Source organism: Puntigrus tetrazona, chromosome 14 (assembly GCF_018831695.1).
Source record: "Puntigrus tetrazona isolate hp1 chromosome 14, ASM1883169v1, whole genome shotgun sequence".
In the NCBI taxonomy this organism is placed as follows: Eukaryota; Metazoa; Chordata; class Actinopteri; order Cypriniformes; family Cyprinidae; genus Puntigrus; species Puntigrus tetrazona.
This window is the reverse complement of record NC_056712.1, coordinates 15,475,428-15,547,516: the sequence shown is the minus strand read 5'-3', so window position 1 is coordinate 15,547,516 and position 72,089 is coordinate 15,475,428. Positions and strand designations below refer to the sequence as shown.

Genomic DNA, 72,089 nt, shown 5'->3' with positions numbered 1-72,089 from the left:
TCTATCTCTTTGTCTTTCTTTCCCATCAATCTGGCACTTCCTGTCAGGTGTTTTCAAATGCATGAGGGTTGCTGAATATCGTTTGTACACAGGTCCGATGTCCTGTTGCTATGGGGTCCTGCATGTGGCTGAATGCTGTATTGTCTTTATGTTGAGGGAATCTTTTAGAGTGCTAAGACTGTCCAAACATGTTATAAATGTGATTGTGAAGTGTTTTTCTTTCAGACTCTCAGATCACTGGGTAAGCCATCAGCAGTCACCTCAAGCCTAAATAAATAAAGTTAAACACAAATGCGTCATCTCTGCCGCTGCGCTGGATGACATATGAATTGTTCACGATCGCTGGAATGCAGCTCTAGATTGATGGATAATTTAGTTGTCATAGATACAGTGCCATTGCTGCTGACAAACATGTGCCTAATCAATTATTCAGTAATGGTTTATATTCACGGTCATTACTACCGCTGCTTTCAAGCGTCTTATAGAGTTGTACAGAGTCTCTGAGGAGCGAGAGCTTGTTGGGTGCAGGAATCTTTTCTACGCCTGTTTGTGGTAAATTTTTATCTGCCTGGATCATGCTGCAAACAAGAGGACACGGGTGAAAAGAGAAGGAGGGGAAGGCTTATGAAGAGACAGACTAGAGTACTGCAGATCTATTATTCAGTCTGACTGAAGCTCTGCTTGGACGTGACTGAATTTGCAAAGAAAGTCATTGGTTTCTTATGAAATGTGTTCATAAGCAGCATCCCGTCAAGGGTGAGGAGAATCATTCACCTTAAAATGAAAATTCTGTCATCATTTATTCACCCGCGTGTCGCTCCAAGGCTTTCTTTCCTCGGTGGAACAAAAAGGAGATGTTTGGAAGAAATTTCACGCTGCTCTTTTACATACTGTGAAAGTGACTGTTAAATGTTTAGTTCACCAATAATGAATATTCTGTCATTAATTACTCAACCTCATGTCATTTGAAATGTAAGACATTTGTTCATCTTTGGATAATTCATTCAAAATATGCTAATATGTTTTCCGAAAATTAACAAAAGTCTTACAATGAGTTTTGGAATGACGTGAAGGTGAGTAATTAATGACAGAACCATAGACATACCAAATGAGTTTTATTATTATTATTTTTTCATAATTTCACATTTACTTGTCTTACTTCAGGCAATGTATTACTTGTTGTTTTTTGATTTTTTTTAATTGTTGGTGAGATTTACTGGAAATTTCTGAGTAAAACCTGTCAGTGTATGACTTTATTTCAATTGTAGCAAAATCTTCCAGTCTATAATTTCTCAAAACTTACATCATACAATAATATGTGGCCTGTCTGTCAAAGAAAGGTATCATATATCTTCAAAAGATGTGGAATATAGCATACATGTAGTACAAACTAGTTTTAAGATGCTTCTTGGAGCTTTATACCTTCAATACCTTGTCACTATATGCTTTCATCGTAAGCAAAAGAGCAGCACGAACACCCTTCTGAACTTTTTCTGTTGCAAACCGTGGAAAGATACAGGTTTTGAATGATACAAGGGTGTGTAAAGACAGCTTTTAAGTAATCACAGTTTACATTTTTGATGAACTTTCTCTTTAAGAGAGAAAAGACATCTGAACCACTGAGTAGGAGGAAGACATGCTGGGATCAGATTGTGTGTCACAGAGACTCAGAGTTACTTTGGACATGTTTCAGTGATGGAGGATGGGTGCAGGTGCTTCTCCTGTAAGCTGAAAATCTGTTGCTGATTTCTTACACCACAAATATTATTGCACGCACACACACGCTCGATGGAGACTCAGATCAGCAGTGGAGTCTATAATCCAAATCCCTGTCGCTCCACAAGTGCAGTAGACTCTGTCACGCTCTCTCTCTTTCCCTAACTTCTCCTCTCTGTCTCCTTTTCTGTTACGCTACTTACCCTCAACATCCTTTATCTCATTTGCTCTCTCTTGACAGCTCCAAATTCATCCCTCAATCAATATCTGCTTGATTTCTGTTTCTTCTCTATCCTAACCTCTTTCTGTATCCAATTTCTTCTTTTTCTGTCTTTTTCATTCTTCCAGTATCTCCCAACGGCCTGTTTCTTTATCATATTTAATCAATAACTGAGAACAAGTTGTACTTTTGCTGTTTATCCTCGAAAGCACATACTCAAACCTCGGTATGTGCTAACATTTGTTATTTACAGGCCAAACGTCTTCATAACCCACAAGTTTAATATGTCCCTGTCTTCTCCGAAACTATATATCACACTGTGATACGTGTGGGTGTGCATGTTAACATTTTTCCCCTGAAATTCCTGCTACCATTAGAAAGTTGCAGGCACTTCGAAAAAGATCATTGAAAGGTTTATGGTCAGAAAGATGCTCAAAATCCCTTGAGCATTTATTTCAGCAAAATAAATTAAAAATAGCAATATTGTGAATATCTGAAGTTATTACAGATGTTATAATTGTTATAATGTTAAAAATATTTGAACATTAACACTGACTCATAATATCAGTGCTGATGCATGCTATACTTTTTCAGGATTTCTTAAAAATGTGTATATATATATATATATATATATATATATATATATATATATATATATATATATATATATATATATATATATATATATATACATGTATATACATGTATATTTGCAAAAACAGAAAACATTAGTTTTTTTTTTATCTAGTCAAAAAGAATTAAAAAAACAACAGTTTGATTGAGATTAATTAGAATGCACCATGATTTTTGAAAAGTGTTAAAAACCGAGTTATCTGTTTTTGCAAGTTCACTCTCTAATTTATTTTTTAGCTCTAATTTAAATTTCACTTTTGGTAAATTGAATGCATTCTTGCTGAATTCTTACTATTTTTTTAATTAACAAACATACAATTAAACATTAATGTATATTTAATGCTGTGAAGATTTCATCGAATTATTTATGTTTTATATCATGTGTTTCTTAAAAGTAAATAATAAATAATAATAATAATAATAATTATTATTATTATTATTATTATCATAATTTCAGATGTTTTAGATTTCTAGATTTTCACATTTTTGGGCTCAAAACATTTTTATAAAAGAAAGAATGTTAATTGCATTATGTTTTGCAATACTTAACACTTAGTCACGTTGAAAAGAATATAATGCTAATAAAAAATGCAGCTTTCCAACTCATAGCACCCAACCCTATTAGAGACCATTTGCTGGCCTGGCAGTCATAGTTTCTCAAATGATGTCTATTGTTGTTCACTTATATGGTATTCTTCGAACACATAACATATTGCAGTTATAAATCACGACTGTGTCCATAGCCCTATTTTCTCAGAATCCAAAATAATGGCTGGCTTGCTCATTTCACAAACCATGTGTATCAATAAAGCGCTTGGCACATTCATCCACTCTCCCACCTGTGTAAATGGCATCAGTGCGACTGATGAGCTCTGAAATTACATTACGACTGACCCCCACTTCTCATTTCAGCTGCTGCTCTCAAACTGCATGACTCAACAGCGTTATCAATAACCGCACAAGTCTAGCTCTAATAATGGCGTTTTTGTTTGTTTGGTTCCTCATTTTGTTGCATCACGCTCACGGGATCAGGCTGGAGCTATTTATGCAAATGTTTGCGCAAACAGAGAAAGCATGAATAAGTCATGGTTATGATAATAGATGTGGGCCGGGGGAATTGAGATGGGTGGAGCAGAGTGAAGGACCATCTGCGCTGCACTCTGTTCGAAAGGTGTTTTTAATAGTGCGTTTTATATTTTTACGTTTGATGCATAAAAAGGTGAGAGCTTTGGGACAGCAGAGGGAGTAAGTTAGCGCAGCTGATCCGGCTGGTCATTCAGGTGGCAGTACTGCCATCATCTTGCTCCAGGACACACAGCCAGCCTTTTAACTGCTGTGAAATGCCAACAGTGTGATGGAGGGCCTTCAGTGCCATGAGCTGGGTTAATGGTGATGTCTTTAGTAAAAAAAATAATATACTAAAAATGCATTTATATATTTATGTACTTTAATTAAAAAAAAAAACATGAAAATGCACTTAGTTGTATAATAAACTGGTATAATTAAAGTCTGCTAAATTGGAACAACTAATAGTATATTTGACTGTGCTAAATTGAAACTATTGCAAGTATAATGTAGGCACCTTTTAAAGATTTTGCATTTAAAGCCTGCTATTATCCAAAGATCATACTATTCTTATCAGTAGTGAAATTAAAATATAGTTTCAGCTTAATATAAAAAATGTACTTCAAATAAGTTTAATTATAATTTTCATATCAGTAAGTCTACAGTAATATGGCAATAAATGTATTGTTAAAGTTTTAATCAAAATGTATTTAATTTACATTTATGAAATAAATGTTTAATTAAATTTAATAAATTAAATGTATTAAAATGACTTTTTTTGCCTTTTATACTGTCACTTATTAGTATTTTAGTAAGTATTTGGAAAAATCTCTAAAATTTGTTTTTTTTCATTTCTTTTCTTTTTCTTTTTCCAATTAACTAATTCCTAAATGTGCAGTTTCTTTTATTTCCCTCTTATGATTCTGTCTATATTTTTTACAGCTTTTTTTCTTTTTCTTTTTCCTGGAAATAACTATTGTAGTCATTATACATAAAGTGTAGCAATAGAGGCACTCTTTCCTTCAACCAAACTACCCTGGTTACCAGTGCACCATAACAATCAAGATCCTTAAGCACAACTCATCTTAAAGCTTTCTTTGAACCATTAGGCCACATGATTTCAGAGAGGTTTCTTTTACACGCCTCACAGACCTTCTGCGGCTCTCCTGGAGTGAAGATGTAAAAAAAAAAATCTCACCGCTGTCACTTTAGTGGATTCGGTCAAATCCAGTAACGTTCAATGCCAGATTTTTCACAAAAACTTTCAGTTTTTGAGCAGCAGTTTGTGACTGCCATTGACTCTCGCACAATGTAAACAGCATTTTAGTCTGTAAGCTGTCTATGCTGCACAGCCTGCTGCACATGCATATCATTCAGAATACATACTTCTTTTTTAGAAGTATGTATTCTGTTTTTAGACTTGGCAGTTTTTAGACTTGTTTTTGTTTCTAAAAAAAGTACTGAGTGTAGTACAATATAATAGAGCAGAATGCAGCTGTGATGTCAAGGACTATTTTTAACCGCACACAATGACTTATAAATGCTTTATATCTAGATTTTTTTTTTTTGATATATTAGTAACTGTGCTTTAATTTATGGAGCCATCAAGATGATAAAATCAGTTATCGATTTATTAATACTGTAATAAAAATTAATTTATTTTCATATGGAAAGGTAAATGGTATGTAGTTTAACTGTATGTAACAACAATAAATACTTTTTTTTTTATAAATTAGTTACAGTTTCAAAGTGCTGTATGAAACTGGATGGCTCAAATGTAGGAGCAATCTAGTGTACATATTTAATACAAATCAATTTTGATTAAAAACAGTTTAAGGCTCTGATAACAAAATGTTACGACTAAAACATACAGTAAGATTCCATATAACCTAGCTGACCTCACTAAACAGTTGATTGCTAAACGAATAGAAATTGAACATTGTGACCCATCTATGGTCTCCGTGGACCCACAAAGTCACAAATCAATCACTGGGTGATACAAGTAAGATACAAAACCTTACTTAACCCCTTAAATGGTGCATAATACTACCTCAAATTACATATAAAAGTATCTATTGCTAGCTAAAGTGTACATTTTAGTAACTTTTGAAAGTTTAGTGTCCGTGCAAATGCAGATGGGGCTCTGATGGAATGAGGTAAAGATTGAGTGTCGATGTTTGATAAAGAATAGCAAAATATGTGAATGGTAGGATCGGATAGGACCGGCTCACAGCACGCTTTCAATCCCGCCGAACTCCCCTCTTCCTTAAACACTCACACAAAACGCACACAAACACACACGCTTGGTCTTTTCCTCTCGCCCACGCCAGTGTATTCCAGATGCCTGTTTAGACGGGTAGTCATGAGTCATCTCCCCACACGCTCTCGCCTATTCTCCTCTTTCATCAACCTGTTTCACACCTCTTCAATCCCTCGCGCTCCTGGAGAGTTGAACTGAGAGGTGTACAGTAGGCAACTTCTCTCCTCCGCTCCCTCTCCGAAGCAAAACTAAAGCCGGATGCTGTAGCGGCGCCACCGTGAATGGAAATATTCCACCCCGCCAGAGAGGGAATCAATAGGTGAACGCTCTACAGCTCCGTTTAAAACAACAGACGGGCGATGCCCTCATTTTTGTCGAAATGTTTACCGGGAAAGTTGTGTTCTCTGTCTGTTCCGGTAGTGAGAATATGAACCGCAAGCCCTCATTCTGTGAAACGGTCCTGTCCCGTGGGCCAGGGGGACGCAGTGGAATAGCGCAATTACATAAGACTCCAGAGCGTCTTCTCCCAAAGGGCTTCTGGCAGGCTAAGGCCTTGTCGGCACTGATTTACACAGACACCCAATTTGGAGTATCGTCTCTCCTGCCAGCCCTGGTGAAGGATCTGAGAGTGTTGGGCTGGACAGAAGATGCAGAATTAATGTTTGCCAGCACTCTCTCTTCCAGCATACCAATATATAGATAGAGGTGTTTTGTGTTTATATGATTCTGTTGGAAAACAGCTGAAATACTAAGATGTGTTGAAGGTTCAATATCGTAACAGCCTGTTTAGGCGTGTGTGTAATACTTATTTACTGGCTTACAAGGGATAGTGTGTTTTTTCTGTGATGTGATACTGTGGATCAGTCACATGAGGGACGATCCCATTGGAGTAACCTTGGGTTAAGTGCATTGCTCAAAGGCACGGTGGTGATAAAGCTCGGGGAGCCGGCCACCTCAAACCACGCTATACTGAAAGAATGATCACAAATGTAGCCTCTGATTTCAACATATTTGGATAATACAGATCAGACCATAATTAATTTCACATTGTGGTTGGTCAGTATTTCATGGGCTGATATAAAAAAGTTAATTGTGTACTGTTTTATGTAAATAGATATAAATCAAGACACTGCAAAAAACAGCATTAAATGATACACATTAATTTAGGCTTCACAACATGACGGACTGAAAAATTATTCATTTTAAGATTTGCTTGGGGGTTACATTTAACAGTATTAACTGATTAGTGTTTAATTTTTAAGTAGACAGTGGATAATGGCAAAAGCAAATGTTAAAAATAGTGGGAATCAGCATGAACAATTAAATACTGACCAACATCAGTATGAAATGAAGAAAAAAAATCTGACATAAGCACACTTTACAATATATACTATCATGGCTTCATTCATTTATCAAAAATACTGTAAAAAAACTATTTGTATTGTATATTGTGAAATAGTAATATTAATAATCTCTTTATAATTTATTCCAGTAATGCAAATCAGAATTACTCCAGTCTTCATTGACACGTTACTATTGGAAAAATCATTCTAATATGCAGATTTTGTGCTGCTCAACAAACATTTTTACTATTATAAATGTTGAACACAGTTCTGCTGCCTTATATATTTGTGGAAATACATGTATTTTATGATTCTCTGATGAATAGACCGCATTTACTTGTAAAATGATTTTGTAACGTTTTGTAATGTAATTTTTTAAGAACGATGCAAATCTTATTCTTTTGCCAAGACTATTTTTTGTTTTGGAAGCTATAAAGACAGACAGTCAGGCCATGGGCCTGTTTCATAAAACAAGTTTACCAAATAAGCTAGGCTCATTTTCAGTTAGTCTGACTTACTGTCAGATGATTTGGTTAAGAAAGTCAGACTAACTGAAATAATCCTGGCTTACTTGATAAAATCGTTTTCTGAAACAGGCCCCACTATCTTTCAGATCAAAAAAGTGTTTGCAGTTTTTTTGTGTGCAGCAAGCATCTGGCTTGTGGGAAGTCTGATATTACTACAACTTGTGGTCTGAAGTGAGACGACTAATAAAAAACAGGCATATGTATGTATGTTAGACACCAAAGTTAAAACAGTTTTGATGGTTGTTTGATGTATTTTAACGTCTCCTTAGACATGCAACATAAGTCTCTTCCTGTTTTAGTGACACAAAGTACATTGTATGATCTCATTTCTCGGTTGAGACACTTCACTGTCCTGGTTTTTATACAAAGAAACTTTTCTCATAGCTTTTATCAGTTCTGTGGTTCAGAGATACTGTCAGACAGAATATATAGCCTATGGTTAACCCAAGGATATATTTAGTCTCTTTTTGACAACTGAAGTACTCTAAACAGTCTGCACCTGAATATAGTGCCATTCCCTGCCGGTGCTGTAGTTTGTGAACTGCTGTAGGTTAAAGCAATAGGCTCAATGGGCCAGTAATGTCTTTACAGAGAGGATGAGATTCAGTGTATTCAACCACTCCAGGCGAGAAGCTATTTATAGCTAATCCTGAAGTGACAGGGAACAGGGGCTAAGACACTGAGCCGGGACACGCATTCAGGAAAGATGCAAGCAAAACAGGATGGAAAGAGACCATTGCAAAGCATTTTTAATACATGTGTGCTAGCAGGATACTGACCTACTATCCTGAACCACATGTTTTCTCCATGGGCTTCTTGACTTGTTTACTTTGAAGCTCAGTTGATGTCATGTGTCGCCTTAAATATTTATTTGTTCCGGGACTGTTTCATTGGGCCATGTAATACATTACTTAAAGGGTCACTAATGCTAAACTAAATTGAAAGATTACATCACCTTCTCAATGACTGTTAGACTGCATGACTATAAAACACACAAAATGATAAATATTTAAAGAAGGCCATTATATATATTAATATGTGCTTTAGGTAATAATGTGTTGCATTAAGGTAAATAAGGCACAATTGTCAATCTTTTGGCAAGCAGAACCTGCAAATCTCTCATTAAGTTACTAATTTGATTATTTATAATTTAACTAAATGTCCATATATGTTGCCCAGGACCACAAAACCAGTCATAAGAGTCAATGTTTTGAAATCAAGATTTATACATCACCTAAAAGCTGAATAAATAATATTTGAGATATTTAGCTATTTGAAATCTAAGGGTGCAAAAAAAATCTAAATATTGAGGAAATCACCTTTAAAGTTGTCCAAATGTAGTCCTTAGCAACGCGTATTATTAATCAGAAATTACTTTTCTTAATTTACAAAATATTTTCATGGAACATGATCGTTACTTGGTATATTAATATATTAAAAATAATAGAATTTTGATGTATTCTAGGCTATTGCTGCAAATATACCCATGTAACTTATGACTGCTTTTGTGGTCACAAGGGATTTTTATTTACAACAAAACGTATGAAGAAAATGAAACAGTTTCATTTAGTCTGGAGTGGCACAGTGTTTCCATCTTGATGTATAAACAGTGTGTTGGTTGCGCTAGCAGTCACTTGAATCAGAATGCAGGACACGGGAGAGCAGGAAGGAAGTTGTTATCACAGAACCAAATCAGATTTGCGGGTGAAAGACTGAGGAGGGCAAGCGAAGAATAAATGAACACTGCTAGGATGCAAAGGCCGGACGGGAGCCTGAGAGAGAGTAGCCACGTGCCTGTGAGTGATGATAATGCTGTAACACGCCTGGGGCTGAGTCGGCAATATTCATATGTACAGACACACACACACACACACGCATGTTCTGTTCATACTGTCACCGATGTCTGCCACAGCGATATCTGATCAGATCTTGTTGCATGCATGTAAACGACAAAAACACTGAGCAAATCACATTTTTCCATATCCGATTTAAGCCACTTTCATATGTTGTTTGATACTTATCCAATATCTGGTCATCTGACCCAAGTCTGCAGTCTTGTATCCGTTTGTCCTCTTATTTCACAATTTTATGCCATTAATATCCGTAACAGAATATTTGTTTACAGTATATCTGTGCATGTGATAATTTTAGAGCTATGAGATGTGAAATGGAAATGTCAAACAAGCATTTTAAGAATGCTGCAGTAGATGGTACTCTTCTTAGAAAGGCTTTGTCTGTTTTTGTGCAGAATTATCATGTTGTAAAAAAGATATGTGAAAAAACGTACAGCAGTAACTTTTTGCGTAAAATATACACACACACATATTCTGTAAATAAAAACGTTTATTTTGGATGTGTAATCATGATTAATCATTCGACAACACTAATATATATCAAATTCATTGGAGCTTGTCACAGCACTTACAGTTGCTCTTTTGTTGATTAGATTTTACAAAAAAAACAAGAAATATTCATTAATAGAACATTTCAGTCACTTTATTTAGATAGCGCTTTTAACAATACAGATTGCGTCAAAGCACTGAACAGTATCAAACAGGAGAATAGAGTGATAGAAGTGTAGAAAGACAAGATTAAGCACTTTATTTTTATTTATTACATGCAGGGACGGTCTGGGTAATCAGTTCTTCAGCATTGATGGTTGTGGCAGACAGTTAAAGGGATGAAAATTGTGAAAATAACTGGGGCTGTAAAGCTCCAACATGGAAGTATCATATCATTTTCTTTATGTTGCTATCTTTTTTTGAAGCTTAATGTTCCTATTTGTCGTTATTGCATGGAGAAGAGTAACCAGCTTCAGAATGTCTCTTTTTATGTTTTGATGTCATATGGTTTTGGGGTAACATGAGAATGAACAAATGATACCAAAATGTTTGTCAGACCTATCCCTTTAATTTTACACCCATCTTGACAGTATCTTAACAGGCTGCATTATGTAGTCTGTGTCTAACAGAGGTGTTAGAATGTGGGCCGTGCATGTGCGCTCTCTTCCCTCCTACCCCCTCCGTCAGACATGAAACCGTCTGATTGGCTGCCACACCGTGCAGACGCATGCTTCGGATGATGTAATATGCAGCAATCGAGCGTCATCGTCGTCGTAGGACACAGCATACAAAAGGCAGCGCTGATGATGCCAGCTAGCGCTAATCTCCGAGCTAACACTGATAAAGGCCTGATTAATGCTATCCCTCCGGCAGTGGCCGCGGCGCTTTATCAGCTGATTAGCGGGGACCGCTGGATAACTCTGTAAGCTTTGTGTGATGATCTGCACTTAAGCCTCACTGATTTTAAAGCAGCGTGAGTCCGACTCCTTCCGCAGTGTGTGTTTGTTATGGCAGATGTTTTTAAATGGAATCAAATGGCTGCTTCCAATCCAAAAGGATTCTCAATCCACCCTGGTTACTGAAGTAAATCATGGTAATGTAATGCTTATGAATAGCCTATAATCACTTGAACTCGTCCCTCGGTCATTGCAGGAGCTCAGCGTAATCTCGGAGTCATATTGAGACTCATTACATGGCTTTCCGAAATGCTTGATTCTGATTGGTCAGCCGTGGCATCTTGCAGACAAATATTTGTACATAATTAAGCTGTATAATTGACCACCGCCCCAGGCAGCTGATTTTAGCGTAGCTATGCCAGTGTTAACCTCTCCTAAACGCCACAGTCTGTTTGTTCTTGCATGAAATATGTGACCCTCGACCACAAAAACTGTCATAAGTGTCACCTTTCTGAAATTTATACAGCATCTGAAAGCTGAATATTATAAAGCTTTCAATTGTTGTGTGGTTTGTTAGGATAGGACAATATTCAACCGAGATACAACTATTTGAAAATCTGAAATCTGAGGGTGCAAAATAAATAAATAAATACGGAGAAAATTGCCTTTAAACTTGTCCAAATTAAGTTCAATGCACATTACTAATCAAAAATTATGTTTTAATATATTTACGGTAGGGAATTAACAAAATATCTTAATTGAACGTGATCTTTACTTAATATCCTAATGATTTTTGGCAAAAAAAGAAAAATATATAATTTTCACCCATACAGTGTATTTTTGGCTATTACTACAGCAACCTAAGACTGGTTTTGTGGTCATTTTATTTTTACTTATTAGCTGAATAATCAACCCTGATCTTCCTATCTGGGTTTATTTATAATAATGACAGAACGACTAGACGTTATATATTATTTAGCACACTAGTTGTAATTAATTGTAATAAGCAACTGCAATAATAAATAATCATTTAACCTCTTGTGCTTCCAGACTCCAGAATGCCATAAACATGCCTTACACAGAAGGGAGTGGGAAAGAAAGAGACACAGACATCAAAAATGAATAAAAACTCATTGTCTGAGGTCTCAACCAAGACAATTGGGCTCTGTAAAAAGAGTTTTGGCACAAAGCTTTGTTCTTAGCCCTCACTCTTCCCGCTTCATTAATGTCAGAATTATTATTATTCCACTGGCTTTCAGAAATGAGAGCGCCTGCAGCTAAAGGACTGCTGCGTTTTCGTAAGGCAGCAGACGAGAGCGCAGAGTGGCAGAATCAAAGGAATTTCAATTGCTGTTTACTCTTCGACCTCCTATTCAGACAGCTCACACTGCATGAGCGTCTGCTTAGATCACAAACTATGCAGCGTGGAAAAAGGAAAGAATGTAAAAGATGAAAAGAGAAGGCCTCAAACGAATAAAACACACCCAAAAACTTTGTATAATGCATTCGCTGTGCACATGGAAGTGACTTGAAGCTTGGTTGTCCAAAGAGAGATAGAGAAGATGCATATAAACTCTAACTTAAAGAGACTGGTGAAAATTCTATTATTTACTCATCATCTCGTCATTTCAAACCTTTATGACTTTCTTTCGTACTGTGTACGAAAGTCGATGGGGTTCAGAAAACATTGAGACATATCTTCTTTTACTTGTTTTCCACGTATGAAAGTAAGTCATACAGGTTTGGAATAACATTAAGATTATTAAATGATGACAGAAGCTTCATTTTTGGGTGAACTGTCCCTTTAAAACCGCATCATGGAAGCACTGTTTGCGATGTAGGCAAAGTAAAGCAACAAACTGAATATCTATCTGAATATCTCCACCGTGCACCTTCCTCACCATTTTAATGGTAAAATGAGTTATGAAAAGAAAAAGAGACAACAATTTATTCATGCACTGCAGTACAGCGGTGGCTGCTCCCCAAGGTTTTAGAACAGGTGGTGTGTTTGGAGCTGAGGTCTGTGGGAGAGAGCAAAGACAAATCAAATAAGGAAAGTTTTGAGAGTATCAGCATGCCAAGCAGGCATCCCAGAAGGCTGTGTAGAAGTGTTGCCTTGCCTGGGATCTCTCCTGGATACTTGTTTCTGAGGAAAAAACCAGCATGGTGGAAAAGAGAGGACCATCAATAATGCAGAAGGTCAGATCTACTCTGACTGTACTGCACAAATCAAAGCTGGCTGCAGCTCAGATTCATAAAAGAAATTCAGTCTTCTGGATTTAAAGTCGTGAAACTGCAAACGGGCATTTTTAACAGAGATGTCTTCCTTGAGGCGTTTCTACCTTTGACCAAGACTTTGCAGGCAACTTAAAGGGATAGTCCACACTAAAATTAAAATTCTGTCATGCTTTACTCACACTCACGTCTTTTCAAACCTGTATGGCTTTCTTTGTTCTGCGGAACATAAAAAAATTGAAAAATTATGGTTAAAAACCAAACAAACAAAAAACATATGGAAGTCAGTGAGCACCAAAGCTTTTTGGTTACCAACATTCTTTTTATTTTATCCATCATTTATTTGGCTTTTCACTTTGTGGAGGAAATAAATCATACTGTTTTGGATGTAAATAAATAAATATTTTTGAGTGGACTGTGGCTTTAATACAAAGAAACCAATAATTTGTTAGCAGTGTTAGTTTGAACAAAAATGTTTCATGATATGAAATTTCCATGGTATTCTGAGAACTTTCATGTGTGTCTGCTCAATGTGGATTTTAGTATTATCTATTTTCATTGTTTTAATTTTGCATTTCATCTATCTATAATCAATTGGAAACTACAGACTTAAAATTGCTTTCTCATTAAGACGAGGTAGAAAATTACAAACAATATGTATGGAACATTCAATGTGATGTTACTTGTCAACAGTTTTTGCTTATGCAAAAGAAGCCTCTGTGTTTTCCAATTGCATGGTAACCAAACTAAACTCAATTTTGATCACAATTTAGCCAGTGTGTGTAAATAAGTACACACATTACACACATGCACAAAAACATATTATTATTTAAAAAAAATTTTTTTGTAATGAATCACTTTACATAATTGTTATGGAACTTTGGTGGTATGATTAGAAACGGCTCTGTGTTGACTCATGCAGTGACTTTTCGGCAGAAGTGTGAAGTCAGATTCCTCCGGCTGACTCTACCTCGGCCTGCTCCACTGATCCACACTCAGCTGTCACCGTACAGCTATGCCAGGCCTTTACGCAATGTCGCCGAGCAAGGCAGAAGACATCAGATATCTCCTGGAGGAAGCACGGTATTAGCATGGGAAATGAAAACCGCCTGCCACGCTAAATGGATTTTGCGTATGATCTTCCGCAGGAAACTTAGCAAAGTAATCAGACAGCTTGCGTATCTACTTCTGTGCACCAGAAGCAAAGTGGAGATGATTAGGGCTATTTTTGAGCTGCGGCTAAGCTTAGCATCACATGTTCTCGAATGGGTCAGACTGATGCAAAGAGTTCTGACAGTCGGCTGCGATACAGCTGTCACCTCGGAGCTGAGGTGGGAGACGCGCCATTTGCTCGGATGAGTTTCCTTTGTCCCTTTCTCTCTCTTATCTTGTATCTCATTTTCACTCTGTTGAATTAGCATTAGCGGGGTCATCTGCCCCTCATTTCCAACCATTTCCATTTATATCTGTCTGACTGGGATTCGATATAGGTCAGCGGCCCCTCACGCAGCCTGTGCCCGGGCCCCGCTGCCAGGATGAAAATAGAAAATGAGTTATTAATATGCTTAGGTAGTGTGTAATTCAGGAGCTCATGATTATTGCAGAGGAATCCTGGCGGAAAACGTGTGTGAGTTTGCAGACATTAAGTGATTTTCATTCTCACCTTGGTGATTAGCTGGAGCGGGTTGTGGGCTCAGAGCCATCGAGGAAATGAAAGCATGTCATAGAAAAGCGATGAGCGCTTTCTTAGCCCCTCTCATGCTGCAAATTATAAACCAACATCTAAAATGAAACCTTTTTACTGTAGATCTGCCTTTTCGCCATTCCATGCTGGAAAGGTTTGTGAAATTACTAACAATCAGAAAGCTTCAAAATAGTGCTTTTGTGTCAAATAGATGAATGCTTCATTCTTCATTTAATTGGATTGCAGCCTTGCATGGTGCACTGAGGTTTGGCAGCATATCAGTGTTTTAATAAGCTGTGAATGAGTTTTACAGAGAACAGAAGTGGTCTATAAACTTTATTGAGCTCATTATAGCGGTAAATACAGACCTGTGTGGGTCACACAGCAATGAATTAAAAGAACAAAAATACTTAGTGGACTCATAAGCTAAACTTAATGAATGCATGTCTGCATTATATGACAAAACATAAAATAAGCGAAAACATCATTTTTAGACAGAAAAGTTTTAGAAATGTGATTCAGAATTGCTTGGAAAAGTGGCGTGAGAAAAGACTGAGATCTGAGAAAAAACACTAGTGCTGTCTGAAGCAATGGCATCCCAATGGTGACCATGTCAAGGCCAGTAAAATTGTACGATTTTTTTCACTTGGCTGCTGGAGTAACATAAGCTGTGTGCATGTGTAACTCTATAAATACAAGCAGAACCTGATTTTACCAATGTTCCTGTATCAACATCTTTTTTGACCCTGTGATCAGATTTGAAGAAACTGTTTATCGTTTTTATGAAATTTAGGTTTCCACTGATTTTAGCCATTACTCATTTCTTAAAATATGTTGACCTAGGAACACATCTAACTCAGCAAAATCAGGACGTGCATAGGTACAAGTTGGCATTTTAATTTCTTCAGACTTTCTTTAACTGGGCCACCTGTTGTATATACGGTGTCTTTCTTTTTCTGATCTCCACTCATTCAGTCCCATGATGGTAAAGTAGGGTACAATCTTTCAGCAACCCAGAAACAGCAGTAATCTGGGCTAGCCTCATCGTGCAGCGCCTGTGTGGCCTCTTTCTGAGAAACTAGCCACTTGCTGGATGAAATCTGGTCTTAGAAGACTGTGATGGTATCGTAATTATGTGCACAGCAGTCACAGATGCTATGATTTAGTTTACTTAAATGTAATCTCTGTTCATGAGTTATTTGGAATAGTTTTCAATGGATTCCAGTCTGAAAGAATTATCAATGTATTTGATCAAATTCTCTTATGCTCACCAAACACGCGTATTTGATCACATTTAATTCAGTGCATCCCTGCTAAAGAACGTAATCAGTTTCTTTAAACAAAAATTAAATTTGCTCACCCCAAACTTTTAATTAGCAGTGCATTTATATTTTCATTTAAATGCCTCAAAAGTTGAGGAACATTTAAATGAGCGTGTCTGTGGTTGTATCCTCTCAGAATTGAGACAGTAAGGATGTGTAACAGGGTTTGCAGCTGTCTTCGGCTCGCAGCATCACCTGGGGCAGCTATCTCTCTTTCTCTTAGGCACTGTAGAGCTCATACAAACGAAACTAGCACCCAGATTACTTATTCAGGTCAGATGGGCCCGAGCTCGGAGCCTCACTGTTGTGTGCCGTTTCACAGCTCATTTGGCTCTGGAGATTGAGACTTCTCCCACTCATCAAAGAGTGCAAGCTCTCAGACCAGGATTGAGACTGAGTTTATGAACTCATGCTTAACGCAGGAAACGGACACCTTGTTCACAACATAACAGATCGGATTCTGTGTACACTGTAAACACTTTACAAATACTTACCATATTTTGTGGTTGTAAGATGCACTTCTGGAATCCTGTTTAAAGATGAACATATGAATAGATTGATGAACAAATGAAAAATATGCTGAAAATGCACTCACCCTCAGTCCATCTGAGGTGTAGTGAATGCAAAAGTGTGAATGGGTGCCGTCAGAAGTGAAAGTTCAAACATCAAAGTTAATGTTTTGTGAAGCGAAAAGCTGTATGTTTGCAATAAACAAATGGATTATTGTGTTTTTATCAGCTGTTTGGACTCTCATTCTGATGGCACCCATTCGCTGCCACTGACGAGCAAGTAATGCAGTGCTAAATTTCTTTAAAGCTGTTCTAATGAAGAAGCAAACTCATCTACAACTTGGATGGCCTGAGGGTATTTATTTATTATATATTTTGTTGAAGCTAATAACACACTTCAGGTTTAAAAGCACTTCTTTTCACACGACCCACATGTCAGCTGATGACTTCAAGTACTTGTCAGAATGACTCCTTTATCTGTTCTGATCGCACTCGTTTAAAGTGTCCTCACACTGTGAAGTGGACCAAGCAGCAATCTGTAATTACCTTCCTTACTACTTCCAATTGTTGATGCATACGCTTTATTCCTTTGAGTCAGGACACATAGTAACTGTACATAGCGTTTTTCCGAGAAAGCTGGAGATGAGTCTCCGAATTGAATTTTCCTTCAAGCTAAATGGGAGTCCCTGGAGGCCCAGAATGAAATTAGCCATAGTTGTGTACTTGGTTGTTGCAGAATAATCAGCTGCCTGGTTTGTGATGGACTCTTGCTCACCCCTGCTAATGCAGCTGATGGTCTAATGAGGACACAACAGCCTGATAATTGGGGCAGTGTTGACTTATGATGTATGTTACTGCTCTAGCCTGTTATCTTTCTCATTCTGATGCTTCTCTCCTACATAGCTCTATGAGACAGTTTTTGCTGTTTTGTGTAAGGATTTAATTGAAAATATATCACTAAAATTACAATAATGATCTGGTTTCGGTCAGGGACTAGTTTAAAACATACTTAACATTCAAGAATTACATTAAAGCTTAATCTTAAAACAACTTAACTTATCTGATTATTAACAGAAAGTATCACGCTTCCAACATCATGCATGACAAACCTAACATTAATTATCTCAGAGGTCTCACTTAGGCTGCGTATACACTGCCTTGATCAGTTTGGGATCAGTAAGATATTTTATGTTTTTTAAAAAATGTTTATGTTTCATCTATTTGATCGACAATATAGATAATTACAACAATATAAAAATATATAATATAAAAGTATTTAAAACTATTTAACTATTTAAAACCTGACTCTTCTGTAGTTATATTGTGTATACTAAGACTGGTGGAAAATGAAAAGTTGTGATTTTCTAGAACTATACTCTCATTCCAGCGCCTGCTTCGGCCAATGGTACAGTACTTTTAATTTTCCGCCGGTCTTAGTACAAGATATAACTACAGAAGAGTCAAGTTTTAAATAGGAAAAATATTTAAACATTTTGGTCATTTTTGAACACAATGCTGCTGGTCTAATTGGATTCAATGATCTATGCTAAGCTATGCTAAAAAAGTGTTATCACCAGACCCGAGATCGGCTGAATGGATTCCAAAACAGTAAAACTCAACTTCTTAACTCTGGAGAGGTGGAAAATGAGCCTATTTCCAAAAAAGTGGAGTGTCTTTAAGCAGCACGGCATTTTCAATACTGGCAATGAATCAGTATATTAAAATGATTTCTGTAGTATCATGTGACACTGAAGGCTGGAGTAATGGCTGTGAAAATTAATAATAAATTCAAAAATAATAATATTTTGAAGTAAAATAAAATAGGAAACCAATATTAGAAGTCGTAATAATATTTCACAACATTGTTGGTTTTTAATGTATTTTGATTAAATAAATACAGCCTTAATGAGCATATGAGATATGTGCACACACACACACACACGAAAACAGTATAGTATATAATAAATATATATGTAAATTCATTTTGCCATCAAAAGAATAAGCATTTTTAATTATATTAAAATATAAAATATTTATTTGTAATATTAAACATTTTGGTCAAATACATGCAGCTTACATTTATTATCCCTGGACATAAAATTTCAACAAAACATGGAGATTCATTTATTTAGACTTTGATGGAATGTTTTTTTTTCTTTCTTTTTTTATTTTTTTATCACAGCCCCTTATTATTCATCCTTTTGTTGCTCTTTCTTATTTTCCGTCACTCACAACCTCTGCATTCAACTTCTCCTTAATATAACCTTCGATGATGACAAATATGCCCCGTCCCTCTCGTTCTCTTGCACCCACCCTATTATTTCATTTTCCCAATCTCTCCCTTTCATCTCTTCCAATTACACCTTATTTTATTTCTTACTGTCTAACACTTATTACATCAGCAGCTCAAAGCAAACAGCGTGTGACGGGTAACCTGGTTGTGGACATGATTTGAAAATCCCATTTTGCTGTTAAAGAGAGTGCGTGAAGAGAAAGAGAAAAAAATGGGGAATGGAGGGTAGTAGAGGGTTGAGGATGATATTCCCCTTCCCCCAATCTACTACACACACACACACACACACACACACTGATATAGACACTGTCTCCATGACAACGTCTGCCATTGCCACAGCGCTAGTGGCCAGTGCTAACCAGAAGGCCCTCCTGTTTTTAGCAGCAGTAAGATGCTGTGAACCCTCATGGGGTCCTGGGCCACATCAGGACAACACATACTACATTTACACCTTCCATTTTCAGCTTAATCTCTGTTTGTTCCGCTTGCCGTTTAAAGGTAAAACGTGACACCCATGTGTCTGTAATCACCTTTTGAATGCTCGCACTGACCTATAATGACACGACTTTAAAAAGAACGCCTTTTAAATATTACTCACTTTTCACCTTCCACTGAGGTTAGAAATGAAGGCGCAGAGGTCAAAAGGCTCTCCATTCTCCGTAACTGCCTATGCATCTCGAAAGTCTGTTAACAACAGCTCCATCTAGTGTCCCCCGAAAGTCCTCACTGCCATGATGCCTGCGCATCTCTGAGGGGTGATGTCATTCTTTCTGGCTGTGCTTGGAGAAAAGAAGGCTGTATGTTGCTGATATCTGAGCGTTCGCAGGCAGTGAGAGAGGAACGGTACGGCCATCTGTGTGCCTGTGTGTGTCAGCAGGATCTGGCACAATTATCAGTGTGTGTGTCTACTCTTTAATAGCACAGTGAATGTAATAAAACAGGTGCTATGTTGTGGCCGTTTCCCCATCTATAAGGCATTTGCTGTATGTTATGAGTCCGTGTTTGTGAACTCTCTTATATGCCTTTGTATGAGAGGTTTGCGCAGTTCAAACACGCAGAACAAACAGTGAACACTGCTGATTTGTACTAGGATTGTTCATTTTTGATTCCCCCGAGGTCGTTGTAAAACCAGCACAGGTGTAGTAAAGGTAAAGCTCAGTGTAATGTCTGTCAGTAGTTAGTGGACAGCAGTGACACTAATCGTACAGCAGTGTTTTTCAGCAGAGATCCTATAATCCATAATCATAATCGCCAAGCTGTTTGCGCCTTCTGATCAGCCATGGCTTCCACTGAGCTTTTTTTGTCTGCACTTTATGGCTGATGCTAAATAACAATGTATTTTCTATCGCTATACGTTTGTAATCGATCTTCAGGTACCAGAAATGCCAAGATTTATGTCATTAGGGTTGAAGAAATAGTGAGCCAAAAAAGAATTAAACTCTGACTGCGTTTGTCTGAAAGAAGAAAGTCATATACTCCTAGGATGGCTTTGGGGTGAGTTAAATATGGGGTCATTTTCATTTTTGGGTGAACTATTCCTTTATATAACACACTGCTCCATTTATCATACAGCTACAACTAAAAAAAATATGCAAGATCAATAACAATTGAAATTGAAAACGTCATGAATATTTTTATATATGTGTGTACTTGTCAGTGAGGTTTCTAGAGTGCTGCAGCAATGACGTATTTTGTAATGCAACGGAGAAGTTTGCATCACCCTAGTCCCGTCTCAAAAACAAATAGGATATTTATTTATTTATTTATTTATTTTTTGCACTAACTGCTAAATTATTGCATAAAATAAACTGATAAAACTTTGATTTGTACACGTTTTTTTATCATAATCTTCATAGATAAACAACTTTCTAAATGCGATCAGAAAGAAAAAGCTAAATATAAATATAAACCAACTACACAATAGTTGCAAGACCACCATTAAGCATTAACAGCACTGCCATTAACATAGTGAGGTCGCAAAAGAGGACTAATGAGTAGTTGAGTTTACATTTTTAGCGCGTTGACACTTAATATCCCTAACAACCTCAGTAATCCAATTTAACTGCTTGTTGGTGACTGCCTATTTCATAAGTAAAAGTAAAAACATCTTGAGCTTAACCGAAAAGATTGGCAGAAATTCCTGTAGCACTTTCTTGATCTTACAATCTATGTTGCAAAAAAGAGGTCATTTTGACCTCTAAAGAGTAAAGTAAGAGTGAAGTTGTGTTAAATATGCAAATAACTGGAAAATGATCGACTTTGACTTTGACATTATTAAACAGGTAATTTACATTAGAATCTAGCATAAATATCAATAATAGTTAAATATTAACAAGTACATAATATACCATATAAAACATAACTGGGTTTATAAAGTAATGGATGCTTCATAAATATGAATTGCTTGCGCCATCTAGTGGACAAACATGTGATAGACACTTTTGTGATTTATGAATCATTCGTTCTCTCGGCCACTTTTAATAAATATGTCTTGTATGGTTATGGATTCGATGGGGAAAAGGCATTATGGAGGGGATACATAGTGAAACAAAGCACCGTTTACAGTATAATCACAGTTAATCACAGTAGATACAATAAAGTGCACTCGTCTTACCGGCAGTAAATGTTATTCGGTGTGAATATAGCAAGTACCTACCACTGAATCCTTCATTTAAAGAATATCGTCTAGTTGTTGTGGAAAAACATTTTGTGATCATCTGGACATTTAATATCCGCACTTTTACATACCTTTAGTATAAGAAACACTGAAATTAGTTAAAGGTAAGAATTATTTTTTATTGGTTTTACTATCAGTGATGTTTTAGAGAATCCCTGAGATCTGTCTCATGAAACATTTCTACTTCAGTCACACATTTATTGTGACTCTCATATCGAGTTGTTTTAAGTGCTGTTAATGGACTGGAACTGGTATTAAAGTTCATCCTTTGGTATTTCAAATAATTTTCTCAAGATCGTGGAAGTTTACTGGACTAGCGGCAGCTTTTACAGATGTTTTTTATTAAAAGAACTGTGTCGAATCACTTTTATCTGGACGCTTAGATGGTTGTTAAATCTGTCAGATGCTTTGAGAACAACAGAAGGGAAAAGCACGGCTAATGTTTGCAGTGTATCTGCAGATGCTCGCTGATGCTTCAGAGTGGAGAATGGAAGGTCTGGTATAACTGGTTTACGCGACGCATTAAAGGATCACTTTACAGCCGTTTCTTTGTAACGTGAGAGGAACGAAAGCTCTGCTCTAGTAGGAAGTACAATGTTCGATTTTCTCCCTGCAATTTTGACCCAGAGTACTGCAGTTTAGTGAACACACGCCCTGTGTTTGCCGGATCAACAGCGCTTCCCAATGAATCTTTAATGACCGCTTTAGAAGTCGTAATGGCTAGTCACTAATGTCCATTAATGATTTCTGAATGCAGCTGGCCCCGCCTTGATGGCCTCTCGACTGTTCCATTAGGATTTCTTTTAGTATGGTTAAAACTTTGAAAACATCCTCCTGCTTGCAGTGAATCACCACTGTCTTCCTGCTTTGTTCTTTCCACTACTTAATTGCTAAATATGACATTTCCTCTCCGAAAATCAACGTCAGGTAAGATTTTTCTTTGGTGTTAAGGTATATGTAGGTTTTTTTTAGTAAGTATGGAAAATTACTTGCTGGATTCATTATGTATTACTTTTAGAGGGCTGTATTGGTTTCGGGTTCAAGTTTCCTCTATTTGTTTTATCTAACTTTTCTCTGGACTGTCAGTTTGTGGAGCTGTCCGAGGTGCTGAACTGCAGATAAAGATGCGGTTTATCCTGTTTCATCAGCCTCTTCTTTCTTTATCGCATGTTTATTTTACTAATTCACTCTTCGTTTAATCCCCTATTGTCTTATTAGATTTATAGCATGTATTTATAAAGGCAACAGGTTTTAATTTGAAGATAATTTCTCATAATATTTACCCTAATTAAATATTAAAATCGAATTTTTATGTGGACTGAATCACACCTCCACGGTTAACTCAACTAAAAATGCCTGCTATGTTGACACGAAAGGGTTAAAAGTATTTTCTACCATCTTATTTCAGAGTAACTTTGCATTACCGAATCAAAATAATAATATCTGTTTTTCCCCCGTTTGTAACGTTTGATGTTTTTTCTTCCGTTCAGACGTGTAGTTGTGTCTTATTGCGTCTTTTAATGTAATTATCGGACAGCAGATGGCGCTGTCGGTGTTCATATGAAATTCTCTAAAGCGTTTTGCGGTTAAATGACCAGGCAGAAGTCTGAAAGGTTGAGATCGATAATAGTTACTGAGGATGTTGAGTGTAATGCGTCCTACAATCGGCCACTTAACGTAATTTTATTAGATTTTCTTCATCTTTCCAATAATGCAGGTAAAAAAAAAAAAAACCTTGGTATTTATTTAATATACATTGCACATCTCGAATTTAAGCCACAGTGTTTAAACGTTTTTAGTTTCAATTTATAAAAATTATGCGGTGCAAATATTAATATGCATATTAATGCATGTTATATTACGAGTGGGCCTGAAGACAACTGTGCCGCGCACGCAGGAAACTCATTGCCATGGCAACCAACACTCCTCCAATCAGGACATCGCAACTCTGTTGTTTCCAACGCGATCCGTTATGTTTGGTAAAGAAATATAACACTTGACTGGCACATTATGTTCGACTGTGTAACTGTCTAAACATTATAAAGCTTCAAGAGCTCCAGTTCACTTGCAGCTGTCACATTTGTGCGTGTCATCGTCTCCGCGTGAGTCTCTAACGGGAGAGGCAGCCCGATGGATTCGTCTCCCTGTTAGAAATTGATCACTGGCGCTCTTTAGCTAGCTCGCTGTTCACACCGAAGGATTCTATTTAAGGATCTCGTTTTTAGGACCAATCTTTACGCACTTAAGTACAACATTACTACAACTACAACATCTTGAATCGGTCATCACCGACCCATTGAACCGAGACACGCCCTCTTTCGGACGTGTTCCATGCGCAGCTATAATGACCTAAAAATAAGCGCATATTAACGCAAATATAATTAATATACGCGTCAGGGATTTTAGGAACACTTCGCTTTTGGAAAAAGGCTCATTCTCCAAGTCCCCCTGAGTTAATGAGTTGAGTTTTACCGTTCTAGTATCTAACAGCCGATCTCCGGGCCTGGCTATAGCAATTTTCTAGGCCGATATGATTAAGAACTATATTCCCATTCTGGCGTAATAACCAAGAAGGTTTGCAGCCATACCATGGCCGCATCAGGCGCAGTCATATCACGCTTCTGAAAACAGCCAGACCCTCTTTCTTGCACAGGAGCGTGTCTACACGGGCTGGGGACTATTTTTCACAGGCGCTGCGGAGTATCACTCGCGCCTGCTGCTGCCATGTTACGGTTACGGTTCCTTGATTATTATCCCGAAATGGGAGTATAGATCCTAATTAATTGTCATTTTTCGCCGTTCTTAATACACCACATAACTACAGAAGAATAAAGTTTTAAATAGGAAAATTTTAAAACTCTTTAGTCATTTTTAACCGCGATGCTACTGGTCTAATTGGATCCAATGATCTATGCTAAGCTATGCTAAAAGCGCTATCGTCAGACGTGAGAGATCTGCTAAATAGATTCCAAAACAATTTATATAGAATAACATTTGCTTAATTAGCAGTGGGTTTACAGCCTAGTCTCATTTAGCGAGTGAAGAGAATTCGTAGTCTAGATAGATATATATAGATTTATTTATGTTTACTATCACAAATGATGCTAACAAAACCTACATTAAATGTTTACATTGAACAAAAACTAAATGTCTGTTTAATGCATAACTCGTTTGAACAGAAATTATAAACAGCCGCGTTAAAATAACTTTACGCAGTGATACAGTCCTAAATCATAATTCCTGAATCATTTGAACCGGTTCTTTGAAATGAGCTGCTCGAAAGAACCGATTCGCAGAGATGACTTCAGCACTTGCAGTCAGATACCACAAACAAACCGAACTGCTCTGACCTCAGGTTGAGCGGTTTGCCTCTTCACAATTCGACTACCGTCACGTTTCAACTTGTCGCTCATGCCGTACCCGTCTGTTTCCACGTTACAAAGGGAATCAGAAGATTAACTAACTCTCGCTCACACACCCACACACACAAAGCGCGCGCACCCAAGAGTAAATCGCGCCCGTGCGCTCGCTAACAGGTGTTTCTCTCGCATGGCTCTGTTCCGTGCGCCGCTGTGACCGACTGCTTTGTGGGATGCTGCGAGACGTGCGCTCGGTGTCTGGAGGAACATCTTCTCCGTCGTTACTCGAAATGGCTAGATAGTGACATTATCTGGAGGCAGATGCGGTAAGACTGCAGCCAATTGAATGCACAGCCGTTTAAGGACTTTATCTCCGAAGAAAATGAGCGTTGGAAAGATGCGCGTACCGTCTCCTACATAACTGCGTTTTGTGTTAAAGCTGTTTTAGTTTACAACTCCTTTCGGTCGAGCTGTCATTTTCATTAACGGACAATGGCAGCGACTGTTGTATGAAGACTTGGATGTGAGCTGGTCCGTGAAGATTTCCCTGAAGAAGTCGTGTCGTGGAGGAGGTGGGGAAACGGATTGTGTCCTCTGAAAGTTTTGGGTGTCGCACCGTCAAACTGGCCATGGCTGCGGCGATCGCCAGCTCCCTTATTCGGCAGAAGAGGCAGGCGAGGAGCGTGAGAAATCAAACGCCTGCCGCTGCGTGAGCAGTCCGAACAAAACCAAAGGAACATGCGAGAAACCCAGTCGACTCAGTGTCTTCTCCAGAGTCAAGCTTTTGGCTCCAAAAAGCGCAGGAGGAGACGACCAGGTCTGATGTTACCTATGTTTTTTGGGTATTGTCTTAATGCGGCTATTATAGGTGTATCATATGCGTGTCTGTGCTTTTTTTTTAAAAATGTATTTGAAAATGTAGCATTTTGCATTTTCAAAAAGTACTTTCCATTCACATAAAGCAGGGCACTTACTGTTTTCAAAAAGTCAGCCAGCATGTACTTTCCCACTTTAGAGTGAGATCTCGTTCAAACTTAGATACGCAACCTTGGGGAACTTTTTCAGGCATTTTGACCAAATATTGTATAAGGTGGAAAAGACAGAACCGTATACGACATTGTGTTGCAATGATGTCGATACTGATTCGGTGTCAGCTCTCTAGTGTGTTTCATCCCTTCAGAGACACGGGGACAATAGAAAGCAAACTAAGCAGGTTATTGTTTGGCACATTTTTGGGCAGCAAGCTAGATGAGCCTCTGGTGATTTAGTCTCACAATCTGGACCATATAGATATTCTGCAGCAAAATCTCCTGTTATCCCTTTGAATGCTTTTTGTTTTATTACCCGCTATTCCTTTACAGAAAGTCAGTTTAAGTCAAATAATTTAGTAACATAATTGATTGATGTTATGATGATCTGAATGTGGTCAGACTTTGTGTGGATGATCTGTAGTTTAAGGCTCTCTCCATAATTGGCAAGAGAGATCATATTCTGTTAATTTTTTTTATTGTGAACTACATCTATCTATCTATCTATCTATCTATCTATCTATCTATCTATCTATCTATCTATCTATCTATCTATCCATCTATCCCATACACACATTCAGCACAACTGTTTACTTACAGTCTTGTCATAGTTCCAATTACCTTGCCTCCCTCCCCAGAGAGCATCTTACATAACCCTTATGTGACACCTAAGCAGAAGTGTGGAAGTTTGTGCGTGTAGAGTGGCAGTTGTTTGGAGTCTTTATTAAACAGTCTCATGCCTAACAATGTTGTTGATGAGATGCACATGGACCAACACGCACACGAGCATTAGTATATTTTAATATCCGTGTTTAATAAGTTAAGTGATGTTTTTTTAAAATGAAATTTGGTGTGTTAATTCAGAATTGTATCCGACCAGTTGTAATGTATCTATACTGTACCACTATAGCAATGCACTTTTTGGCTTATTCTCGATAAATATCTGTATATATATAACAGGCTTATTTTAAATATTCATATTCTCTTTGTATTCTCATGACTGAAATTTGGGGGCTGCTTACAATTTAAATTGCTGAAATTATATATACATAGTTTTTATTACAATGTGTAACCTAACATCCACATTTTTTTTTAAATCTCCTGTGATGAATTAAAGTTAATCAGTGTTTATAGTGTGATCCACTGACTCTCTAAACCTTATTAACTACAGATCTGCTGATGCAATCTGGTATTTTACACAGGAGAGCTGTGCCCTGTATAGTTGTGCTTTTTAGTTCCAGTCATGCAGATCAGACCCATGTAAGCTTATATATCTCTCTGCATCTACATATTCACATGAATACTTATCATGGCCAGAAGATTGCGGTTTCCCTGCAAATTGCAGTTCTCACCAATTTTCAGTGTGGTGGCTCCCATATGCAGATTTCTTTTTGTTTCTGTTCTTCTGTCAGCGTGATCTGATCTCTTGTTTGTAATGCAGGCTCAAATCTGTAGACCATGAAAAGCTCTTGCTAAGCCAGAAGCTTTAAAGCCCAGCGCACTTTCACTGTGGCAATGCCCGTTTAACCCTGTCTTTTTCTCATTCTGTCTCTCCATACCTTTTGTCTGTTTGCAGAGCCCCAGCTGAAGGGGATCGTAACGAAGCTGTACAGTCGACAGGGCTTTCATTTGCAGCTCCAAGCAGATGGAACCATTGACGGCACTAAAGAGGAGGACAGTGGTTTCAGTAAGTCAGCTGGCCTCTTTTACAATATGTTCTCAAATTGTAACCTGTCAAGACGCAAGTTCAGATTTGCTAACAAGGAAGTAGTGTTTAAAGTAGTGCACACTGACAGTTGCCCCAAAAAATATATGGACACTTTGATGTATGAATGTTTTAGTGTTGCATAACAAAACACAGAGAGTGGTGTTCATTTAAAAAAAAAAAAAAAAAAAAAGGATTTATATTGCTTTACAAAAATGTTTTATACCTCAAATGATTTATTTTGGATACTTGAAGTTAGTTCTAGTCTTGCATCATTTGCAGATGTCACTTTGTCTGATATGTTGCATCTAATGCAATGACATCCAGACATTTTTAAGTGCAACTTAAGTGTCCAAATGCTTTTTCAGGGACACTTTATGTCTACTCTTATTTCAGTGACAGCTGCTGTTGTTATTGTTTCCTTGGCATCAGTACTGCTCCTTCAGACTGCATTTCTATTTCATACTGGCACGTATAGACAGCTTCAGCTTCGCTTTTCACTTTTTAATACATTTACAGTTCCTTTATTGGCCACAAGAGTTCAACTCAGTTCTGTATTATCCTAAAATGGAAAACGTGAGCTTGGAGCGGTCACTGTTTTTCAGGAAACAATTCTTCAGAGAGCACAGTCTATGTAGCTGGAAAGCCCAAGTACAAGAGAAACATTTTTAGGCAGATGCCCATAGTGCTTGGAAAACAACTCTTTTTGTCCCTTACGACCAAAGATTATTTTGTGTCATTTGAAGTCATCTTAAGGGGCACCTGCAAGTGTGAATTATTTATTCCGTAGGCAAGTGCAGCATCGCCCAGTCAGTGTTTGAGCAATGCTGCTTCTATGAGTGAGGATTGAGCCGGCTGGTTGGTTGGCTGGGCTCTAATTTAATATGTGCTATATCTCACTGACGCTAAGTGTCTGTGGCATTCTGGGGCCTGTAAATTAGCTTGACTCTATTCAATTAGTCATTGGGTGAAGATGACGCTCATATCGAGCAAATGAGTTTGTGGTGAACGGAGTCATTTGGAACTGTGATCACTTGCGTCTCCAAATCCTCTCATCCATCATGCTCATCTAGATTAACATAAATTTGTGTCTAGCGCACATAAACAATGTTTAACATGAAGAGCTGCGCTAATTTAAATAACACCCTCTACTTGAATTTAAATAGTGGTTGTTTGACTCAAGCGTTTGTGTTTTATTTACCCTTGAGTTGAATCTGCGCCACCGGTGCAGCTGGCCAGCCTGTCTCTTGCTGTGTGCTTGTTTATTTACTTGTTTGTGTTCTTCCCCTGCGTGATTGACTGAGGTAAAATGAGTTATATAGGGGTGAGATTGCATAATAGCTGACCTGCTTTTCCCACCACACTCCCTTATTTTGTGGAGAGAATGAAAAGCTGTTGCTGGAGAGGAGAAGTGGGAAAACAGGGAGCTTCTATCTCTCACGCTACAAAAATAGAATTGTTAGGAGCTTGGTGCCCTTGTCTCCATAGCGACGGCAGTGCAGTCCTCTTGGCTCTCCTCTTGGTGTGTGTGTGTGTGTGTGTGTTTGATAGGGATGAGGGTCTGCTCCAAAGCTCTCTAGATGTACATCTCTTATCCCAATTATGCTCATTGCATGCCTGATTGTGAGCTGAGCATGTTCAGTAAAAAAAAAAAAAATTATGGCATTGTTTCATGTAAATCCCATAAATAAGACATTAGTAGCAGTGTTTAGGTGTTTATAGTAGCCAAATGGTAATTTACCCTGAAGTCATGCCATTGTGCTAGAAATAAATAATATCTTCTTATTGTGTTTTATTGGTTATTTCTAACTATGTAAGGATGAAAGCCAAAGTAAGATGGTCTCATTGCCTTTTGATAATGATAGAATCAAATGGATTTTATTAGATGAATTGGTCAAATCAAGGGGTTGAGAAGAGAACATTTAAAGATAAAGACCTTATTGAAAATCAGCCTTTCCATCTCTCAAGTCTGACTGTGATGAGCTCTTGGAGGAACAAGACAAAAGCTCATTCCGGCCAGTAAATGTCAGGTATGGGTGGTCTATTGGATTATGTCTCTTTGTGCAGAGTTTTAGAGCTTAATTCAATTCCTAATCAATGTGTCTTGGCAGGAGGCCTTTCTCTCCATCAACATTAGGTTTTATCTCTGCTAACTCGCCTTCTGTCTGAAGAGTGGGCTGATGTGTTTTTCAGTCAGTCATGTTTGTATTTTAATCAGTCTGATTTATCTTTGGATATAATAAACTAAAATACTAACATCTGAATGAAATGGCGAAACGTTTTTAAACAAGAAATAAAAGTATTCCCAATTTTACTGTAAAGTTCAGGCATCCAGATTTAAACCTCAGAATTAATGGCTAAGATCCTTTAGTAATATTTAAAGAGAATAAAAATTCTGCCATCTACTTAACCCCATGTCATTCCAAAACACAAGATAACATGGTAATATTTTACAGTTACACCTATTAGTTTCTTATTAGCATGCATATTACTAGAATATTAGCCATTTATTAGTAGTAAATGCCTAATCCTACCTGGTCCTACCTTTACTACTACCTTACTTAACTATAAAATAAGCAGCAAACAACATATTACATATTCTTTACATAGTGTTACATATTCTAAAGTGTAATACCATGCATGAAAACGTGTTTTATGTACAAAAACACAATCAAACCAGTAAATTTGCCATATTGGATTAGGTCTGTGTTTGTGTGCTGACATTTATATACAAATAAAAGTCTAAATTAAATCTGTTGATTATTTACAGCAATTGGGTATCTTTGGAAGACTTGGAACAGGAAGTGATTGGTGCTGTAGGCTGATAGTTGTTATATTGGCCTTTTTGTAGAGATGATTATTGTGGCCTCTTGATCTCCCCAGATCTCTGTGCTCAGGTGCTCTATTAGGTGTGAGTAATTGAGTCTCCTCTCCACAACCCCCAGCGACCAAGCTCTGGTAATCCCTCTGAAATGAGGTCCGCTCAGTAACTCACGTATGTGACTGAGCCACAAAAGCTGAACATACGAAAAACAATATCTTCCTATCATACAAATTTAATCAATAGCTCATTAAAGCATCTGCATTTGGCATCTAAAACTCTTCTTATGAGTCAGTGGCCATAGACCACATAGCAGGAAGAGAGAAGATCTCTACAGGTGGACCTGGCTGGTGTCAGAGGGTTTCAGAGGAGAGAGGAAGGGCCTTGATGTGGGATTAGAGGAGACGGAGAGCACTCCGGACTGTTGTGTAAAATAGCAACATGGACATCGATTGAGCTCTGCAGGAAATAAGAAATATTAATCAAGAGCTCTCATGTTTATGATGAAAGTCTGGTTGTGTTCTCTCTGGAGGACGAGGAAGCATTAAAGTATATTGAGTTAAATGGATAGCTCACCCATATTTGCTCACCCAGATTATCTGAAATGAGATGAGACTTTTGACCAAATATTGACAAAGATTGGGATATTTCACCCAAAAATCTAAATTCTGTCATCAGTTACCCGCCATATTGCTCCAAACCCATAAGAATTTAGTTCATCCTCAAGCATGCATGTTTGAGTTTGCCCATTTACCTTCAGAAAGCTCGGACTAATTTAGCTCGATTCATGACATGACTTTCTTATAACATGTATTTTTTGAAGTGCTAAACTTCAATGCAGGGAATGATATATATTTGGTTTTGTTAAAACATTTTTATTTTATAGATTAGCCAAAGGATTATAGGTTTAAGCGTTGTTTATTTATTTATTTGTGAACTAACCCTCAAAAAGAGATCACTCAATACACTCCAAAACACATATGACAACTTTTGGTCATTTCATCACAAAACTGCCATATAACTTTTAAAGAAAAAGTGTGATTTTAATGACAGAATTTTTCATATTTGGGGTACATATGCTAAATATGCTTCAAGAGATAAAGGAAGGATAATATGTTAGATGATTTGACTATATATTCCTAAAACACAAAATATTTTATATTGTATAGTTGTTATATGAAGCCAGTATTAATGCTAATCTAGATCAGTGTGCATTGTTCTCTATTAACACACACGCACACACACACACACACACACACCAACTTGAAGGAAAGCAGCCTTTTACTTTATAACAATTTAGTTTCCTTCTTGTTTTTTTAATCACGCTAAGTTACATAACCAATGAAATGGCTCATACGTTTTTTCCTTTTCAAAAGCCTGTGCTTTTTTCTTCTGAAGCTTATGTTCCTCAGATACTCTCAGTGTCAGGGGTGGCTGGCTGGCTTCACTCTTCCCACTGGCAGAAAGAGGCTGTGTGGATGGGAGAGATTGTCAGCTTTGTGGCTTACGTGGTGACAGGGGGGACAAAGGTGTGAGGAGAGTTGGCACAGCCAGTGGTACCAGGAAGACAGAGCCCCGCACAGCTCACTAACTCTGCTCAACAGAGAGAGAATGTGTGAAAGAGACAGAGGGAAGAGTGTGAAGCAGACAGAAAGAGAAAGAGAACGTGTAGAAAGGGAAAAAGAGGAACTATGTTAAAGAGGCGGCGGTTCAGAGAAAACGTTAGCAAAAGTGCCAGGGAGATGAAATGCTGCCACATGCAGATAAGAATAAGCCAGGTTAAAGTGCACTTGATTTAACTATAATACCCTTGGAAAAATCAGGGTTAAAATACAGTAAAATGTTTAAATCATTTTCATTAAAAAAAGTCATTTTGCTTTTATTTTTAATTTTCAGTTATGTATTTAGCTATATAAAGCTTTTGTATTATTTCAGTTTAGCATAGCATTTTATATTGGCTTTATTTCAATTAACAACACCAAAAAAAAAATTGTTGTAGTTTACACTAGCAATGCTGAAAAAAGTTTCAAAATCTTATAGCTAAAAAAATGTTTCTACTGATATAAACACCCCAACAACTTACAGTTTGGTAAACTTTTATGTTAGCTTGAAGCTTTTACAATCCATACAGTTGTTACAAAAATAGACAAAGACTGTCAGATAGATGCTAGCTGGTTGCTAAAGCATTTCTAGGGTGTTGGTACTTGAGTATTAGTAATCTTTGCGGAGTCGGGTGCTGTATTGATGAAGTGTATGTGAGTGGACAGAATTTCAGCACGGCTGACATGATGCTGATGAGAAACGCAAGCGTGCACAGCTGCAATCTCAGACTCATGCTGCTCGCCTATTTCGCGTTATGCCTGTCTCTGGATGACACTTTATTAGTTGTGCAAGTATTTGCTTTGCATGTAAACACTTCAAATAAAATTCACTTTTACAATTTTCAATACCCCTAGCAGCATTTTTATATAAGTTAATGCGATAGTGATATCCTAATCAGTTAGCTGTATTTGTGCTTAAATCTTTGCAAATATAATTATGACTTTTCTCTTTTCCTATACAGCCATGTTCAACCTCATCCCGGTGGGCTTGCGAGTGGTGGCCATCCAAGGAGTTCAGACCAAACTCTATCTGGCCATGAACAGCGAGGGCTACCTGTATACATCAGTAAGTAACTGCAACTTTCTAATATAGATGTTAATTTATGCGTACTATACTTCACTCCTTCATCTGTTTTAAATCAAGACCTCTCAGACCAACACCTGAGCTCTTGTCAATGACACTCACTCTAACCAGCGCACACAACTCTCATCTCCTGCCAAAGCATGATATCAGACACTCAGAATAAACAGACCTCCTTGTGACCCAAGATCAAATGGTCACACAGCCTTTAAGATACGTTCTACGCCCCAAACCCCATACTGTGCTTAAAAAACGGTCTCCCAAGAGCAGGCTACAGTCTTTCACAGATTTAACCATATAAACAGATGAAGCCTCCACTGTGCGCTAGTCTCAAACCCTCTCTCCATATGGCATGCTGTCAGAAAATGAGTTAAGTTACAGCTGTGACAAATATCTCAAGATGTTTTCATAACCCTCGGCTCTACTCTCGTAGTTTAGATTATGCGCAGCGCCCACGCTAAGTGGCGTGATTACAGGGTGGATGGTTTAGAGATGTTTGTTTACTGGCTGCGGTCGGGCCGAACTTTGCCCCCTCACCCCTCACAGTCCTGACCTTCCGCCTGCCTCTACCAGACGAAATGTCGGTGCTCTGGCATTCGTCTTGGTTACTATGGTGATGCAGGCAAGGCGGTATGTGGGTTGTGGAAATGTACACCAGTCCCAATCGTTTTATTCAGCTTCAGCGAAGATAAATGCGACTCTCCTCTTTCGTAAGCACACGTGAAATCATCCTTAATGAGCCAAATCCATATGGAGGACTGTTTGTAATTGCTCTTAATGTTTGAAAGTACATGCAAAACACCATGAATCATCAATGCATTCAGTTGTCAATAATATTTGGTTGTCGACAGTTGCAGTGCGTAAATAATGTTATTGAAACATAGTTGTTGCCCAGTAGACCTTTCTCTGAAAGAGGAGGATGGGTGAGTTTTCCCACTGCATGAATCGAGTAACATGGCTTTCATTGTAAAGATGACTAATATCGAAACGCTGAAACATTTAGAAACTCGTGAAAATATGCTGAGCAGGCAGCCTACATCCCAACATTGATTGACTGCGTGAAGACATGAATAATGCAGTTACGCACCTGCCAAACTTCTGCTGCAAGACAAATGTCAGAATTTCACTATGTGGTTGGCATTACTGGAGCTCGTGTTGTCTGACAGGAGAGAGTGGGCGCAAAGCGAATACACAGTCTCAACAACAACAACACGCTCTCTCACTCAACCTCAATCTCGAGGCTGACAGAAAACCTACATATTATGAATAACTGTGGAAAGATTGGACACTAAGCTTTGAGGGAAGGATCATTGAGAAAATGTAGCATGAACAAGCATGAGAACACTGACCTGGTCAGAGATCATAATGAATCAACTAACAATAGACAATACACTAGACGACATGTTTAATGTTTTCTCTAGATTTTGCATAGGTACACCGTACCAGCAAAGAGATTAAAGTTAATATTTTTTTGTGTGTGTTTAAAGGATCTCTTGTGCTTACCAGTGATGCATTTTCTTACCATGTTATGAAATATGGTAAGACCTTAGTATAGGTCAATTTTCACTATTAACTAATTGCTTATTAGCATGAGCATTACTAGTATATTGGCCTTGTATTAGTATTTATAAAGCATATTCCGCATACTTAATCCTACCCAATACCTAAACTTAACAACTACCTTACTGTCTATTAATAAGCAGTAATTAGGAGTTTATTGAGGCAAAAGTAATAATAAACAGTTAAATAATGGATTAAAATAATGTAGGACTTTAAAATATTATTATTGTTCAAATAACATCAATTTTATTGTGATATAAATGTTCTTTCTTCCTGTGATGCGGAGCTGACATTCAGCATCACATTCAGTAATCAGTCTAATATACTGAGCTGTTTAAGACACATTTCTTATTATCGTTATTGTTGAAATCATTTGTGCTGCATAATATTTGTGTGAAAACGGTGATGGATTTTTCAGCATTCAAAAGAACAGCATTTATTTGAAACAGAAATCTTTTGTGTCTTTTTTTGATCAGTTGAATCCATCTTGCAAAATAAAAATAGTGTATAGTGGTCCTTCAGACCGATTACAGGTACATTTAAAAAAATTTGAATATCATGAAAAAGGTCAATATATTGTCAGAATGTGAAACCCATATAGATTCATTACACAAAGAGTAAAATATCTCAAACCTTTATATCTTTCAATTTTGATAATAAATAATGGCTTACAGATAATGAAAATGATAAACAAAATGATACTTTATACAGAAATGTGAGGCTTCTGAAAACTTAAGTTTATTTCTAAGCACTTGGTTGGGCCACCTTTTGAATTAATTACTGTATTGATGCGGCGTGGCATGGAGGCAATCAGCCTCCATGAGATGAAATATTTGAAAATATTTTTGCATTTATCTAGTCCAGGAGCAGTGGGGTTTTTTTCAGCAGCTCGCTTATCCATGCTGCAAACCTGTTGCCACTGAATCTGTCCTGCATAATGCTGTTTTCAGGACGATTTAAGCTGAACTCGCTCGCAGCAGGCGGGAGAAAGACAAATAAGGCAGCAGACAAAAGACTCTCACATGAAATCTGACAAAAGCATGCAATCTGATCGTAACGTTAGGTGTGATACAGCTGCAACATATCCAGCAGGAGCCTCTGGGGATGATAGAGAAGCAACGGGATCTAAATACACACACACACACACACACACACACACATACAGCTACTGCACATCCCGACCTCAAGCACACTGTAACTCACGGCGGTTCTCTGTTCCCACTCAGTGACTTTAATGATGTGTGCTTCAGCGTCTGTAATGAAAACATATGTGCTGGAGTGCTCATTAAATTAAAGCTCTGTTCTCAACAACAGTAACGTTGTGTCACCGTGTGGCATCCTGGTCGACGGCTGAAGGACGGAGGCTATATTTAACATTTTTCTGAGTGACAGCACAGCAAGGTTCTGTAGGTGTTAATATTTTATTCCGACTGTAACCTTAGCCTGAAGAGTGTTAATACACATAGGTCTTTGAACATTCATCTCCATTCGCTCCCTGTATTCATTTCCATTTGAAAAGATTATGCATTCCACTGTAATTGTCCAATATGGGATAAATACATTTGTGAGCTGTTTAGTTAAATGGACACAAGAGGTGATTTTTCGGGTGAATGAAAGCTGGATGTGGTGGTGTTTTTGAGTACACTGTAGCTCTTACACATTGGTGGAGAGCTTTCAGCTGGCATAAGTGCTTGGTGATTATGGGTGAAGGATTCTGAGTGTGTGGCATTACTACAATCTAAACAGTATTATAAGGCCTTTTAATGATTTAGTGTGCTGTAATTCTGAAGTCTCTCTGTGTTCTTGTGATGCATGTGTGCGCGCACAATTCTGGGTGTTTTATCTCCCTCTCTGGTTCTTTATGTCTGCTGCTATGGAGCCACATGCTGCCTGAGCCACACAGCCAGCCAATCATACGCCAGTGATGTTGGGAAATCCCCAATCAATGGAGAGTAGGTGCTGTAGTGAGTGACGTATGAGAGATTTGAAGCAGCTCTTGTGCTGCTGGGAAGGTTTACACCTGTTTCTGTTTGTAGATTTCCTTTTCCCCTTGCCTGTGTTTTGTTGTTGTATATACAGTACGCTACCATTCAAATGTTTTAAAAATGATTTAGTGGATGTAACACCTTTTTTATTTCAAAATGACAAACAAGATTTCCACGACCGTTTTTGAACAATAATGCAAATTAGCAATTTAATCTTTGTTTTGAATCTAGTCGTTAAAATGTACAATTTGGACTGATTCATAAAAGTCATCCAGTGGTGTTCTTTTCCCCTCAATAAATAAAGAACCAATCAGTTAGTAGACAAGCACAATGTGCATCCACAGTTATTACACATGAAGCTAAAATGCATTGAAAATCTTTATATTTGTTGTCCAAGGCCGTGCAAATATAATAAATGTGGCCAAATTATGAATAAACCGCGAATAGCGAATGATGTTTGGTTAATTTGGTCTATGACAAGCCAAATCATCCATAACATGTCATAAAGCAGTATCCTACAATTCAGCACTTTTACTACAACACAGTCAATCAGCAGTACAGAATTAAGTCATGCTGACTCACCAGTGCAGTTCACTTTAAAGAAAAGGACCCTGCACAATAACTTTTTTTTTTTTTTTTTTTACTCTTTCGAGATCTGGCAGTCCCTGAATGAATTCTTTTCACTTGAAAGCATAGTGAGGGCGTTTCGCCTCTGCTGACCTATTGTATGTTGTTGTAAAGTTTTAATTCTCTCCAAAGGTTCCCTCATATGGAGCTCTCTAACCAAGTTTACGTGCTCAAGAATATTACAACTCGAATCTAAATTTGAGCAGTCAGAGAAGCCTAAACACCGCATGGCAATATGCTAAAAAAACATTGTGTGTTTTTGCAATCTGCGTGTCTGTGATCAGAAGGCAGAAAAGAATATAGAAAGAGAATGCATGCATGAGTGAGTCTGTATGTCTTGCATGCAAATGTATTCATCCATCAGCGTGACAGTGAGTGGGAGAGAGGAAATCAATTAAACATATGTTCTGTTCTCTGCACACTTTCTCTTTACATTTAATAAACCAAACCGCATGATTCAATGCTAAGCTTAATGGTAATACCTGCTGTTTGATCAGTCAACACTTCAGATATTAAAACAACCATGCAAATATAAATAGTTTAATCACAACATATCGCAAATGAACAGGTGATCAGATGACAGTCAGTGCGCACTGGCGACGTGCGGGCTGTCCTGTGAGCTGCTCTGCCGGCGCATTTGAAGTCGAAAATCAGTTTAGTGTTGGGTCATTAAGAGCAGGCAGAGACGGGCACATCAATATTAGAAGTCCACAGACTACAGAGAGAGCACAGACATCATAGCCTGCTGTAGTGGCCATAAGAGACATTCTGCAAAGGAACAATTCAGATCTTATAGAGCACTTTCTACAAATACAGTACACATGCCTTTTTTATGCAGTTAAGACATAAATCCTGTATCTTTTAAATATATTAGGTTAAACTGACAGTATGTTGTTATTTAGGGATTGCCAAATACGTCACGGTACAGACGTAAAATAGTTTTTTTTAAAATGCAGTTCACATTAGCTTGACAAGAAGCTGAAAAAGGGAAACCGTAGTAGCTCTGTGGTGTTTTTCTCAGTAAAGTTAGTGCCATCAGCAGTACGACTCTCTCGTTTGAGACATCTTGAGCTTCACTGATAATTCAATTATTCAGATGGGTGGTTGAGTCAGAGGGAAGAATGAGGTACAGGTGAAGAGACCTGGTTACCAGGCGTTCGTACTGCACCGCGCAGGAAGGAACAGCCTCTGACTGGAATAGATAGTGTCAGCTTCCCCATTTACTTCTTTTCCATAAATGGGATTGGAGTTGGAAGAGGGAGAGTGGGTAAAGTAATGAGACCGAGGGAGAGAGAGGGGGAATGGTAGGAGGTATAGCGTACAGAAGCCGAAAAAGAGAGAATCCTGCAGAAAAATGGAGAAGATAAATAAGGTTAGTTTTTGAAAAAGATATTGAAAGACAGAGGGAGCATCTGATGGAGGATGGATCAAGAGAGAGAAAAGCAATAAGAGAAAAATAGGATGGAAAATATCAGACGGAGGGAGAGAGCTGAGCGGATTTCAGAAGATAGAGCACTTAGACATATATGAAGACCAAGTAGAAACACTATCTGTTTCTAGCGCACACACAAACATCTCCTTTTCCGTCTGGGAGGGGGAAGCCCTTTGGGAGAAGAGAGGGAGGGGCAATGCGGGATTTCCCCTGTCAGAGGAAAAGATATTAGATACGAATCAGTGAGCTGGCAACAGCATGACTGCAGCTCCTGATATAATTACACTTGGAGATAGAATCAGCTCGAACACAAAGCACTACAACACCTCAATATCTGCTCTCTTTTACTCAGCTGTTAAGAGGAAGATTAGTCATGTGCTTAGGGACAGTACTGAGACACAGCCGGAGCCCAGGTCAAGTCACTCACCAAGTGACAATCACATACTTGTCGATGTCTAATGCAAATAAAAAATGGCTTTGAAAAGTGATTATTTGATAGTTCATTTCATGGATTGTTGATTGGTTTATTATGAACTATAAACAGTTTATGGACACGTTTTCATTGGGTTTCACTGAAAACTGACACTAAAAATTTAGGTAATTAAATTACATGCAGAAACACGGAAATAATTGCAGAATCCAATCCAGAACTTGCAGTATAACGCAGGATGTCGTGTCATTTACTACACGTAATGAAGCATGCATGATGTATACATGAAAGATTGAACATAATTTCTGGAACTGCATGTGCATTTTACTGTCTCTAAAAAAAAAGAAACAAAAAGAAAATAAAAGTTCACTTTAACTTGATGAAACCATAAAGAAATATTACTTTTAAAATGACTGATAATTACTAATAAAATTATTATTAAAACATTGTTTTCTTAAAACATTATTTCAGTGAAATAAAATAATAATACATTATTTTATAAAATTGGTTAAACCATTGAAATGGAATCCGCAAATTTATGGAAAACAGAATGTGGCATCAAAAAAAATTTTGACAAAAGAAAAACATTTCATAGGGCCTTAAAAATTTTTGTTTTGTTAAACTTTTAATAAATTGCTATTTAATATTGTAAATTAATCAGAATCCAAAAACAGAATAAAAAAAACTAAAATGGAAAAAACTGTATTTGGAAAGAAATAAAACTGATTTCCCTAGTAGAGGCGCCTTTCGAACTGCATGTTTCAGTTAATTATTTTGGCCTTCCAAAACTATTTTGGAATAAATTCCGTTTATTTTGCCATTTTGGCCAAATATTTTCAGTTGGCAAAATTTTCAGTGTATCGCTAAATGAAAGTGTTTTGTCCCATGTGGCGACAGATAGATGGAATATTCATCCTATTAAGCCACTGAAGCAACAAAAACTAAACGGGGATACTGTAGAGCTAAATGAGAGATTAATGTATCTCGCCCCATCACAGTGCACATTATCTTTGTTCCACTCCTCATTCTCAGCACTGCCGCAAGTATATGTGTGGTAATTCGATAAAACTGCCTCCTTCCTCTGTTCTCCACAAGACCTCAGCGGGTTCCCAAAAATATCTACAGTGTTTCTATGTATATAGCTGCTCTGCAGCGCTTTTAAACCATGCCACTACTTGCTGCAATTTTCATCAGTGTTGGTGATAAAATGGCATGGGCAATTAGGAAAGTGTGTTTGCCGTTTTTGCACAGTGCACCTCTCATCTAACACAATCTGGAAGCTGTGTTACAGTATGTGGTGATGCCTTAGAGATTTAACAGCTCTTCTCCTTCTCTGTGTGCACGGATGCAAGAACATTTGTACCAAGCATGATATTGTGGTACTTTCTTGTCTAAGTCAGTGATGTTAACATTTCTTATCTCCATTTAGAGAGGAGTACTGTAGCATGTTGTTTACACCCACATCACATATGTCTGGACCTACAGTGAAGTATACCACAACTGCAGGAAAAATAGAGGCTTTGTCTTTGAAATCGAACTGCACCTTGGTTATTAAATCGATACTGTTATGCACTTGTGGTAATGCATTGTGCCTCTTTATTGATGCTGAATGGCCTTAATCTCAAGGTTCTGAAAAACCATGGGAAATAATTTATTTATCTTAAAAAGCATGGGGGGAAGACTGTGTTGAATTTTAGCATTAATAGATGAATATGATTTATTACTCTTTAAGTGTCAGTTAATTGTTCTAGGTCTAGGTCTCGGTCACCGATTAGTGAACCAACGTCTAGATGCAAGCCTAAGATTGGTTTCACTTTGAACACAAATCATTTTTCATACATTAGCATAATTATAAATAGTTTTTAACACATGAAATTAGACACTAGTTACAACACATTTTTTTTTTTTTTAATTAAGAGAATATTATTCATTTAAAAAATATTGCCTTTTACAATTGTATTATATATGTATTTGTTTTAAACTACTTTGAAACAATTATTACATTTATTATTTAAATACACTGACATTCAGTTTGAGGTTTCTATTTCTGTTTCAAATAAACTCTATTTCTATTCATCTCTTGTTAAGCCTCTGTCAAGTCTTGGAAAAAACTGTTTACACAAAAATATTACAAATAAAAATATTTCTAATGATTGCTAAAAATTCAGTTTTGTGTCACACATATAAATTGGATTTCAAATATTTTAAATTGTGGTAGTATTTCACAATAATGTTTTTACATACTTTTTACAAACAGCCTTAATGGGCATAATCTTACTGACTGAATCAAATGGAGTTGTTTTTAACTCTATATAAGAGTTTTGACTATTTAATCCTTGTAGGGTTTGAAAGGTATTTTGGCTGCCATTTAAAATGAAATTTGTCAAAGCTCACATTGCTTATTTAATTTCATATCCATGTAAAATATTGGCTATTTTAGAACCTTTATTTGTTCAAACTATTGCTGGGAAGGACATTTAGAGAGGCATTTAGAAGCATTATGTTTTTGTGTTTTATGGATTTGGTGGTTAGCATGTGCCATTTACAGTCATCCCCGTTTCCTGCCCTCATCCTCTCAACATTTCACTCTTTTGTTTTTGTTTATTATGATAATTATGATGAATTATTCCTGATAATACTGGATGCAATCCAGTCATTATTAAGAGCCGCTCTACATAATGCTTTTGTGCTCCATTTGGTTGTAGCTAATTATTATGACCTTCAGCTGAGTCATTAACAGAATTATTAACAGAATAGCTGTATATGAGGCACAAAATATAGCAGTAATTTATTTGCAGAGATACAGCATGTGTGTGAGGGAGCATTTCTTCTGACTAGAAGCGTGGATGAGATGAGATGAGATGCATCCCTACTTTAAGTTCTTACCCAGACTGAACCCGACTTGACTGAAGTGTCTTTACCACAGTGCTGATAGCTGACCAAAGATCCATCTAACGTCTTGATGATGTTTATCTCAGGTGAAGTATCGATCCCAGAGCTGTCCCTGTGTGTCTGCTTGTAGGATATCACACGTAATCAAACTTTCTCATCAGGCTGACCGCAGCCCCTCAGAGCGCAGATCTTTTGAACGTCCGCACTTCTGTTTTCGGGGATGTAGCTCAGAGCTGAGCCGACAGCCTGTCCCAGAGCAGGTGCGATGTCACGGCTGGTCTGTGACATCAGGAGTGTTCCTGTCAGTGTGTGTGGGAGCTCAGTGTCTGTGTGAGTCAGCCGGAGCAGAAGGACGACTCCGGCCTGTACGTTGAACAGTGGAGTGCTCTTGTTGGCACCAGGCTGGAAAAAAAAAAGAGTTCAGGACTTTTATGGATACATGATGAAGGGACATCTCTACAGTAGCCGCATATATCTGTGTTACGAATTCCCTTTAAGGCAGTCTGTGGATGTCTTGGTAACACACCTGAGCAGCTATTTGCTAAGTACATACTGTAAGCATTGTTGAAAAGCTTAGGGTTTGACATATAGTTGCAAAGTTACTGTTAGTATGTGTAAAGTGGATTATCAAAAATAAAACAGAAGATATTCCATGTTTAATAGAGTTATGTTACGCTAGATTTCAGATCAGCAAGCTTTCACTGGAGCTGTTCTGCTCAGTGCTAGAGACCTCCAGCAGTTTTTAAAATGTCTTGATTAACCAACTCCGATTTAGATGGAAGAGATTTTAGCGTCACATGTCTGGTTAGCTTATGTTTGATTGCCACAGATATTGAAATTGTAGCCACAACATTCTTGTGCAAGCACACTTATGGAATTCATGCAGGAAGTTAGATGAAATAACACAATTTGCCGTTATTTAATCTGCTGTCTCCTGTATAAATCTCAAACCTGCTGTAGTTTTTTTTCTTTTAAGTGCATCAAGCTGAAACACCGAACACTTTCCCCTAGTGATGTTTTGCACAGCGACACAAAGATTATTTACAGTTTCTTTCTTCCCTTGACTCTGATGAAAAACATAATTTGATTTACAGCTCTCTCTGTAATATTTCCACATCATTTGCCACACTCAAACAGTAAAGATTACAGCCACAGGACCCCGAGGTTCTGTAATCCATTTTAACAGAGCCGTTCAGTTACTGCAACAGCAGCCCAAAGGCTCGGCTTGGATATTAATCTAACCTCTTCTAATGACTTTCTGTTTGAATTTACTTCCCTCCTGCATTTAAGGAGATGGATATGTTACGAGCACTTGGATTTGAAAAATCAAGCATATATAAATTCATATGTGTAGAATATTATCAATATGAGTCTAAAATGCACTTTTTACGAGTACTGTACAAGCACTTTTTCTTAGTGATATAAGAAATATGTTACATTTCAGCCAGTTAGGTTTTGCATGGTTCACCATGCCTGGACTAGCTGGTTGATAAACAGGAAGTTTTGATCCATGAACAGTGTTTGTGTTGTTGTGGCTTTGCATAGGCATCGATTTATTTCAAATGCTTTATTGGGCAGGCGAATGAGTTAGACACCTCTTGAAAAGCAATTAGTTAGCCAGATAACATGCAGAATAACGTAATTCGCTGTTGCTCCATGCACTGTCTCTGATCTTTTCACCCTCTTACACCGTTTGCAATATCCTAACGGAAGCACATAGTCAATACAGGATCGAGCCTAGTGGGAGGTGAGCATTTTTAATGACTCAATGAAGTGCACACGGTGTACTCGCACGCATCCAATACGGCCAGATCCATAGACTGAGCTGAAGAGCCATCCATCCACAAACTCCATTAGCATGTTTATGCAACACTACAACATAGATTGCTTTTGGAAGTGCTAATGAGAGAACGCATACAACAGAGCAAGCAGGGAAGAGTTAGGATTATTAGGGAGAAAAAGATAAAAGGGGAAAAAGAGGAAGTAGGGATGTTAGGAGGACGAAAGGGGTGAAAATACTATTTACTACACTGGGATCAGAAATGTTTCTGTTTAACAGTTGTTGATTAAGGAAAGACACTGCAGGCAAAACAGTTTTTATGCACTTGTCAATTTTGAGATTTGGGGCTTTTTATGATTTTTTTGTTCTAAAATTATATGTAAATAGTGCATATTTAATTAAATAGCACCTTAGTAGCATATTTAAGTATAACATTTTAGAAAACATGTAATACAAAAATGTCTTTTAATTTTTAATTTGTAAGTATGGTGATATCTATTAGTTATTTCTGTTCACCTCGGGTGCCTAGCCTTAATTTAAAGTTGAGTTGCAAAATAATTATTTTTTTACAGTATTGTTTTATTACCATTGAGATATTACTATAGTTGTATTTTTTTATTTTTAATATACATTTTTTCATTCATATTTTAAATGTCAATTTTTATTGTTTTGTGGTTTTTTTTGTCTGTTTTTTATTTTCCCATATGGTTTTTATTGATTTGATCTCAAATTTCGTTTATTTTTCTCATATTTATCAATTTTAATTATATTAGTACATCGTTAAAGCCTATAATAAAATGTACTATATATAGTTTAACAATTTTTTGTTTTAGTTTTAGTAAACTATAAAAACCCTGAGTTTCAAACTGATTTTCCTCCTTGCCTAAAATCTGAGACAGATAGTCTCACCCTAAAACTCATGCCATTGGTTAATGTTGTTATATACATTTGCAGGGATACCATTCTATAAAATGGCTTATATTTGTCTTTGCATAGTAAAATGATTTTACATTTACTCTTTAGACACTGTGTTTATGTATATTTTTTTCATCATATTACTTCGTACTAGCCACTGTGCCACGTAAAGGATTTGAAACTTCAAACCTCATCTTGCATCTTTTTTTTTCTCCTCCTTCCTTTGTCCTTCAGGAACACTTCACACCAGAGTGCAAGTTTAAGGAGTCAGTGTTTGAGAACTACTATGTGACGTACTCCTCCATGATCTATAGACAGCAGCAGTCGGGCAGGGGCTGGTACCTAGGCCTGAACAAGGAAGGAGAGATCATGAAGGGCAACCATGTGAAAAAGAACAAGCCCGCTGCACACTTCCTCCCCAAGCCTTTGAAAGGTAAGTCACTACCTCAACACACTATGTAGTCACTCCTATTGCTATTGATGCAGTAAAGTTGCTGTATGAAATTAGATTTAAAATCAGTATCCAGCTCTAAAACCTACCTGGTGTCTTGGCATATGTGTACCAGAACAATAAGTACACTAGAGGCAGTAAAACTGTGACATTGTTTATACCTTTTCACACAAATTTACAGAGTTTCGATTAATAAATTGATGCTAACGTTCACAATTGAATGTTAGCATCACGCATATTCAACTTCATATCTTTGGGTTTTCAAAGACGGTAGCTCATGGAGTACAGAGAGGTACTTGAGAGGTGAGGAGCTCTCGTTTAAATCCTGTGTAATTGTTGAAATGACACGGCTGCATCAACAAATACCTTTTTATAACAGTTTAGGTAGGTTTAGGGTTGGATTTGGTGTAGGACATATTTCCAGCATGATAGAGCATTAACTTTTAGCGACAGTCACAGCAACACATACCTATATCAACATAATAAAAACGTGCCAGGCCCCTCCGAGGATCGCCACCTTAACGTGGTGGAGGGGTTTGAGTGCCTGAATGACCCTAGGAGCTAGGTTGTCCGGGGCTATATGCCCCTGGTAGGGTCTCCCATGGCAAACAGGTCCTAGGTGACAAGCCAGACAAAGAGCGGTCCATGACACCCTTATGGAAAAGACCTGGAATGGAGTCGCGACGTCGCCCGGTATGGCGCAGCCGGGGCCCCGCCATGGAGCCAGGCCTGGGGCCGGGGCCGGCATGCGAGCGCCTGGTGGCCGGGTCTTGCCCCACGGGACCCGGCCGGGCTCAGCCCGAAACAGCGGCGTGGGGCCATCCCCGTGGGCCCACCACCTGCAGGAGGGACCGTAAGGGGCCGGTGCCTTGTGGTTTGGGTAGCAGTCGAAGGCGGGGACCTCGACAACCCAACCCCTGGACTCAGAATCTAGTTTTAGGGACATGGAACGTCACCTCTCTGGGGGGGAAGGAGCCTGAGTTGTTGCGTGAGGTTGAGAGATACCGGCTAGAGATAGTCGGGCTCACCTCCACGCACTGCTTGGACTCTGGAACCCATCTTCTCGAAAGGGGCTGGACTCTTCACTACTCTGGTGTTGCCCGCAGTGAGAGGCGGCAGGCTGGTGTGGGCTTGCTCATAGCTCCCCAGCTTAGCCGCCATGTGTTGGAGTTTAACCCGGTGGACAAGAGGGTCGCCTCCCTGCGACTTCGGGTTGGGGAGGACTCTCACTGTCATTTGTGCCTACGGGCCGAATGGCAGTGTAGAGTACCCGGCCTTCTTGGAGTCTCTGGGAGGGGTGCTGGAAAGTGCTCCAAGCTGGGACTCTATCGTTCTGCTGGGGAACTTAATTGCTCACATGGGTGATGCTAGCGACACCTGGAGGGACGTGATTGGGAGGAGCGGCCCCCCGATCTTAACCAGAATGGTGTTCTGTTGTTGGAATTCTGTGCTAGTCACGGTCTGTCCATAATGAACCCTGTGTTCAAGCATAAGGGTGTCCACCAGTACACCTGGCATCAGGACACCCTAGGGCGGAGGTCGATGATCGACTTTGTGGTTGTATCATCTGATCTCGAGCCGCATGTCTTGGACACTTGGGTAAAGAGAGGGGTGGAGCTGTCAACTGATCACCACCTGGTGGTGAGTTGAATCCATTGGCGGGGGAGGAGGCCGGACAGACTTGGCAGGCCCAAGCGCACCGTGAGGGTCTGTTGGGAAGCGTTTGGCAGAGACCCTGTCAGGGAGATCTTCAACCCCGCCTCCGGCAGAACTTTGACCGGATCCCGAGGGAGGCTGGAGACATTGAGTCCGAATGGACTATGTTCTCTACCTCTTTGGTCGACGCAGCCGTCCGGAGCTGTGGCCGTAAAGTCTCCGGTGCGTGTCGTGGCGGCAACCCCCGAACCCGATGGTGGACACCGGAAGTAAGGGATGCCGTCAAGCTGAAGAAGGAGTCCTATCGGGCATGGTTGGCCCGAGGGACCCCTGAAGCAGCTGACAGGTACCGGTGGGCCAAGCGGACTGCTGCCCGGGTGGTTGTGCAGGCAAAAACTCGGGTCTGGGAGGAGTTCGGGGAGGCCATGGAAAATGACTATCGAACGGCCTCAAAGAGGTTCTGGCAAACCGTCCGACGCCTCAGAAAGGGAAAGCAGTGCCCTGCCAACACCGTATATAGTGCTGATGGGAACCTGCTAACCTCGACTGGGGATATTGTGGGGCGGTGGAAGGAATACTTTGAGGACCTCCTCAATCCCGTCAACACGTCTTCCACTGAGGGAGCAGAGGCCGGGGATCCGGGGGGGGACTCGACCATTACCCTAGCTGAGGTCACTGAGGTGGTTGAGAAGCTCCTCTGTGGCAAGGCACCAGGGGTGGACGAGATCCGCCCGGAATACCTCAGGTCTCTGGATGTTGTGGGGCTGTCTTGGCTGACACGCCTCTGCAGCATCGCGTGGGCGCGGGGAAAGTGCCTCTGGACTGGCAGGCGGGGTGGTGGTTCCTCTTTTCAAGAAGGGGACCGGAGGGTGTGCTCCAACTATAGGGGATCACACTTCTCAGCCTCCTGGGAAAGTCTATGCCAGGGTACTGGAGAGGAGAATCCGTCCGATAGTTGAACCTCAGCTTCAAGAGGAACAATGCGGGTTTACCCTCTTCAGGATGCTGGAGGGTTCCTGGGAGTTTTCCCAACCAGTCTACATGTGTTTTGTGGATTTGGAGAAGGCATTCGACCGGGTTCCTCGTGGTGTCCTGTGGGGGGTGCTCTGGGAATATGGGGTAAGGGGCCCTTTGCTAAGGGCTGTCCGATCCCTGTATGATCAGAGCAGGAGCTTGGTTCGCATTGCCGGCATTAAGTCAGACTTGTTTCCAGTGCATGTTGGACTCCGACAGGGCTGCCCTTTGTCACCGGTCCTGTTCATTATTTTTACAGGATTTCTAGGCGCAGTCGGGGGCCGGAGGGGTCTGGTTTGGTGACCACAGGATAGCTTCTCTGCTTTTTGCTGATGATGTTGTTCTGTTGGCTGCATCTGGCCAAGACCTACAGTGTGTGCTGGGGCGGTTTGCAGCTGAGTGTGAAGCGGCAGGGATGAAAATCAGCACCTCCAAGTCTGAGGCCTTGGTCCTCAGTCGGACAAGGGTGGCTTGCCCCCTTCAGGTTGGTGGGGAGCTCCTGCCCCAGGTGGAGGAGTTTAAGTATCTTGGGGTCTCGTTCACGAGTGAGGGAAGGATGGAACGAGAGATTGACAGGCGGATCGGTGCAGCTTCTGCAGTAATGCAGTCGCTGTACTGGTCTGTCATGGTGAAAAAGAGCTAAGTCGCAAGGCTAAGCTCTCGATTTACCGGTCGATCTTCGTTCCTACTCTCACCTATGGTCATGAGCTTTGGGTCATGACCGAAAGAATGAGATCCCGGATACAAGCGGTCGAAATGAGTTTCCTTCGTAGGGTGGCTGGGCGCCCCCTTAGAGATAGGGTGAGGAGTTCAGTCACTCGGGAGGAGCTCGGAGTAGACCCGCTGCTCCTCCACATCGAGAGAGGCCAGCTGAGGTGGCTCGGGCATCTGTTCGGATGCCTCCCGGACGCCTCCCAAGGGAGGTGTTCGGGCATGTCCCACGGGAAGAGGCCCCGGGGAAGACCTAGGACACGCTGGAGAGACTATGTCTCTCGGCTGGCCTGGGAGCGCCTCGGTGTCCCCCCGGAAGAGCTGGAGGAAGTGTCTGGGGAGAGGGAAGTCTGGGCATCCCTGCTTAGACTGTTGCCCCCGCGACCCGGCCCCGGATAAGCGGAAGAAAAAAAAAAAAAAAAAAAAAGAAGAAGAAGAAAAACGTGCCAGGGTTCACATATTGCTCACATATTGTTTTAGTGCCACGCAGTGGATATTTCCCTTAGCAACAGCGGCAAAACGTGCAGTAAGACACGTAAAAATGGAGTTGAAGTGTAGTAAGTTGAGTAAAAAGTGCACAGAGGTCCGTATTTTTATGAGACTTGTCTAAAACACTGAATCGCCTAAAAATGAGAGCAAGCTCTAAAAAGTGCTTCTCTAATCAAGAATGCCTGGTAAAGTCATTTGTTAGTTTGTGGGAACCCTGAAGATTCATATATGGAATATATGATTGCGTGCCCCAGACCTGTGAGCACACAATCTGCCCTTCCATTGTCCCTCCAGATCTGTTCTGAAGGGAACGAGATCTCAGGCTCTTTATGGAGGTGATGAGGTGTGGATAGTGGAGTCCTTAGGAGCACTGCAGACGCCAGCACAATCAGACAGTTTAAAGCGTCGTCTGTGGCAGAAGGCTCTGGAATGATAAAGCAGCTTTTGACAGCAAACAGCGCTGTACCCTTCCATCCAGGCCAAGGCAGCCATCTCTGAGCAGAACACAACAGAGCTTTGTGCAATTGTCAAAGTTCCTTGTGGCTTTCATCTGCCGGCTGCATACTTTCTTGTCAGCGAACACAGAGAGAGTGCGCCCTAAGCATAAATCCAAACTCCGGAAGTTTTTTGTTGTTGTTTTTGTTGCTTTGGAAAAAGGTCGAATGAAAGCTTACATTTTAAAACATTAAGAGACTCTACGCATAAATATTACATTTATTCCTGAGCATGTGCCGATTTCAAGGTAAACATTTTGTTTTATTGCTTTTAGATTGACTTTTAATGCCTTGATCATCATTTAGTAACGACGCATAATTAGGATTTCTCTCTTAATGAACATGAGACGTTCTCCAAACTATGAGCCGCTTTGTTTTTATGTTAAGCAGTAACTTATCAAATGACTCATGCTGCACAAATGAGTTTTTGAACGTAATGTCTGATAATGTTGCGCAATATAGCTACTCAGAGAAATCAGTAACGCTTTTCACTGCTTAAAGAATTAAAACAAGCTCTTTTATTTGATTATAATTAAAAATGGAGGCTTAGCAGCTGAGAAACACTTTGTTCCCAGAGAACATGCGTTTCCTTTTTCTAAAGCGAATAGAGAGGATAATGGTGAATGGTAGTAATGTAGGAGACAGCAGGAGTAATGCATTAGCTTGGAAGGACAGTCTGGTGCTACTGGCTCCACACTGCATTCAGAGCCGAGGCCAGTGCGCAGCCATTGAGTGAGATTTATGCTTAAAATGGTAAAATGCATAAAATACACCTATTCAAGATAGGGATGCAATGCTGCCATTTTTTCAGAACCGATCCGATCCGATACTGAAAAGTCTTGAGTATCTGCCGATACTGATCCAACCCGATACCAGCACAGTTTTTTTTTTTATTATTTCTTTAATTTTCTGTGTTGACCTGATCATCGCTCTTTTGGACATTTGCATAAATAAAAGTGAAAAAATGGAGGACTAAATCTGGTAAAATGTTACATGTTGCTCTTTGTATTGTTGTAAAATACATTCATGAAAAACAAGTAAATACATTTATAAATAAGTAAAAAGGCCTTCTATAAAATTTAAAGACATTCTGTGGATAGAACAACAGAACAAGAGAGACTAATAATCTTTCACTGCTCAGAAAGTGTTACAATACAAAAGGCTCCAATGCAGACAACCAAGCACTTATGAGCACAGAATGCACAGAATGATGTGCTTGAAACAACACAAAATCACAGTGTTCAGTCCTCCGAGTCCACATAATATGTATTTAATCTGCTTCATGCTATATTGAGCATTTCTCTTGACAGCTATAAATGTCTTATTGAGTGCTCTTTAAGAGAGTTTAATCATTTTGACTGTAGTAACCGAACGCCACACAGTTTTGAATACTGAATGGAGGATGAGAGAAGAGTTTATGTGTACTTGAATTTAAGGACTTAAAATATTCATCTCTACCTCACATTGAACTTTAGAACAGCTTCAGAACACTTATGGTGCTTTGTAATATTTTTGTGCCTTTTGTGGGGCTCAACAATAACACAGGATAGTATACACACAATATCGGATTTGGATCGGTCTCGTCTGATCAATACCCGATCCACAGAAAATGACTGTATTGGACCCTTATACCTGATCTATTAATTGAAGATATATTCTCTGAATGTAAGTCCCAAGTAAATGCTGTCTTACTTTAAGGATGTTTACGCGTATTTACGGGGAAGTCAGACATTTTGTTTTCAGTTTTCAGTAGACTAAGATACTCACACATTCAATCATTTAGATACAATCATTCACCTAAATTTAGTTTTAAAACGTGTGTAAATACATGAAAATATTTGTTACATTTTATAATACATTAATTAGTAATATGTTAATGCAGTAGTTGTAATATAAAATAACAATACTTTTGCAGCATTTATCAGTCAAGGTTAATGTTAAATTTTAAACGGCAAACAAATTTTCTTTTCATCTTTTTCAAAATTTCACCAAGGCTGCATTTATTTGCTAAAATGCAGTAAAATGGTAATATTGTGAACATTTCACTTCATTGTCACATTTCCTTCAGAAATCATTCTAATATGCTCATTTGCTTCTCAAAAAACAATTCTTGTTAAAACTGAAAATTCCTTTTTTTGGAATGATTTCTTTCTCTTTGATTCACTTAATGCATCCTTTATGAAAAAACTAAAATAATTTTGTAAAACTTGTACTGTATTAAAAAAAAATGATATTTCAAACTAAATTGAATTAATCTACATGAATGCGTTAAGATGAAAATGAACTAACAGTGATCAACAGTACATAAAGAATTAAGATTAACTTGCTGTGAAAAGTTGTCAACCCTGTGCACTAGCTAGTGTTAACAAATTAAATGTTGCAAATGGCAAACTGTTACCATAATCGTTCATGTAGAAAAGCGACGCTTGTGTCAGTTATGAGTTTAGTTGTTGTCGAGAAGAGTTGTGTAATTTGAAGAGAGAGAGGGAATTGGAATTTTGCTCGCTGCCTTATAAAGATTCTCCAGCAGTATTCTTCCAGAGGACCAATTAAGGAACTGTCTCCTCGCTGTGAACATGGCTTCGGCTGCCAGCTCTCGGCACACAAAGTACTGTAGTCTCTGTCCAGAATGCACACATGCATATTAAGCCATCATACGACTGAAGTATCTGCATCCAAAATCCCTGAGCTTGGGGCCCTTATTTACGTTCAATTACTTTAATTAGAAAAAACGTTTTTAACATTGAAAAGCGCTTAGCACTTCACCCATGTAATGTCATATTGACGCAGTCACATTTTAAAGCACTCCGGTCCAGACGATTTGATGAGCAGGTTTGTGACAGCCCAAAGAAAGCTCTACAGGGTGCAGTAATAATGACCAGGCCACCGAGTCTCTGAGACTCCTGCATCCCTCCAGCGAGAAGCTCGACACTCGCTTGCACAACCAATACGTCAAGTATCGATTTGTAGAGCTTTCCACTTAAGTGCTGTATCGATTGCATGTAGCAGGCAGAAGAAGCTTTGTGTGAGGTTAAAGGAAGTCTTTGTGATGCTCCCTGCACTGCGCATCCATCGTTAAGATGATCAGACAGATGAATTTTAGCACACTGGCTACCTTGTGGATCTCTGAAGTGCTGTCTGAAGAGTCTGATGTTTGTGTCAGGGAGCAGGAGTAGTGTTTTTTGTACAGCAAGACAAATGTTTCTGTTGGAAAGGCAAGGAATGGAGTGAAAGGGTGCCTCTCAGAAGCTTTTCTGACTCATAATCGCTTTTCACAGTCTGTTCTGCTCTACTGATTTTGCCCTTTTTGTCTAACAATTTAACAATTTCGACTTTATTACAACATCAATTTAAAAAACGTACTAAAAATAAGTTATATATACACTAAGGTTTTACGTCTTTTGAAAGAAGTCCCTTATGCTCACCAAGACTGCATATTTTTTATGGACTTTTTGTGTCACATGATGCTTCAGATGTCTTTTACTTTAACAAATGCATAGTTACTGAATAAAAAAAAAACTGAGTAGTTAAACAGAAGTGTATATATTTGTCATATAGCCTTGATTTCAGATTTTGCTGCTGCTGCCTTTTTTTTTTTTTGATAAATAAAAGGTTTAGCCAATTACTAAGCACTAGTTATTGATCATATTTAAGGCTGACATTTTCTGTGCATATTTATTAAGAAAATGGCTAAATTTCAAATGGGTAAATACACAAGCGATATACATAAAAAAAAAAAAATCTGAACATACTGTTTATTAAAACTGATAGAAAATGTTCACATTTAATCAGCAGTTTTCATGAAGTAAACAAGCTCATTTGCATCCCATTAGCATTTCCTCTGTGTGCGCATCTAACATAAAAATGTGGGATGCTTTTTACTAACCACACGCTCTTTCTCTGTTTCCTGTTTTTCAGTGGCCATGTACAGGGAACCCTCTGCACGACCTGACCGAAGTTCTCACGTTCTGGTAGCGGCACACACCCACTAAGAGCCGGAGTGCCTCGGCTGTGCTGAATGGGGGCAAAGCTGTGAGTCAGAACGAGTCGACGTAGCCGGTTTACCCGGCCCGGCCCGCTACCTACGCCTTCGCCAAAACCTCTGAATGCTTGTGACTTCACACAGACTTCTCTCCAAAAAGCTCTCAGCGGTTCAGGACAACATGAAACATAACATAACCACTTGCGAACTAGAGTAACATTTGATCGGACTTCTTTATAATTAGCTCGTTTTTTTTTGTTTTTTTGGTTCCGTTTAGCTTGTTCGGTTTGTTTTCGTTCTTGATCACCACTATAATAGCCTTTTCCATGTGAAACAAAGAAATTGTAGCCTTTCTTACAATGGGACGTCGCGTTGCAGTTGAACGTCAGTCATCGCTGTTCATTTCCTAGCATCGCAGGTCCTGATCAAGTAATGCATTTGTTAAGAGTTCAGGGCAGTCAGTGAGGGTTTTAGTGGAAGGAAGGACCCTTGGATCCTCCATGCTTCCTGAGTGTGAAGCGATCGAGATGCGCCCGTCCCGGTGCGTTGGGGGCTCCTGCGTTCTTGTGCACTCGCTCAGAGGGCTTCGCTCTCTAGCATGGGAATATAAAGCCTGCGTTCCGCTCACATAAAGAGCCAAGCTGAGCCTCTCCGAAGCAAGAGGCCACGGCTTGCTAATTGTTTGAATTAGCTGTGAGCTTTTCTTACTTTCTCTTCCTCTTGTTCTTCCCCAAATCAGCGTTTTTTCGAGGTTTTAACCGCGACTGGAGATCCAGCGCACCAAAGACAGAACTGTGAGAGTTTCCCCTCGAGCCGTCAGACCACACCGATACATATATACGCATGACAGAAAGCTTTTTTCTGATTAGTGAGAGGTTTCAGTATTCGAGGAGATGGATGTGTGGTTCACGAGGGCTGTTTCGATGTCACCCCTTACGTCTCTTTTGCGTCCTGTTGTCCGTTTTCCGAGTTCCTTTAGTCTGTGTGCTTGTGTTCTTTTGCCTTTTCCCGCACATGTCGAGTCTCTTTTGGTCAATGCTGGTCACCGTTGCCGGTGATTCCCGAGACATGGCGGGACTCCCACCTGGACTGCGTTTTGTGTGTAAGTAATTTATGGTGGTGACAATTTTCTATTTAAATGAGCAAACAAAAAAATTATACTGTGGAACTTAAGTTGGTTGGATTTTTTAGGGTATGTCTAATTTGTAAAAGTGAAAAAAAAAAAAAAATAAAAAAAAAAACTTGTACAGGGCATGTACAAATCAGGTTGTGTACAATAAGGACCTTTTGTGGCCTGCAGTACAGTATATATATCCTTCCCTCGGGCAACATAACGTCATACAAGCTACACAGGGTTCTTCTCTCTTCTGTTTCTTTCTGGTTTCTTTCTTCTTTTAGATGAACATACAGTATCTGTTGCATGGGAGACTGCAGGAGGTGAGGAATAGAGCTGCATGATGTAGGCTATGTGTATTAACTCCTCCCTGCATCATATGTTCCAAACTACCAGGATAAAACTGACAAACAACATGTATGTACCGACTGGCGCTCTGCCACGTACCTTCAAGTTGTTTCTTATTTGTTGTGTACATACAATGCACTGAATAAAATGTTTATATTAAGATATACTTTTAAAATGTGTCTTTGTGCTTTATTTGTTAGCCTTCGGTCGTCGTAATCGTATTAGCATTCTGCAGGCCGTTCGGCGGGCAGCTGCTCTCGTCTTTCTCTTTGCCAAATCGGTCTGTTCTAATGGCCTCTTACATCTTATTTTAATCTACTTACTTCTGGAATTGGGATATTAAAGAGCCATATTGTGCCAACAAAATCAAATACTGAAGAGAAAGAGCGATCGGATTGATTGACCACTGTAGGATCAAAAACTGCTGTTGTTGGAGCACTTTTGTGTTGTTTTAAGTGTGAATAAAAGTAAAATGGCACTTAACAGTGGTCTGTTTTGTAAGAAGGTGACAAATAGCGCTGCACTGGGGAGCGGATGCTGTTTTTGATGGTCTTCCTCGCTGGTGCTGGCATGTAGTGGAGCTAGTGATATAGCCAACTATATCACTTCCTCTGGACTGAGATGAATTACCCCTCAAAAATCTGCTCTTTAATTGCCTGCAGAGTCAAGACTACTACAAGGCTCCTACATTGTGAAGCACTTCCATGTAATGAATCAATATGGCAGTAGACAGCTTTGAGACTAAGACTGAGTTCCCTAGAATAATATAGTGTGTTTATATTTAATAAATCCTATTATAGAGCAGCAGACCCGCACAGTTCACAATACGGGATCGATACTCTTGATCCTTAATGATATAGCCATATGAATATTATAATGTCGATATTGGACACCTTGTTTAAACGTGTAGGTTTGGTAAGATTTCAAGTCTCTCAAACCACGTTTCTTTGGCTCACCAAGGCTGTATATATTTGAAAAAAATCCAAATCAAAAAATAATATTGTTAAATAGTATTACAATTTAAGTGAGTTTTTTCCCAATATATTTTTCAAATGTAATTTATTCCTGTGACGCTGAACTTTCAGCATCATTACTCCAATGTCCCATGATTCTTTAGAAATCGTTCTAATATGTTAGTTTGCTGCTCAAAAAAACATTTATTATTATTTATTGTCCTGGTGCTTAATATGTTTGTGGAAATCATTATTTTTCTGTTTTATTTTATTTGTTTTTGGGGGTTTTTTGGAAAATAACCTTTGCTCTTTGAATAAATAGAAGAATGTTTATTGGAAACATAAATCGAAATGTTTCAGTGTTGTAGAAATGGTCTAAAAAGGAATTCATATTTTATTATCTTGATTAGTTTTGCCATCACCTAGGGCTCACTTAATGGTTGTAATTTAATCACCATGTAAATCTAATCTTCGGCAAATTAATTAAAAAGTTGTCATACTGTGATGCCAAAATTTACTTATATCATTTGAAGTAATAGATTGTTTTATTTTTAATTTTACATTTAACTTTTTACATTTAACTTTTGATGAACATGTATGTGTGATGTCTTAGGGATTATAAGGATCACTAACAATGGCACAAATAGTACGAATGTCTTCGGTTGCAGTGCAGCATGTATATACAGCAATCAAGCGCTCTGTGTTAGCTCTGTAAGCAGAAATGAACTAATGAGGAGTCTGTTCCACAGCAGCAGGTACGACACATTTCATCTCTTATGCTGCTGCTCTATGCACTCCCATTATTTCCTCTCTGTGGCCCTTTCTTCTTGTTCATTAGCCAGCACACTCTAATTCATTAACACAGACAGTTCTGTAGCACTGCAGGCTAAAGCCAACTGGACAGACAGCAGCTCACAGAGCAACCAGCGTAATGAAGACAAACCCCCAGGGGACCCGAGTAACTCACTATAGAGACTCACACAACTTATAGACATTTGCACATCTTATGAACAAAAAGTGAAAGCAGCAAACGAACAGCAGACTCCCAATGTAAATGTGCTTTTTAAAATGTTTACATGTATAAAAAAGATATCTTTATCTTATGAAAACACATTAAGGAATGCACCAATATTTCCATATTATGGGCAAAGCCTCTATACTTTTGTAACTTTCTAACTCAATTGACTAACTAAAAAAAAAAAATTATAAACCATAAACGTATACTACTACTACATGTATAGTATAATGTACAAAAATGTGTTTATTTTAAACATTTATATTAAACTTCAACTTCAAGCATTAGATGGAGAAAAAACATCTAACAGATAATATACGGTAAGACATAGTATGATGTCCCCTGTAGAAAGATTAGCATTTTTAGCACAAAATCTCACCTCAACTCATTATGATTCATGATGATTTCATTAGTTCAGTTCCATAATAAATATTTCATTTCATCTTTGCTTTTTACTTAAAACCTGAGTGAAATCATTTAATTAACATTGTTATTATGATGGATCTTCAATAAAAACGTGCATCTTTAAATAATTTCACATTTTGTGCTATAACAGCTAAATTAGCAAATGTATTAATTTCCCTTAATAACACTTTGGCACAATGTGTGCATGAGTGTGTGTGTGTGTGTGTGTACACAGCATACATACTGACACATTAAAAACTTATCTGATGTTGTACAACTATATCATTCTATTTAAGGTATTTCAGCCAATTGCTAGGCTTCCTAGGTTTCAGCACCACGGACAGCAATCAGAAGAACAATAACATCTAAAGCTTTCTTTATAATCCTGTTTCTCTTGGAGTCATCTCTTTGTTAAGCTTCTCTATGTGTCATCTATCTGTGTGTAAAACGATTCCAGCTCCATTTGAACGATATGAGCGTATCAAAGCCATCATCCCACTTACATTTTTACATCATTCCCCAATTACATTTCGCTACATCTTTTATCATAAAATGTCAACATTCTGACTCACACTACGCTGAGCAATAAAGTATATATCTATCAGCTGGACCCGGGTGAAGTCAAATGAAACTGAACTATGTAAGGGTAAAATATAATACAACATCATCGGATATACTGCGTAATAACCTGCTGTGTTGAAGCCCACAGCACACTTCTCTAATCACGCCTTACCTAAAGGTCTTTGTAAGTGACTTCATGTGAGTGTGGTTTGATGATTGCAGTGACCTCTGGAGAAAGTGGTTTGATCTCTATGAGAGAGCTGAAGCAAATGAGCCCGATTGGGGATGTCTGAAGCGCATGTGCGAGGGAGACGTTACGCAAGAGCTGTTTATGTGCTCAGATAATAGCTCTATAGGCTCGGAGGAACACACACGTATGTACAGCCGAGTTCACTGAAGGACACGAGCGCATAGAAGAAGCTCTTGATGTGATGACATAATTCCGTGCATCTTTCAAATGCGAGCACTAGAAGGTCTGTGAGTATATGTTTAATTTAAAGACATAATCCAGGTCAGAAAGCGCAATCCTCTTTAAATGCATTAATCATCTGAACTCTGACTCCTGTGTTTTGCCCCCGAGAAATGTATATGATGTAATGGAAAAACGAGCTGCATATTACAGTTTAACCTACATCTGAGTTACATAACGCCATCATGCTCGCTTATTTGTAACATCCCTATGTTTTATCTGTATGTCTGATTTATCGTTTGCTTAACCTTTTTTCTTCCCATCCCTTGTGATTCTACCCGTCTGTTTTTTCCTGTTTGTGAGCAGGTGCAGGAGGGAATCCCGGACTGCGTGTGCTGCTGCAGTGGGAGGATGTGATTACATAAGAGAAGCAGACAGGCCTCTCTCTCCGTTCTCTCTCTCGCCGGTCATGCACTATTCATGAGGCTCTCTGCATCAAAACTGCATTCCTATTCCTGACACTTCCATGGTTCTGCCAGGAAAACAGCCACACTCACCATGAAGAATTTACACACCTTGTCTCTCGCTCATACTCGCTCCAGCATACTTTTTCCTTCATTCTTCAGCTGCTTTAACCCACACTCTTAAAAATAAAGGTTATTTATTTGGCATTTATGGTTCCATGAATAAGCTTTGGAACATTTCCATTGCACAAAACATTCTTTACTCTTTATTAAATTATAGGGTTCTAGGGGAAAAAAACTAAACAAATAGGATTTTATTTTTCATGAAAATGCTTATGTTTTCTAATTGAACTAACACTTGACTTTGCTCACACAATGTATAATAACTTTATCATTTTTAATATATATATATATATATATATATATATACTGATTCCCCTACCACCAACCTTATTATACTTGTGATCTCAGTGCCTAGAAATAATGCTTATTAATTTGTCATTGCCATAAAGCTGGTAATTTTTTAACCATTAGATTTTCAGCACAGTACAAGAATCGCTGACTGATAATTTCTTTGGGAGCACAAATGGATCTTAAATGGATAAAAAAAAATGCTTTTGTGACCTTTATTTTTTATAGTGACTGCAAGTTCATCATTTAGTTTGCTAATAAATATCGTTTAATTGATCAGTTGATGAGCTCGTAGATGCCCCTCATCTATGTGTGTGAGTTTGCCAATGAGTTCCGTGATGTATAACGTTCACTATAGTCTTAGTGAATCAATAAGTCCAGTAATGAGTCCAGGGATCCTCTGCCTGTACTGTCAGCTTTTCAAAGTGGTTCTTTGATAAACTCATTGGCATGTTAGGAAGCATCTTGGTGCTCATGGTAAATGACATTGATCTACATCAATGAGGCTGTCCAGCTTGAAAAGTTTACTAATGCATTTTAAGGTTTTACTAATGGACCCCTTGATGGATTCTCCAATCTGGTACAGATAATCAAAGAACTCACCAATGGGATGAACGTACTCTCTTTTACTCTCCTTATTTATTATTAGGCCTACTATAGCCTCTTTTTAAAAAGTTGCTATATTGTTAGTATATTGGCTTTTGTATAAATTGGCTGTGATATCATATCACACATTTTGGAAAGACTACATATACTGCAGGTAACATAGATTCATTGCCACCTGGTCTCATCGCATAAACGTACCTTGGTGCCCTTTTTAGCGAGACACGAAATACGTACCAGTAAGCACTTATTACTGCAGCTTCCAAAAGAAATTAACACTAGAGCTTTTATTTCTTTTTCACACAAACTCAGTTGATAAAGCGTAATTTTCGCACAATCACTTGAAGAATATCATTCAAAACAATATTAATATGCTGGCATATTTGAAAACTGATGCTTTTGATCGTTAGCATCACGCATATCCAGCTTTTTTTATAGCAGGTTTGTTCTGTAGATCAGAAACATACTTAAAAGAGCTCTGGTTCAAATCCTGTGTAATTACTATTCAACAAAAGTTGAAATGGCAAGGCTGCATCAACAAATACATTTTTATCAGTTCCTCGGTTATTTCAGTTCTGAACCGTCACAATACATACCTATATCAATTAATACAAATGTGTTTGCTAGCAAGATTTACCCATGTAATCAAACCATGATCAGCAGGGTCAGTCCATTATCAACATTTAAGTTTTCTTTCAATCTTGAAGTCTAATTTGTAGTCAATTAAAATATTATGCAATTGACAAGTGTTTCGAGAATCTGAATCACTGATAAAACTTCATGATTCACAGATCTGACATTTACAAATGCAATTTACTACAGGAAACTTCATAAAGGGAGTCTGGGAGAGTTTTGAACACAGTGTAGTCAAAGTAAACAAATGAGGTCAATTCTACATACAGTACTACATTAGCATGAAGAGCAGGATTTTTGAGAGTGTGATTGAAGGGGTTTAATCAGGACCACATGCTTTACAAAGACAAATGAAAGATTTTGTCCATGCTTGTTTCCACTTCTGAGTAAAATGTTTTTCCTCTATACAGAGTATAAATGCTTTGTGCATGTTTCAAGTTTAGGCATGTTTTTTTCCCCATTATTCTACAGCTTTCCAGGATGAAGTGAAATCTGATTTGGATCTGTTTAGTGTTTTGAGATAAAAAAGGTGTCAAATGTAAAACAATGCAGGTTATGGTTTAACTTTCAGCGCATTCAAATGATGAAAGCATCTAGTGAGACAGCTAGAGGCAAAAAGAGAGAGAGAAACACTTGAAGTGCTCCTGCAGCAGATAGACAATCATGTGCTTCCAGTAGAAGGAGTGCGAGATGATTTTTCAGCCATTTAATGAGCAACATGACAAGATGAGAAAAAGAAGTGCTGTGAGAGTACTGGTGCTGGCGGTGTACGCAGTTTTGTAACTTCAAGAAAAATTGAACAAACACATTTCAAATGCTGGTGAAGTGTGATTCATGCTGCATTAAAGAATACAGTGAACTTCAATGATTTTTTTTTAACAGGCTTTCCAAACTCTAATCTGCTGTTGGTCAGTCAAACTGACGATCCCATTGGTTGAGCCAGAGCTGCTGCATTGAGAAGTTCTTCCTTTCTTCCTATAGATAGTATACATATCCTACATTTCAGGTTTGGGATACTGTATGTTACCCTTTACACTGGTAAGGATACTTAAACCAGGATTGATATCTGAATGTCCCAAGTACAAATAAGTTCATCTGATTAATTATGCCTGCGTGAGTGACCTCTAGAGCTGAACACAAACTGAGTGTGCAGGAGGATGGGGGTCGGGTGGGGGGTGAGCCTCTTGTTGCCATGGCATCACCTTGCATCACTGTTTCTTTTATCAGGAGAGAACCACAAGCTGCCTCTTCCAGAGCCAGATGGAGATTCCAAGGTTTCCAAGAAATGACAACTCTGCTGATGTACAAACACTTTCCCATCTGGAGCATATGAATTGCATCTGCCAATTTAATAACAAAACCGGGGGCATATTTAAATAGATAGATAGATAGATAGATAGATAGATAGATAGATAGATAGATACAAGCAACAACAACAAAAACAGTACGTAGGTGGGCAGTGAAAGAGCAAACTGAGCCCTCAAATAACTGCTCATAAAAACAGCCTCATTTGTTTTCGCGACCTGGTCATTTTCTTGGAAAAGTACAGTCAAACATCACTGCTTCACCCAATTAAAAAGTCTCAGGAGACTTGAGTCAACTTACAGCTCTGTTAATTAAGAACAAAGGATGAAGCCGTCAGGGCTCTGTAAGAATCTGGTTTCCTAATATGGGTCTCTGTAAAGCAAGACTGGTTCATACACACACAGCGATACTGCTGTTGTATGACAGAGCTGGTTTTGCAAGACGTACCAACATTAGTATTCTAAACAGGAGGGCTTCGCCATCTGTTAGAGACATATCTAACCTCTGCACATCCTTCAGGGCAGCGGTGCACAGCGTAATTATTCAGGTGTGAGTCAGAATTCACAATATTTTGTATGGTTTCAGTCTAAGACTCTAATAGAGTGGTTTTCTGATGCCAGGAAACCGCAAAATATAATGATCTCCTTGTCAATGGCCCCCTTCCAAAAATCTAATATTTTAACACATACAAAATTTCACTTAATTTATTGCCCTTGGCTGAGAGCATTTACATTATATGGCTAATTAAATGCTTAAAAAAGATAAGAAAAGCTGACGGGGTATCTGAGATTAACTTTATTACAGTATATTGTATTGTCTTTTAGAAAACTTTACGAAATTAATAGAACAAGCTAAATCAAAAATAATCTAATAGAATAATTAAATAGTAGTATCAGAGAATGATAAACATATTTGAATAATATTGATACGTTTACTTTGTAAAGGACAGACACATTTAGACGTTTTCGAGTTTTAATGGACCCCAGTTTTGCAACCCCCTGGGGATAACAAGACGATTGTTATGTACCACAAAATTATTGAAAAATCCAGTTAAACTGCAAACGGTTGCTATTTAAAATGGACGGTACAGTAACCCAGCAGGGGTTGAGGGGTTTCGGTGATAAACCAGACTTTGATCACTCGATGCAAATCATACATAAGTTAGTATCAGATTATAGATTGGTATTAGTTGCTCATTTCTTTTTCATGCATGGAAAGTACATGAAATTGTTTGTTACTAATTTATAATGATTTCAATTAATTGTATTCAATTAGACCTTCATGCAACATAATTAAACAGTCAAACCATTTTAAACGCTTTTAAATGATTCTCAATGAGTAGTATGTTTACTCCAGACGTGCTTAAAGGAACAGTTCACCTAAAAATAAAAATTAGCTGAAAGCGGACAGCCTCAGGCCATCCTCGATGTAGATAAGTTTGTTTCTTCATCAGAACAACGCTCATAAATGATCAAAAGTCTGAATACGAATAATTCAGAATAAAACGGGTGAAAAAATAAATAACATTACAGAATAAAATACATTTAGAAATAAAAAAGAAAATATCAAGGAAGAGCAACACAAGAAATGAGTACAAGAAACATGGGAGCGAGTCTCCTTATCAGCATCTCATTTTCTCCTATTTTCACACTTTCTCTGCTTCATACAATGCACAGGAGTCATTAATATGCTAATAGCTGCATTCCGTACTGCATTGAAATGAGTGTATTTAATCAAATGTGCTGTGACAGTCAACTTCAAATCGAATGCCTGGTTCACCCTGTATTTCACAGTATATGTTTCATCAGCATATTTCCAGGGGTTTTAGTATGTGTAGTGCACAGTAACGGTGTCTGTGTTTTTGTATTCATGTCGCCTCTCCGTTTTCCTCTCACTCGGGTGCTCCGTCTAAGGCAGTGGTAAGTGTAGCCCTCTCCCCTCAGGACAGGGCATGTAAGGTGACGATAGCGCTCCTTTACTTGATGTTGTGCGTGACCTCGGCGGTAAGACCTCTCTTTTCAGTGTTTTCTCGCTCCCTCGGGGGGCACTTCCTCTATTCATCAGCATACTGCTGCCACAACAGCTTCTCTGCCATTAGCCGTGGAGTCACAGTGAGCGTTCATTAGAGGGAGAATTTGTGTAAAGGTGAATAAGCACAATGTAGAGAATCTAGACGTTCCCCAATTTAGGTGTGGACATCATTAGAGCATTTCATAAATACAGGGAGGTCAGGGGTAAAGATGATACTACTACACACCAACATCTAATAGCAATTCATAACTACTTTTTCATGAACTTGTTATGTTCAGGGCTGGGTGTTCATGCTTACACTATATGTTTTTGTTACTGTAGGTTTCCTTTTGAGATTGGGCTCTGCCATTAATGAATTATTAGCTGTTATTAAAGAATGACGCCAGTGAACCCACAACATTAAGGTTTTTACCTCTCCCCTTTATTTTTAACACAGTTTACACACCGGTTTTCTCATGCAAACAGCTTTCACACACTCATTTTAACTCATGTTATCAATACAAAAAAAGCAACGTTTATAATCTAAAGATTTAGTAAGAGTTAGTCTGTGGTGACCATATGTCCTCTTTTACCTGAACTATATTTCTAAACTCCCAAAAGTATCCAGGTTTTGGCTTTCTTATTGATGTGCTCTCATACACTACACACACATGTATTTGCATTGCTTTGTCCTTTCTCTGTAGAAGCCACATTTTCACACTCGATTACGTACAACACCTGCATATTACTGGTCAAACTATACTTTTCAGTCATTATGTTCAATAATTATGACAATAGGTAAGTAAAGAATATTTTTTTTTAACATTTATGTCATCCAAGATGTTCATGTATTTCTTTCTTCAGTTGAAAAGAAATTAAGGTTTTCGAAGAAAACATTGCAGAATGTTTCTGCATATAGTGTGCTTCAGTGATGGCCAATGGGTTCAAGGTTCAAACCACAGTTTCAATGAGGCATGAAAGAGCTCTACATGATCCCAGTCGAGGAATAAGGGTCTTTCCTAGCAAAATGTTCATTTATTTTCTTTAAAAATATAACAATGAATTTAACCACAAATGCTTGTCTTTCACTAGCATGACCTCAAGCATTACATAATTCTACAATGAAGTTGAACATGCCCCCATTTCGAGTGCTTTGATACAATCTGTGTTGTTAAAAGCGTTATATATATATAAAAATGGTTGAAAAATAATTGATTGATGCACATCGAAGAGCTAGTGCAAGACAAGCATTTGTGGTCAAAAGGTTTATAGATTTGCTTGTTTTTGTACAATGGGGTAAATAAATGATCAGTCAATTGTTTTCATTCTGGAAGTAAACTAATCCTTGAAAGATTCTTGATGGAACCACAGACGCCAATGAATAATCACTATTTTAAGAGTTCACATTACAGTTGTTTTTGCTGATCTGCTTAAGGTTTTTTTTTTTTCCAATGATTGAATACTTTAGGTAGTTCCTGACATTATACGAACTTCAGTTTTCCTCTGCATAATCTACACTTTTGCTTGTTGCTGGACTTGCACTTTTTGACAGTAATGGCTGTTTATTTGCTCCACGTTATTTTGCATTAAAGCCTCTGTGTGCGCATGGCTCAGCGCTGAGATTATTTATTTATTGGGTCTTGACATCATGTTGCCTCTGTGCTGGAGGTGTATGAGTACACACCAGACTCCCTGGAGGAGGGTAGTGAACTCCTCTCAGCATGAGAGAGAAAGAGAGAGAAAGTCTGATTCCCCAGAGGTCACAAACACATGCACATGCACACAGCGCTCTGTCTGTATCCCCCGCCTCTCGTCCTCAGTCACTGCTTTCCTGACTGAAGATGGGCCTCCACTTAGTGTTAGTCAACACCACTAGTTTTCCCTGTGCCTAATTCTTAATCGGCCCCCACCGAGGCACTCAGGACCCCGGGGAGGGCCGAGTGTGCAGTTAACTGCACAAAGGAGGGCACATGTGTGTTACAGGGTCTTTGTTGCATTGTGGCATGCTCTTGGCCTCATGGTGATTACCCGCACCAGGGTCCCGCATTGTACCGCCCGCACCCGAGAATCTCACCTTTACAATCCCCCCCCGAGAGCCAGCAGGGGCCGCTGCTGCTTCGCCAATCACTGTTCTTTTACAGTGAGCACAGGCACTTATCTCAAGCACTTAAACACTAATGCATACACTAAACACTCACTTACACACACAACAGGCACATTCCTAAAGGAGACCTACAACACCATTCATTACTCTAAGAGCCGAGTACTCACAAGCACTTAAACACCATACACTTAAACAGCCACGCATCTTCAAACTCACTATCTAATCGCTTGTGTGCACGCTTCTACCATTCAAAAGTTTGAGGAAATGTTTTATGAGCCTCCTGTGCTCACCAAGACTGCATCTAATCAAAAATACACTAAAGTTAGTAATATTGTCACATATTATTTCAAATATACAATTTTAAATACAAAGGTTAATATATTTGAACATGTCATTTATTGCTATGATGGCAAAACTGAATTTTCAGCATCGTTACTTTAGTCTTCAGTGATCCTTTAGAAATCATTCTAATATGATGATTTTGCAGCTATTAATATCACTTTTAAAAGTCCTGCTTACTTTCTATAACAAAGCATTCTTTGCTCATGATTTTTAGCATTATCAATAATATTATAAAAAGTATGTTTTAACAATATGAGTGAAAACTATACTTACTATTACTTGCATAGTTGTTCATTGTTTATTTGTGTTGGTTTACAGTGCATTAACTAACATCAACAAACACAACTTCTGATTTTAATTATTAGTAAATGCTGAAATTAACATTTATTATTAATAAATGCTGTAGAAGTATTGTTCATTCATGCTTATTAATGTTCACTAGTGAATCAATGTTAACTAATGAACCTTATAGTAAAGTGTTACCCTATTGCTATTATTTTTTAAATGTATTATTTTATTTTTCACCTGTACCATTTGACCTCATTTCTTATCCTGTCACTTTTTCTTATAGTGAACACTGATGCTTTTTTCAATATGGCACTTCAATATAAATTTTAGCGCAAATAAAGGAACACAGTCTCTCTACCTTCCTCCCTCACTTTCAGAGATGGAGACAGAGAGAGTTTGTTCAAAGCTTGTGACAATCATGAGCTCAAGCTGCAGGGCCTGATGGTTTCAGTGAAACACGGGATCACATCAGCTCCCCACCAACTCTTCAGCTTCTCCACCACTGACCAAGAACAAGTCCTCAACAAACTTCTTCAATAATTCAGCCCATTGTGCACACACAACAACACTGACTTAAAATTAGATGCCTTGATCCCGTGCTAACATTGCAGATTTCTTAGTTAAGAAACCACAATACTTCTGCCAACCCGTAAACCCCCAGGAGGAACATGCAATAAAGATTAAGTCTATGATAGATTGGGAGAAAGAAGCCATCAATAATGAATGAACAAATTGGGTCTGAAGGATAGACTGTGGAAATCTACAGCTCTTTACACTGCAACAAAACACGGCTGTCAGTTCTATTTGGAGCTCAAAATATGGTTCTGTTTGTGCACAGTTTAATAAAAGAGACTGGCAAGCTCGTGATAACCAAACCGCCTGCCTAAATATCATAACGGAATTTTTAGAGCGAGTTTGGTTGATATGTTCTGCAAGAACACAACTGCAATAGCTTATATCACTGACATATAATATGCCATAAGTCACAGGCTTCTTTGCTGTCATTCAATAACATTAGGACTGTCAATCTCTCTCAGGTTATGAAAAATGGAAGAAATAGTAAAATGAAACAAAACTCCTGTATTGAGGCAAAGTCATTAAAAAGTGAACTAGATGGGGTTTTGAATATCTGAAATAATCTGAAATGCCGAAAGCAGCAGTAGCTACACAGAAAAGTTTCAAATAACAATTTTAAAGACCCATATCATGTGTTCACATGAAAAGTTCATATTGGTTTTGGAAGTCTCCAACAACAGGTTAACATGCATGCAAAAAAAAAAAAAAAAAAATTATAATATGCATAATATTTTTACTTTATTTGTTCAACAACTCCAAAAAACGATTTGTCCTATTATTAATTTTTCTAAACCCCTTCCTTCATGTAAAGCAGTGTATGTGAACTTTTAATGCTCTCAAAGCGGCACCTAGTGGCAAAGAATGTATCTACATTTTCATTCAGACCAACTCCAAAAGCAAGTTTTCCCAGGTCTGTGTGGGCGACAAGGGGGCGGGCAATATGCTAATGATTCATTTTGACATCACCATGAAATGGCTTATGACTTGTTTCACTGATTCTGAGTCGACTCTTCTGGATTCAATGTTACTCAATCGATTTGCGTTTACAGTACAATCTGAGATACGTGATAGATATCATGATACATGATAGATATCATGTGGCCTGCATGAACTTTGCCGATGTTTAAAAGTGTAAATAATGCATAAAATCATAAGAAGAGGGTTAGCAGTGGCCCTTTCGAAGAGTCTAGAGGCGATACGAGCCCCACGTGTGATTAACAGCCGGCTCTTCCATCTCTGTCAAACAGATGCTGTTTTTAGCACTACAGAATCCTTAATATTAATATCCATCATCCATTCTGATTTGCCCCTTCCATAGTAAATGAGATCCTCTAATGGGAATAATTCCCACGGTCTGAACCGTTTCCGTCCCTCCCTCTGTCAGCAGAAACAGATGAGGCCCTCTGAGTCCGTCGAGAAGGAGGATGTGGATGTTCAGAGGAGTGACTGATTCAGAAGGCAGACACCACGAGAGCTACGGGATGCAATCAACATAAAGCGTGATGAATCATTCTGGACTCAACTAAGCTTCTTTACATGTTTGGATCACTTTAGATAAATCTCCGTTACTTTGGTGTGGGCAGGTCCCGGTGCTCGTAACTCATTGTCTGTTTTAGCTGCAAATCGAAGCCACATCTAGAACAAAAGAAGAGCTCATTTTTTAGGGAATTCATCTGAGATAACAGCTTGTATACTGGTGGTCTCGAAGCAGCATACAGCACTCCCACACAGAACGCATGTCCGCCTAGCAACCGTGTCTCCTCTGGCCGAGCAGCAGATTCATCCCAATTGGTATTAGCCTCTAATAAAACCAGGCAACGGGCTGCAAAATCCTCCTAATGCCTAGTATATGAATAGAGTCCAAATCATGGCCCGCCAATCAGTTCCTATGGTAACCTTACTCGCAGTTCACTTCTTGATTTCTTTAATGATCACACTAGGGAATATATTGGAGGAATACAGGATGTACAAGTGTGAAAGGAAAAGAAATATGGGGGACGTGTGAATGAGTCACTGAGCCCAAGCTGTTGAACAAATGTATTCAAATGAGGTGAACCTAAATTCTAGAAGCTTTTGAAAAACAAGCAGACTTCATTAAACTCCTGTATAACAATGCTTACAGTGTGATAGCTGCTCTCTCCAGCGAGTTTTATTGTTCTGTACCTGTTTGAATTTCTATCGAAACATTACAAGAGGAAGAGAGCGAGAGAGACAGGGAATGAGTCACTGGTTCGAGCTGCTGCATGTGTAAATGATAAGCAGACAATGCAGTTTGTCTTCCCATAACCACAGCAGCTGCACTGTCAAAGAAACCCCTTCAGTTACTTTCCTCCTGGATTTTTGCAGCTGAAACATTACTTCCATATTGGAGTATTTTTTTTTTCTCAGATTATCCATTTTATGTCCCAAGGGTTGATTTTTCTTCAAATTAAAACATTTACACTTCTAATTTCCAGCGTAAGATAGCATAAAACCAATAAAGTAAGACCAGCATAAAATGTGTTCCACAGTCATTTCCACCAGACCTACATTCTTTTGTTCTATATAGCTGGCAAAAATATAGTATATTCATTTATAAAGTAGACAACAGTGTCGGTGAAGAGTAGGCTTAGGACAATGAGACAAAATTTGACATTTGAACAAAATAAAAACCAATATACATCTCGCAATCAAGCTGTCATTTCGTTACCCTATGCAGGGTGAAAAAATAAATAACAAATTTGCCATTTTATATATATATAAAAATTACAGTGTAATTTCCATGGCTATCATTGCCATAACAACCATAATGATGTGAATAAATTCTAAAAATATTCTATTTGAACAAACTAGTAAAAAAAAACCTTTATAATTAATAATTAATAAAAATAAATACATAAAAACAAACAGTGTGAGGAGCATGGCATGGGGGCATCAGACCACATTCAACAATGAGTAATAAAAGTAATTTCAGTTGCAATTGAAATACCTGAAAAATCATAAATACAACCTCTAATAATGTGATTAAATGGCTTATCACTTTTGACCACTTTTTGAGCACTTTCAGGTCATGACATCTAAAGAGTTCAGTTTTGTGATTTTTGGCTAAATCATTCAGAATTTATAAACAAAAAAATTGCATTTTTTATATCTCCTGACCACTAGGTGGCACACACTGCAGGTCATCTTAGGTAATATTTGTTATAATGAACACCTAGTTCATTCTCAATATGTCAAACATTTGTGGAGATATAGTCTCACATCATTTTTTGTGTGTTTTCGTAGAAATAGTTTTGCACGCTGTTTGAGAGCGGTTTGACGAATCAACTTGAATTCCGTAACTTTTTGTCAGCATGGTCTCAGGATTATCTGAGCCAGTTTTGGTGCAAATTGGATAAACCTTCTAGGACGGGTTTAAAAAAGTATGTTTTATGAACTACTGAAAAAAGCACCAAAACTAAACATTGCGATTTTGAATGTTGGATTTCATTCGACTCCACCTGAGCCAAGGAAAAAAAATGTTTTTGGTTCAAATGATATTTAGCATAGAATTTGTAAAATCTTGAACAAGTGGTGGTGTGAGAGAGTTCGTTTAGAGACTACAAATTTGCTATAGTTTGTATTGAGACTGCCTTCTATCAGTGTGCCAAATTTTAACTTTCTGCCAAGCGGTTCCCACGGTGGACACGATGGTGGCAGCAGAATAATAATATTTTTTTAAGAGGTGCTTTGCCACTAATTATATTATTATATTCTCTTGTGCTAAGAACACATAGTTTATAATGATCTGAAGATGCAGAAAAGACCTGAATCAAAGAGTGGATGCTGGTCCCTGTGCTTGTTCTTCAGGATTCTGATACTGTGATTAAATCAAAATCACAACCCACCCATCTTACTTGGAAGTCAAGAAGCTTCAGCATCCATGCGTCAAATACAACAGAAAACCAACAAAAAATCCCTTTAAGGCAAGTCAATATAATGCAGGCATACAGAAAAGTCAAGTAAATATCAATCATATGAATCATGAATAAACTATAAAAACAATGGAATCGTGAATTATATATATTTTTTACTTAATCTCAGGTCTCTCTCTCTCTCTCTCTCTCTCTTCACACACACACTGCATTTTGTCCAATCAGGTCCTGCCAAAGCACACGCAAATTCAAAAGTGAGCCTACGATCTCCTTGCTATGTCCTTCTCCTTCTTGTAGGGTCTTCTAAATTTGCTTACTGACACACCAGAGCACACCTGCCTCTATCTATCATTCCCTCATATCTAATTACACGAACATGAGAACAAATACAGTCCTGCAGTGCCGATTGCCAAGCCAAGAGACCATTTAGACTCCATTAAAAAGATTGATATGACTTATCAACACCAAGTGTTTAAGTGCAACTTAATCAAAAAAAGTGCAACTGTCCCGTTCAGTCTACTTCTCAAGTGGAGAGAGGTGAGATAAGGAAAGACATGACACTCATTTAAAATTGTCTTCTGACAAATACAAATTTGGTACATTACTCACAAAATGATAGACCATACCTCAGTGTACTGATGCTATAGACTCAGGACATGTTGTCCTGGCAGACTGATGCAGGTTTAGTCCGTCTGGCTAGCAAGGCTGTGTCTGGATGTTATCCTTAGGGATATAGTGCTGTAACAAAGCCAGTCATAAATTTGCCATAAATGTGCAAGCCGTTTATTAGTATAATTAGTTGCATTTCATCTGGAAATTGAAATGCTGATTCAATAGTAATGGGTAAGATTTTTTTTTGTTTTGTGTAGGATAATAATATGATAATCCTTCTTAATATAGAATTTTTTATATTTTTTTGT

The 72,089-nt window shown here is 38.4% G+C and overlaps 1 long non-coding RNA gene and 1 pseudogene across 1 annotated transcript; one reads left to right on the top strand and one right to left on the bottom strand.

The window, feature by feature from the left end:
* Positions 1–25,034: 25,034 nt before the first annotated feature.
* Positions 25,035–54,214, top strand: LOC122358293 (annotated as a pseudogene).
* LOC122358294 lies at positions 37,812–45,266 on the bottom strand. The gene is made up of 3 exons (XR_006252590.1): positions 45,128–45,266; positions 42,238–42,645; positions 37,812–38,833 (listed from the first exon to the last, which is right to left on the bottom strand). It is a non-coding gene; the product is annotated as an uncharacterized LOC122358294 (long non-coding RNA).
* Positions 54,215–72,089: the final 17,875 nt, after the last annotated feature.